Source organism: Rosa chinensis, chromosome 7 (genome assembly GCF_002994745.2).
Source record: "Rosa chinensis cultivar Old Blush chromosome 7, RchiOBHm-V2, whole genome shotgun sequence".
NCBI classification, from domain to species: domain Eukaryota; kingdom Viridiplantae; phylum Streptophyta; class Magnoliopsida; order Rosales; family Rosaceae; genus Rosa; species Rosa chinensis.
The window spans coordinates 12039063-12110006 of NC_037094.1; the positions used below are offsets into that span (position 1 = coordinate 12039063).

The window sequence follows — 70944 nt, forward strand, 5'->3', positions numbered from 1 at the left end:
AATCGAGGAGGATGGACCGATGGAGGATGAAGCAGACTGGAGATTCGTGAGAAATCGAGGAGGATGGACCGATGGAGGATGAAGCAGACTGGAGATTCGTGACAAATCGAGAAGGATGGACCGATGGAGGATGAAGCAGACTGGAGATTCGTGAGAAATCGAGGAACGGAGGCAGCGGCTGTGAGATTCGTGGCTTCGTGCGAATGAGAACGAGAGAGAATGTACAGGGAAATCGGGGATGGCGGAGAGAACGAGAGAGAAGAGTTCAGAGTTGTTTTGTGAGTCGAGTGAGAGTGTGAGAGACTGACCTAGTGGGTGTGGGGAGTGGGGACGTGGGTTTGTCAGTTGTGGGATGGTGTGACCGTGTGAGACAGCTGGTCTCCAATAGTCCAATCCAACGGTAAGAAACACTCATTCTAGCCTAGGATTCTCTTTATTTTGAAATAACGGTATGATCCGTTTCTTGATATTTGTATTATATATATATATATTATATATATATAATATATATTTATTTGCGGGCTTTTACGGGCCGGGCCTATGGGCCGGGCCGGGTTTCTAACCCCTAAACCAAGCTCGGCCCACTACCCACTGGGTCGGGCTTTTGGCCCTGCGGGCCGGCGGGCCTCCATCGGCCCACGGGCTAAATGATGACCCCTAGTATGAATCACCTCCTAGAATACCAATCGTAAACCGACCCTCCTAAAATGAGAGTTCTATAAGTTACCATTGAATCTAAGTCAAACCTCTAAGGATAGAAAGAACTCATCGAGACAAATCCGTAGCTTTTTGCGGATCCTGAATCAGAGGTACGGATCAAAAGTTATGATCCGTCAAAGTTTAGAGAGAGAAGCTAGAGAGAGAGAGAGAAACTGTCACGCCCCAATTTTTAAATACAAATAAAAATCGATATATAACCCCATAATTATATATGAGTGATGGTTCAGCCATCAATATAGAATATCTGGAAAACTTTTTCCTTTTAAACCAAGTACAAACTGATACCCTGAACCCATTATGTCAATACAGACTCACTCCGCAGAGTCAACTATTACACAAGTTTACGAATTAAATTGCTACAACAAAATCATAAGTAAATGCTCCTCAGAGCTACTACAACGGTAAAGTCAAAAAATTGACTTCCTACCGTATAGCTGTAAGCACGCGATCTCAGCTTCAGCCACGATTATCATGACCTGCCGGATTTACCCCTACACAATTGAATAGTGCACCGGGTTGCTACACAACAAACTCGGTAAGCTTATTGAAGCTTGTATGAGTAAACTTAAAACCACAAAGCAGAAATACATTCTTAAGTCACCTCAACCTAACAAGATAAGCACATAACTCACAACTACAACCATCTGTTTCATAACCGTCCATAACATGCTTATGTAGGTCAACTCGTGACTAAAATCACATGCTCAGATTCTCAACATAGCATTCAATAACACAAATTCCAGTCAAACAAATTCCACTCATTTCCTTCCCATTGGAAGTCTTTGTCATCAACATGACATCAAAGGTGAAAACAATGAATCACCTTCCTATCCTCACCACAGAGCACAATCGTCACCACTATGGCCCTTAAGATCAATCAAACCATCAATCAATAAAATCAATAAGAAAAAAGGCAATCACAATTCAAAACAAGCAAAACAATTCAGAGTAACCCATGCATATAGTTTAGTTCAGGAGGTTATATTAAGACAAACAATTCAAGTCATAGTAATCATCACAACCCCACACTCTGACATCTGTAGGAGGCTCCGACCCTTACAATAGTCTTCTCGATCGTTGTTAACTTAATAACAACTCAACTCCGCTACCGAGCTGTCATCACACAAATAACCATCATCCTACCGATCATCACACATATAGTAGTCATCCAACTGATCATCACACAGATTTCTCCGGTCATCACACAGATAGCAGTCATCAAACTGATCATCACACAAATTTCGCTAGTCATCACACAGATAGCAGTCATTCAACTCATCATCACACACATTTCAATGATTCATTACACAGATATTCCTACACAAGCTTTACATAATAATTATCACAAAGATTTATCACACTGATGTCATCGATTCATTACACAGATATTCCTACACAAGCTTTACATGATAATCATCACAAACATTCATCACACTGATGTCATCGATTCATTACACAGATATTCCTACACAAGTTGTCATATATCTTAAATCACCAATCAAGATGATCATACTAAACCCATGGTATCTCAACAAATGAAATTCTACAATCTCAACTCAATACACAATTTCGCCATCATCGATCAATAATGAACTCATTTCAAATATTGTTCACATCACAACAAAGCCACCAATACATATGTATTTCACGGAAATATATATACTTAGTCATCCACTCAAAAATGCCACCAATACCAACTATAGTCATAGTTAACCTAATAAGTACTCCAAGACAATATCGTAATTATGCTCAAAAAGAATATCGTGAGATTTACTCACCTCTGAATCCTACTGCGTCTTCACACGCTAACCAAGACAAGTACAAATAGCCGCAATCCGCTCAACACAAGCCTGTCAAGTACCTAAACACATACGGTCTCGATTTAATGCACGAATCACAAAGTGATTAAGGTCTGAAACCCCCGTTTTGAACTAAAACCACAAAAGTGACGCCAACTGAGGCGAAACCACATTCGAGACCACCCAAAGTCTCTGAAATACTTCTACGATCGATATGTCACAACCACAAGTCGATCGAACACTCGAATCCTTACGGTTCGAAATAGTAAATTCAAATCATAACATATTCATACGATCTCCAAAAATTGCATATTATATATCGAAACGCTCGTATCAATGAGTAAATGATATATAAAACCAGAAATTGACCCTCACATGGCCGGAAAGCCGGCACAGGCTGTGGCACAACCACCACCGGCCAAAACTCAAAACCATTGTAATCCAACCGTCCAAAATGTCAAGAATACCAAATAGAACAACTTTAATACCTGGGGTTCAAGCCAACTCGGCCTAGATCGGTCAAAATCAAGCTCACAAGCCGAAGATCACTATTCATCTTGTGTTGAACTAGTTCCCACGTAAATCGCTCCAAACAACCACCAAGGATAGACAGAGAAGGCTGCTATGAACTCAGGAAGCCGAGTTTAAGCTGCTGCCGTCGTCGGAACAGAGAATTGCTACTGGGTTCGAATCCCTCTATCTTCGCCACCTTGCAGCGCCGCCGCAGAGGAGAATCGTCGTTAGAGGCCACCACAGGGAGGAGCGGAACAAGGAGGCGAGTCGGTATGTCCAGATTTCAAGGTCGGAGGTCGCCGGAGTTGGAAACAATGGCCGGGTCGGATACACGGATCCTGGTCGGGTCGGCTGCGTTTTAGGAGAGAGAACAGAGCGTTTATGGGTTTCGGGAAATGGAAAATTTCTAAAAATGTAAATTCTGAAAATACCAAAATAGAAATTCCTATTTATAGTAATTTCCAAAATTAGTAGAAACTTTCGTTGACCATAACTTTCACATACGAACTCCAATTTTTGCGTGCCACATGTCCATAAACTCGTATCGACGTGCTCTATGATTTTCGTGGAGGAAGTTTTCAGAGAAACCCAATGTATAAAAAGTCAACTTTTGCCCCCCCCCCCAAACCATACTTTTTGAATAAAAATTCGTCTGAACCACTTCTGCCTCATCCACGAACCACGAAATCGTTCAACAACCACTAATTAAGTTCCGGAGAATTCTCGGAAAATAATAATGAATTTTCGGGGTACTATAGAAACAAAGTAGAGAGAGAGAGAGAGAGAGAGAGAGAGTTTCTCTAGGCAAAATGGGTATGCATTGGACATCGGGGCTGGTCCCTATTAATAGGAAAAGTGAATCAATGGAAATGTGCTAAGTGTCTAACTCTTAATAAACCACCAAGAAGTTTGTGACACTTGTCAAGCTTTCATCACTTTTCTTCCTTCCACTTAACAAATGTCCAAATGACTCATGGAATTGCAACTGACATGTTTTTCTGTTACTCTTGGTCACTAAGCAAACCCCTTGATCAATGAGAAGGCACCATGTCACTAAAGAATTCACTTTAATCCAAATTTTAAAAATTCCTTAAAAATAGCTTGAGAATTCGAAAAATGCTGCGAAATCTTATTAATCTCTACTTTCCATTTCCAAGCTCAAAACTAAAATTTGACCAACTTCAAAATTCGGGATCTCACAAACTAACAAAAAAGCTACTAATAGTTGAAACTGCTACTAGCATACTTTTGAAAAACTACTATCACTGCCAAACAAACCTACTGTGCATTTTTGTTGGTTACTTTATGTGTTCATGTCAAAACTAGAAACTAATAATCTAGTTGATAGAGTTTTAGATTCATGTGTTTTCATTCACACCTGTCTATTGATCTTAGTTATATCTTTGTTCTTCCAATAATTCTTTCTTTTAATTGTCTACTGCTCACTATAACTGTTGTAGTGGTTTTTTAACACTGTGATAGTATCTTTCTATGCTTAAATTAGTATCTTTTCAAGCTGATATTGGTAGTCATTTTGTTTTCATTTTGATTGATTTTAAGTCAGTAGCTCTCTATAACTATTATAGTGATTTTTCAACACAATGATAGTAGCTATATATCATGCCTATGTAGTATTTTTTTTTAAGCTGAATTCAGTAACTTTTTTTTTTTTTTCATTTTGATTGATTTAAAGTTGTTTTCTGTCAATAGCTAATCAAATTGGAAAATCAGGATTCTATAGGAACTTCAGTTTTTTTTTTGTTTTTTTTTTTTGTGATTCTGTATCTCTAGCATTTGTTGTTTGAAATTTGTGCTATACTATCAATATGGATAATCAACTGGTATGTTGCAATCAATGTCTATGTCAGTAGCTATTTATTATTGGTATAGCTTTTTGTATGTATGTCAGTAGATTTTTAGATTACTTGTTTTTGATTATATGGTTGATAAAGAGTGCCACTTTTGGGGTGCACGGCATGTTGCTGTTTTCAATTTGCATTTCAAATACTAATATTTTGTTGTATCTTCTTGGAAAATTCTTTCCCTTTGCATTTGTAGCAGTAGATTCTGAAAATCATGTGAATTTGAGTAGTGAAGCCTCCATTGACCAAGAGATCATCCGGCCAACCAAGAAATATTGAAATGAAGTCTGGTGCTGATCGAAGGTGGCAAAATAATGCCTATGGTTAGTGTAGTGTGGTAGAGCTTGATAACAGGAAACATCAACGGTGGCCATCTGAAAAATTACAGTAGCATTACAACATTGACTGTAGTTTTATACAAATATTGTAATAGATTTTCACAACTAGAGTAGTGACTTTTTATAACTATGAAGGTAGTTTTTTCCATAGTTATATCATTGTTGAACTCTGCATACTTTTTGTATCATTGAATATGTTCTCTTTTTGCAATAGCATTTTTATATTGGTTGTATCATTTACATTTCCATAGCTTTTTTAGTATTTGAGAATAGTTTTCTCAGTCTCTGGGAGTACCTTTTGTTCTGCTTGGTAGTAGTTTTTGTTTTGCTTGGTAATAGCTTTTGGCATTGATAATTAAGAGTAACTTTTGGTGATGGTAATAGTAGTCTTTTGTTACTGGTCAGAGTAGCTTTCAAGTGTTGGTGACAGTAGCATTTGTTGATTGTGAGAGTAGTTTTTAGTGTTCGTGATAATAATTTTTGTTTATGGGGATAGTAGCTTTTGGTTTTGGGGAGCGTAGCTTTTGTTGGTGACAGTAGCTTTTGTTGCTAATGATAATAGCTTTTGGTGATGGTAATAGTAACTTTTGTTACTAGTGAGAGTAGCTTTCAGGTCTTGTGACAGTAGTATTTGTTGCTTGTGAGAGCAGCTTTTGGTGTTGGTTACAGTAGCCACTACTAGCAAAAAGAGCAACCCACACAGATTTTAAACACACTGACTCTCACACTAATAAAAAATCAGTAGGTTTTAACTTGTAGATACAGATATCCGTGTGAATTGAATGAGTGGGTCCTACATAGGAACATGCTCACACTATTACTTACTGAAATCAGTGTGGCTAGACTTTCACACAGATGTCTGTATGTACCAAATATTTAACCTATACTGATATCTGTGTGAACTATTTATACACAGATATATGTTGGTAATAACAAAATTATAATTTCCAAAATAATTATATTTCCCACAAACATCTGTAGCAATGAAATTTCACACTATCATCCGTGTGAATGTTGAAATGACACTGATATCTGTATGTTGTTTGACACAGTTATCTGTAGCAATTGCTACTTCCCCACTGACATCTGTGTCAACATTTGTTAGAAGTGACATGTTTGTATCTCACACGGATATCCGTTTGTATTATTGTTGTTAATACACACAGATATCAATGTGGATTAATGGTAACAAATCATAGTGATCTTCTCCCTCATCTTTGCAAGTTTATTTAGATTAGGGACTGAAAAAAAAATTATCCAAAAATTTACGAGTCTTTTTAATCATGTGGAAATGATAATTCCAATTGATTTGATTTCTATGGTAAAAAATTAAAAGTCCATAAATAAGTGATTAATGTAATTAATCTTATTTGATTTGTATGGTAAAGTATAATTACCTGTTCTGTAGAAAAGATAATTACGGTTAATTTGATTTATATGGTGAAAATTGTAAAAATTTAAAAGTCCATAAATAAGTGATTAATGTAATGAATTTTTTATTTTTTCCGTTATGACAAAAACCTAATATTCTTTTATCGTCATTAAAGTTTCATATAGGTACTCATAGTTTAGCAAAGAAAAGACATTTTTCCAATAATAAGGGTAAAAGAGATAATAATAACAAGTAAAAAATAAAGCAGAACTTCACAAAAAAAAAAAGAAAAAAAAAGAGCCGCAGCCACACTGACTTCAGTTGCCATTTAATAAGAATAATAATAATAATTAATTTTCTTAAAGCTGGTCAATTATGTTTACTTCACGTTCACTACATTTATTCACTCTTCCCGTCTCTCTCTCTCTCTCTCTGAATGCTAGAGAGAGAAAGTAGATCTCGCCCAGCACCGCTTCCTCCAAACAAACCCACACCGCCGTTTCTTCCAAACAACCAAATCGATGTTTCCGGCTTCTTGCAACGAAATAGGGTAATTCTCTCAACCTCTGTTCTCAATCTTCAAAACCTTTCATGTAATTGAAATTCCTTATCTCTTCATTGAATCCTATATTTCAATGGGTTACAGGACATCATCTTTTGGGAGACCCTAGTTTGTTCATGAGTTGGTTATCAGCGAAATTGATTCCGGTGTTGGAGGTGAACTTTCTCTACAATATCGTTGTTTTAGTTTAGTATATTGTTGTTTATCTCTTGTTTCTTTAAACTCGGGTTTTTGGTTTGTGATCATATAAATTCATTTCATTTGTTGAAGCCCACTTCTAAGTCCTTTGTTCTAAATAAAGGGTGGTTTTGCTATTTCTAGATCTTCAATGATTCTGCCAGGCCATCTTCAGATCTTCAACCGCGTTTTAAGAGTTCGCAATAACAACAGGTAATCATCATTAATCTATCATTGATAAATTGGTATAACATTCTTGATCTGGGTCTTCATTTGTTTCTCTTCAAGATCTAATCTTTTTTTTTGTTGCTTGCAAGGTTCTCCTGATTTAATCTATCGTGCAATTATGCTGTTTGGATGATAATGAAGATCGCCAGTTATTTAGGAGTGACATTTCCTACTGGTTTGGGATTTGATTATAATGAAGCAAAAGATGCTCGCTGATGAACAGATCGTGAGATTATGTGATTAATTTAAATGTGATTATACTCATTAATTTAAATCAGAGGGGATTTGACTCATTAATTTAAATGTGATTATATTAATTAATCTTAATACTTCATTATGTAAATTAAGAAAAACAAAAATGCTAAAATTGATTATCTCCTTAAAGCACAAATGCTGTAATTGATTATTATAATAATTTACTTTGTAAAATTTTCATTAACTCACACAGATTTAAAGTAGCAAATATCTCAACTCACACAGATTTGAAGTAGCAAGTATCTTAATAGCACGTTGGTTGCAGAAATGGGTCCCACTAAAAAACTCACACTGATTTTTCTATCAGTGGGGAAAGATCAAAGACCACCCCATCAAATGAAACAGACATAACATCTGTGAGTGTAGGGTAGCCATTGGGCTTCCCATACTGATTTCAGTAGCTATTAAGATTTATACCCACTGATTTCAATCAGTGTGTAAAGCTGATTTTGCTAGTAGTGAGCTTTTGTTGATGGGAATAGTAGCTTTTGATTTTGGGGAGCATAGCGTTTGTGACCTCGTCGGAGGTCGCTGGAAATCTCAACAGAGTAATTTTTGTTGCTAGTGACAATAGCTTTTGGTGTTAGTGACAGTGACCTTTGTAGTTGCCGGAGTTTGCCGGAAGTTGCCGAAGATTCTTGCCAGAGACCTTGCCGGAGAGGAGAGAGGGAATGATTGTTGACTTTTTACTCTAGTGGCTTTCATGTAAATATGTTAGTTTTTATATCCAAAATTCAACACAATTTTTAATCTAGTAGCCTTATGAGATAAAAAAAATAGTTAGTGGCCCTATGGCTAAAAGAACATTAAAAAATGACTTTATATGCAACTGGCCCTTAATTTTATAGTTTGGACGTGTGTTATATATATGGTAATTTGTCTAATCTTAGCAACCATATCCCAAAGTCTAAACGCCAGAAAGTTGACGCTCGGGCTCAGGCTTTTTAACATTTTCATCATCCCATTGCGCTGTTTTGTAGTAGTGGGCGTAAAGAATGAGCTGCACCAACCCTAAAGCTGATCCCAAACCATATGTCATCAGCTGCATCCAATTGTTCAAAGAATAAGTTATTTTCTGTTAAATAAAAGAAATCGAATCCTTGTAATCAAGAAACAAATTCAAGGAGGTATATATTGTGTTGGATAATTACCAGGATGGAGAAATAAGCTCGAGTAATAAATGTATGGATCAGCCAAACAACTCCACTGCAAAAGTAAGCAACTGAGAGATAATGTGGCATGTATTTGACACTCTTCGTCTCGATGACCATTTTCTGTCCAAAGAAGAAAAAAACTTAGTGCTCTTGCAATATTCGAATGGATAAACACAAACACAATCCTGAAGTGCACTTAGGTCTAACATACATGCACCGATGCACGCCCACACACACACATATAGAATTTTTATAAAAACATACCATGACTGTTAAGGGTGACCCATACATAATGACATTGGAGAGAACACATAAGTAGTCGAGAATCCTGCAGCGGACTGAAGGACGATATGAGGGAATGGTAATTGCGAGAGCAACAAGAAGAAGGCAGAAAACTTCAATCACAAGAGCAATGATGACATTTATCTGAAGAGAAAAAAAAGTAATAAGAAAGACAAACGTAAAAGTAATTTGTTATATATAAATATATAATGCACTAACTGAATACAGTTTAGTTTTAGGGTTTAGTATTAGTACTAACGCGTTTCGTTGCCGAAGAATATGCAAAGAAGATGGCAATGTAGACGAGTTCAAGAAAGATTCCGGTACCGATGATTGCAGGATCGATCGGAATCGGTCCATGAAAATAACAGTAGTAAAGGCTATTGAAGTTCGGACAGACGCGCGGTAGACCATAAAAGAACCACAATGCGCAATTAAGCAAAGTTGCTAAATAAGGATCTGGCTTGAATTCTCCTACTGTTTTTTTATTGATTATTTTCACAAATGTTGGGCTGCAACAATATTAATCTTTATCAACAATCAAGGATTAATGTAATCAAACAAGACGTTAAATCCCATAGTCACAAAATGCAGAGAGGAGAGAGAGAGAGAGAGAGAGAGCTTACATTGGGGAGACAAACAACCATAAAATGATGAGATTGCCTGTGAAGGAAGAAACAAGTTAAGATTAGGTAAAGTGTTTAATGCATGTAAAGAGCGACTGAACGTGGTTAATTCCCGATCGATTCTTAACTCATGAATATGATAAATACAGCGCTGCTATGTATATGTACTATGTACATAAATATACTCACCTAGGAGCCCTACAAGAGGTTTGAGGGTGGCTATGGCCATGGCCTCAACGATATTCGAACTATGACCTTACTTGAACAGGAGTTTCGAGGCCATGAACCCAAACGAGGATCGTACCTCTGTGTCCTTCACTTTTAAGGAGACAGAAACCTAAACGAGGATTCAACTTCTTGAGGCTTGATCTCTGTACGTAAATTTACAGCTTAAATTAGAAACGGGTACTTAGTTAATATGTCTATTACAGTTATTTTTTTGTTTTGTTTATGTTGACCTGAAAATGATCATACATAGTGCCATGACTCATGACGAGTAATATTTTGTTTTTTTGATGACATACGAGTAATATTTTGTTGAGTCGTTGGAGTTCCTTCTTCTAGAAAAGTAAAACCGGTGCCTGAGGTTTACTTCATCAACAAATGACGTAATAAACATATATATTCATTTGATTTTTTGGGTCTAGATGAACCTAAACCAGAAAGGAACCAAATTATAACTTCCATATTCTGACTTTACTACCAAGAAAACGACATTGTTTGCCTTTTATCGAAGCCATATGGTCTACTCTTTGAACGTGGGCGCTGGAAAATTAGAAATATAGGATAAGTGGGATATGCATCTCCGACGTACAATATGGAAAAAATTGAAACCGTAGTGAACTCGATCGGATATAAGGAAACGCGAGAAGATAACAAAGTAAGGACCAAACCGGGACAGAATTAGAAAATTAAATTGAGGGGTTTAAATTTACGATAGGTTGCCAAATTCTTCCTTGCTTTTTTTTTTTTTTTTGCTAGCTATTCTAAATTTCTAATACATGTTTTCTTTTCAAAAAGCTGAAGTGGGCTGCAGCTAGCACAACCCAATAGTTTGGGGTCATGACTACGTTTGTCCTTATGGTTTAAAAATATCTAATTTTGATCTTTGATTTTAATAAATCAACTAATCTTACTCCAATTATAACTTTTCGTCTAATAACGTTAGTGAAGCACTCATGTGCATGTCACATGAGGGGATAATTTCGCATTTAAAGCTGTCTTAACTCATCTGCATCCATTTCGCGAGAGCACCAACTAGAATTGAATATGGCTCCTCATGAATTGGAATATGCATCAACTACTTTATTCGTCAATCATGGTGCAGGTAAAAATATATCTCTCCCTTCATTTGTAACAATTAGGTTCATGCCTACGAAGGGATCAAATCATGTTAGATGGTATCTGTGAGTATCAATAAGAGAATCCCATAAATGAAATTTGTGTTTCTTGTCTATATTGATGATATACCCTGAAAGTAGATAAATCGGATTGTTAATAGGATTTTCATTGAACTGCATGAAAGCTGCTTGTGTTATGTATTTGCGACTTTGGTCTTGCAGAAGTTACGAGTCTGAGTTATCAATAGACAGACATCCAGAACTTAATACTTGGCTGCTAATTAAGCTAGCCAAAAAGGATGTGAATTAGGACGTAAAGATTCAATTAATTGAGTTTTGTTTATGGAATAAACTCCGAATACTAAACTAGTATAAGTTGTTTTGGTCTCTTCTTAGAATATTCTTCTGCCATAGAGGAATTGCATTGAGTTAATTAAGCTAGCCAAAAAGGATGTGAATTAGGACGTAAAGATTCAATTAATTGAGTTTTGTTTATGGAATAAACTCCGAATACTAAACTAGTATAAGTTGTTTTGGTCTCTTCTTAGAATATTCTTCTGCCATAGAGGAATTGCATTGAGTTGTAAGCAAAGGTTTGAACGAATTTAGGATTCATGATCATAATAGCACAAAGAAAGATTAGGATTTAGGATATTCTAACCTGGGTCAGAGGCCCTTTGTCGAGTTTATATCCTCTATGAATCATATGACCATGGAAGATACACAATCGAAGTTGATTCTTTTGGTATTCCTAAAAGCTATTTAAGAAGATAGAGAAATGAAATGTGGAATTGTAAACTAGGAAATGGGTATCTGTGGTTTAAATACAAAAGATAAAATTACCCCAGCATGTGACGAGCACGTGAGGGTCTCAATAATGGTGTTAGACAAAATGTTATAGTATGACTAAGATTAGTTGATTTATCAAACCCGAGGGACCAAAATTAGATATTTTAAAACCACCAGAGCAAATGTAGCCATGACCCCAAATCACAGGCACCATTTATAACATTTGCCCATATTCCATAATAATATGAGGCCGAGTTCTCAACTTAATTGAGTTATATACTCCAATGAGGATGAATCTCATTGGCTATCCGAAGTACTTATATCCGATGTAAATGTCTCAATTTTTTAGTAAATGGAATTTCTCTTTTCTAAAAAAAAAAGCAAAAAAAGTGTAACTTGAAGTTTAGTCTTGCACAACGAGTAGTAAGCTCCATCTGTTTTGAAAGTGAACGTTTTTGTTAAGAATAAAATAAAATGGGATTTTACGGGTAATTTGTTATACATGGCTAAAATATATTCTCAACATGTACCTACCAGAATTGAAGTCCAAGAATTTTTGTTTACAAAAGAGAGACAATAAATTAAACTAAATTATCATAGGTAATGTTCAATTCCTTCTATCTCAACGTAATCTTACATGTAAGATTTGGAAGGAGTTTTGAGTTTACGGTTGCTCATGCAACATTTTTGTTTCATGGGGATGATATACTAACTGTATGCGTGACCCAACGCCTCATTATAGTTTAGTTAAATGAAGTGGGTAGGAGACCTAGTTCTCGGAGGGTGTACGTCAATTTCAAGTAGGGGTGGCTTAGTCCAACTGTCCAAGTCTCTGGCAGCAAATTCTTGGTCGGTGGAAATATGCATGCATACATGCATCAGTATCACCGAAAACAAAGAACCAAGAACAATATATGTTGAAAAGAATTCAAAGATCTTATATGGTCCCCTCGGAGATCATCATCCACTATATATTTACTATTTTCCCCTTCCACTTCTGAATATTGAGCCACACAAATGCTAAATTAGTAGCTTACCTTCATCAACTTTTCTGAGTGAACAGAAGATGTTTACAAATGCTAAATTGTATCCGTAAGAGACAATAGACAAATGGTGTCGAGGGATGACGAACGTATATAGATCGAGACTAAATCAAGTTGTTTTAATGAATTATTGAATTACCTCAGGTTAAGAAAATGACAAACAAAACAAATTTTTGTATAGACGTCTTCCTCAATCGCCCTACACAAAAGAAATCACAAAAACAAAGTAACCCAATAATGATTTTGTATTTTATAAAACATAATCTAATCTAATTGTAGTACTACATATCCATGTAGGGGTCATCATGGGCCGGGCTAGGGCAAAGTTAAAGTCAACAAACTTTAGGGTCGGGTAGGGTAGGATCGGGGCTTAAATATGTTAATCCTTCCCCCCCCCCCCAAAAAAAAAAGCCCCATCCGTTAGGGCCGACCTTCCAAATAGGGCCAACTAGGGCCGAAATGGGCCTCATTTTGTTTAACAAAAAAAAAATTATTTTTTTATTCTCAAAATATGGCTCAATGATATATATAGGTAATAAAAGACTCATTATTTTTATTGATCATATTTAATATATATATTGTTTTAGGGAAACCGTAATTGAGAGGAATTTGCTGTATATTCTCATTGATAATAGGGGTCTCTTTATATAGAGGATTACAATGCATAGAATACAAATCATACAAGGAAAGTAATCATACATTGAATAAGAATCTAGATCCTTCTAATGTAACCATATTACCACTAGGTCAAGTAACCTAGAGTTTGAGCTAAACACAAATAGAGATATCCTTAAACACTCCCCCTTGTGTTGTCCAAACGCGGTGCTTCTCTCGTTGCCTCGTTAAAAACCTAGCCGAGTAACAAAAACCCAGTGAGACAAAAATAACTTCGGTCGAAGGGGAAAAAGAGCACAACACACCCTTCACAATTCGAGACAAACATGTAGACATCTCCCCTTGATGTCTGCGCCTCCCCCTGATGACTACGATCATGGGAGTTCAGATAATTTCCACAAGCCAATTCTTGCCGCATGTTTCTCGAATGTGGATTTGGGCAATGACTTAGTAAACAAGTCTGCCGCATTTTCCTCAGATCGAACCTGGTTCACTTTGATCTTGAGGAGCTTCTGTTGTTGCTGATTGTAGAAGAATTTGGGCGATATGTGCTTGGTGCTGTCGCCTTTGATGTAGCCTTGCTTCATTTGTTCAATGCAAGCAGCATTATCCTCATAAATGCTCGTTGGCTCATCTGTGGTAGACTTCAAACCACAATTGCTTCGAACATGCGTAACTATGGATCGAAGCCATATACATTCACGAACTGCTTCGTGAAGAGCAATAATCTCTGCATGATTCGAAGAGGTAGCGACTAAGGTCTGCTTTGTAGACCTCCAAGATATCGCGGTCTTTCCCATGGTGAAAACATAGCCAGTTTGGGAGCGACCTTTGTGTGGGTCAGAGTGGTACCCAGCGTCAGCAAAACCTTCCAAAACACTTATATCGTTTTGGGGTGGGGAGAGGGAACGCAGTCCACCATGTGTAGCGTCCCTGGTACTTGATGCGTCCGAATCCATCTTCTCTCTGTAGGGATAGAACAAGCCCATATCAATCGTACCACTTAGGTATCGAAAGATATCTTTAACACCAGTCCAATGACGTAGTATTGACGCAGAGCTATATCTATCTAGCAAGTTCACAACGAATGAGATATCCGGTCTTGTGCATTATGCTAAGTACAATAATGCGCCTATTGCACTTAGATAGGGCACTTCTGCCTCTAGCACTTCTTCGTAGTCATCTTTTGGACGAAATGGATCCTTCTTTGGATCAAGACTATGGACGACCATTGGGGTGCTTGAAGACTTAATCTTGTCAATGTTGAAGCGCCTAAGCATCTTTTGGGTATGAGCTGATTGATGAATCAAGATACCATCTTTACGGTGCTCAAGTTCTAAACCGAGGCAAAACCGTGTTTTCCCAAGATCTTTCATCTCAAACTCGGATTTCAAGTGTTCAGCGGTTTCCCTTAACTCTTTAAGGGTTCCAATTATGTTCATGTCATCGACATAAACCGCTACTATTGCAAATCCGAAACTTGTCCTTTTTATGAACACACACGGGTATAGTTCATTGTTGACATATCTCTTCCCAATCAAGTAGTCACTTAGACGGTTATACCATATCCGTCCGGATTGTTTCAATCCATATAGTGAGCATTTCAATCTAATCGCAAACGCGCTCCGTGGTTTAGAGCCACTTGATTTGGGTAATTGAATTCCATCTGGAATCTTCATGTATATCTCTGTATATAGTCCCCCATATAGATACACGGTAACCACATCCATAAGCTGCATGTTCAGTTTTTCGGAAACTACCAAACTGACAAGGTAGCGGAATGTAATGACGTCCATTACTGGAGAATAAGTCTCCTCGTAGTCAATTCCAGGGCGTTGTGAGAAGCCTTGCCCCACAAGGCGAGCTTTGTATCTTACAATCTCGTTTCTCTCATTACACTTTCTAACGAATACCCATTTGTGACCAACTGGTTTGGTGTTAGGCGGTATTGGTACAACTTTGCCAAATACCTTTCTTTTCGCTAGAGAATCAAGTTCTGCCTGGATCGTATCTTTCCATTTTGGCCAATCAGCTCTACGTTGACATTCATCAACGAAGCGTGGTTCGATGTCATCGGTCTCAATAATCTCACGCGCCACTGAATATGCGAATACATCATCAATGATGATGAAGTTTCTTTCCCACGTCCCATGTACACTAGTGTAATTTATAGAGATCTCTATGTTCTCAGGGATAGGTTCTGACATTGAGGCGTCCCCCAATGATGTCTCTTGGACATAACCATAATCCGGAACATTCTCATGGGACGGATTTTGAGTATCAATGATCAAAGGATTTGTTTGTGCCTTATTCGCTCTCTTTCTAGGGCGAGTATCCTTCAAACCAATTGGTCTACCGTGCTTCCTTGCGGGATCTGCGGCCATAGATGCCACATCATTGTCGTGCTGGGCAATGGCGCTATCGCCTGATGTCACAGGAGTGGCGTGATGTCCAGTATTTGGGACATCGATCCTTGCAGGCAAGCTTGCAGCAGGTATGTGTGATCTCGTCACTTTGGCAACATCAAAAAACGCAAACGCATCAGGCAGAGTGTCTGCTACTTTTTGGAGCTCGATTATTCTTCGCACTTCAAGTTCAGACTGTGCAGTACGGGGTCCGAGATGAGACATACTGGGGACAGACCATGACAATTCCTGTCGTTTCTATTGAACATTTGTGTTCTTATTTTCCCCTAACGATGGGAAGACTGTCTCATAAAAGTGACAATCCGCAAATCTAGCGGTAAAGAGATTGCCTGTCAAGGGTTCAAGATAGCGGACAATAGTTGGAGATTCATAGCCAACATAGATGCCCATTCGTCGTTGTGGACCCATCTTAGCACGCTGTGGCGGCGTAATAGGCACATAGATGGAACACCCAAAAATGCGTAAATGCGAGATATCAAGCTCGTACCCAGTCACTAGCTGTAATGCAGAGTAAGATTGGGTTGCAGTGGGTCGTAGACGAATTAGCGTTGCTGCATGCTATATTGCATATCCCCAAGCAGAAACAGGGAGATTGGTGTGCATAACCAATGTCCGTGCTATCACCTGTAGTCGTTTGATAGCTGCTTCTGCGAGACCATTTTGGGTATGAACATGGGAAACTGGATGTTCTACATCAATCCCCAGTGACATGCAATAGTCATCAAACGTTTTCGATGTAAACTCCCCAGCATTATCAAGTCGAATTGACTTAATTGGATGGTCAGGGTAGTGGGCCCGTAGACGGATAATCCGGGCAAGGAGTTTAGCATAAGCAGCATTTCGAGTGGACAACAGCACGACATGTGACCAGCGTATCGACGCATCAACCAATATCATAAAGTATTTAAAAGGTCTGCATGACGGTTGAATTGGTCCACAGATATCCCCTTGGATTCTCTGTAAGAACGGATTGAGTATTTTAGGATCCTTTGCATAGGACGGTCTCGGTCCTAATTTCCCGAAGGAACAGGATTTGCAAAATGAGCGAGGAGCCTTAGAAGCAACCAATGAGGGTTTTGGTTGGGTCTGAGCGTCTGTAGCGCTATTAGAAGCAAAGTGTGTGAGTACATCTCCCATTATGGCGTTAGAGCCATGGAAATTGGTTTGCGTGGCGTTATGGCCACTAGGAGGAGCAACCATGGCTTCATGCTCATGGTTGGCGCCATTTATGGCGTCATCACTAGGGACATGGGCAGCCTTTCGGCGGCCCAAGACAGAAGTAGCGCCAGAAGCTGCAATTTTTGTGGTCTTGCTAAGTCCTGGAATCAATTTTTGATTCTTGCTTCTTCTCACTCTGAAGAAAGGATGCCCGTGTGAAGTCTTAAGTATACGGAGCATCATATCACGACCAAGATGTCCTAGTCGGTCATGCAAAGCCAATATGTGTCTGAATCCATGAGATCTTCTCTTATTACATTATTGGATTCAATTGGTCGAATTGTAGTGACATCGAGTCCACTAGATTGACACATAAGCTTCTCTAAGATGCGCTTTCGTCCGCATTTATTAGAGGTAATGTAAAGGAATTCTTTTCCGTTCTCATTATGCTTTTCCGCATGGAATCTGTTGGCTCTTATATCTTTAAAGCTTAATAAGGTTCGATTTCCTTTAGGAGCGTAGAGAGCTTCAGTGACTTTAATCAAGGTGCCATTGGGCAAAAGGAATTGGGCCATTTCATGTCCTTGAACTAAACTTGATGGCCCAGCCATCGTAGTCACAGATGAATATGTAGGCAACATCTCCAAGAATAATTGCCTATGTCGTAGAACGGTATGCGTAGTAGCACTATCCGCAAGACATTGAAGTTCATCCATTCATAAAAGAAAAGCTCATAATTAAAAAAGGAGTCATAAACAAAAAAACTCAACTTTGATTAATAAGCCAAACGGAATTACATCATCGTTTCTTTGACCAAAGAAAATCTAATCCAATAAACTAGTTAATGCAAAACAATGGTAGTCGTCTAACTGTTTTCGGTAATTCCAATGTAAAGTGATCAGGTGAGTAGAGAGATATCGGTGGAGCAAACCTCGCTTAAGTACCACTTATCTCAAAACCTTTCTAAACATCACATTTACATTGAGTACGCCTACTTTGAAGAAAGACTAATATCATTGGCATATACTACAAAAGTAATACGACAATTGCCTACATCTCTTGGAAAATAAAAAGACTTAATCAAAATCGCTAGTTTCTGGGTCTTGATCCATGTAGTCTTCCACCCTTAGATCGAGATCGCCATCTTGATCTTCTTGTTCCATGTAATTTGCCTCCCTTGCTTCGCGATACATCTTGTATGCGTTTGCAACATTCTGGGATGCAGTACACTTCTTTGCCCAATGTCCACTTGATCCACATCGAAGACAAACATCTATATGGTCAGGCTCCCTTGATCGAGATGCTTTTGGTGCATGATTTGGATGACTATTACTCTTGGTGGCATCACCACCATAGCCGGAGGCTCTGCCTCTCTCTCTCTTTACACGTTGACCTCCACGGTTTCGTGCACGCATCTCTTGGCGATTTCCTTCCTCTTTAGGGCGAGAATATGGACCAGAACATCCAGAATTATCCCTACTCTTAGGGTTTCGCTCCTTGTGTCCTCCCTTGGGGTCGCGGCTATAGTTAGACTCCGGAATAGACTTAGTTCCCACGGGTCTAGAATTATAGTTCTTCACAAGTATGTTGTCGTGCTTTTCAGCTACGTTCATGGCGCCAATAAGCTCATGAAACCTTGTGATACGTCCTGCTTTCACATCAATCCGATAATTCTTTGAAATCATCAGGGCATAGGCGGGGAAGGTAGAGAGATTCTTCCCGATCAACATCGTATCAGTTATGGCTTGGCCACAAAACTCCATCAGAGACTTGATACGAAGAGCTTCCGAGTTATAATCAAGCATATACTTGAAATCACAGAAGCGGAGGCTATGCCATCGCACGTTTAAATCAGGAAGTAGGGAGTCACAAACGTTGCCAAATCGCTGCTCAAGTTCAACCCATAGCTTTCTTGGGTCCTCCTCATTGAGGTATTCACTTTGGAGCGCGTCATTCACGTGCCTTGTCATGAGAATGATGGCTTTAGCTTGTTTTGCTTCAACAGCAGTAGCTTGCTCAATGGATAGCACGTTCTGACTAGGCTCTTGGATGGCTTCCAGAAGTCCATCAGCCTTAAGATGTTGGCGCACATCTCGGACCCACCTATGGTATCCAGCGCCAGTTGTCTCCAGTGGAACAAAGTTCAACTTGTTCAGGTTACTCATCCTGAAAAACAACACAAGATTAGGGTTAGTTTCGGAGCTAAAAAGGCTACCAAGAAAAATTATTAAATTTCTGAGCGTAGTCGCTTCCAAAAAAATCCGATTCCAATAGGGGTTTTGGATTAGATCGAAACAACGATGTATGTGATTGTCGTTTTCTTCTCAACAAACTCTAAGTTTGGAGGACTCTACAAGCTCTAAGCTTGGAGTGAGCACGAACCCCCACAGTTCGGCTTTTGGTCTCCCCTATGAAGAAGAAAGGGGGGTAGAAGAAGGGATGTTGGAAGTCCCCGAGAAAAGAAGAAAAGAATGAAAACTTGAAAAACGGGAACTTTTAGAAAAGTTTACCTCTTAGGATTGTAGAGCGAGCTTTAGTCCTAGGTGAACAGACTAGAGGGATGGTTGCGTGGTAGCGCGGTCGCGGGGTTGCTGTGTCGCGGGCTTGTCTCGGGGTTGCGGTGTTGCGAGAATGCAAAGCCGCGAGAATGCGGGGTCGTGAGGATGCGGAGTCTCTAGGGCAGGCGGCGTTTGCGGGAGGGTATTATTCTGATATCTCGCGGAAGTGTCGCGGTGTTGCGGGAATGCCGAGAGACCACTGCGAAGATGTCGCGGGGTCACTGCCGAGATGTCGCGGGGATGCCGTGAGGACAAGCGAGCCCGCGCGAAGGTAGAAGGCAAGCAGGGCTTGAGGGAGCTACAGGGGCAGCGAGGCTAACTTGGTAGAGTTAGAGTTGAGTTGTGACGCAAGGGCAGTAGTAGCGCAGGCAAGGCTAATCCAGTGGAGCTTGATAAATTTCTGGGGTTTTGGTTTCTAAAGCTAGGATTAGGGCTCGTGCTGATAACGTGTTTTAGGGAAATCGTAATTGAGAGGAATTTGCTGTATATTCTCATTGATAATAGGGGCCTCTTTATATAGAGGATTACAATGCATAAAATCCAAATCATACAAGGAAAGTAATCATACATTGAATAGGAATCTAGATCCTTCTAATGTAACCCTATTACCACTAGGTCAAGTAACTTAGAGTTTGGACTAAACACAAATAGAGATATCCTTAAACATATATATATATATATATATATATATATATATATATATATATATATAGGGTGGTGCTATTCACACACTTTTTTCTCTATTCACACACCCATTTTAATGTTCTATTACTTTAATTCAATTTATTTTATAAATTATCTTAACTACCCTCCCTTGTAAATATGTTTCTTTTTCTTTTTTCTTTTTTCTATTTGGCAAGTCAATCATCCTCAAATCCTAAACCTTTAATTTCCCGCAGACACAGAGGATTTCAAAACTCTTTTCGATTCCCTCTTTTCTTTTTCATCAAAAACTTCTCTAGTATAGTTATTCTATCTCTCTAATATGATGCTTTGAAGTTTAATCATGGTAGAACAAGAAACTTTAGACCCATCTTTTGAGAAAATTTTACATTTGATTTGTAATGGAGACATGGAAAAAAAAAAAGTTCAGTGATCATTCGAGCCCCTTTGAATCCATTATTCCTGGTAAGATCCTAACTGAAATTATTTGGTGTATTTGAATCCAATGAGCAACTATGGAACTTTACAACAGCCTAATAATGATAGCCTTATGATTATAAACATGATTTGTTCTACTATATTATGTTAGTAGGACATAATTTTGTCCCCACACGAAGATTCAACTCATTGCATTCAATATTATGTAGAGCATCTCCAATTTTTGTGTACGTTATCAACTGCAGTGTGGAAGCTTGTGGCTGAAGTGGATAAAACGTTGATTCCATATATATATATATATATATATATATATATATATATTATTTGAGGATGATGCGCCTGGATTAAGAGTCATAAACAAACAAGCATTGAGTTTCGTACTTTGCAAAGTATGAGGACAAACTTTACAATTTGGATTCAGTTGGGTGAAGACCTGGGAAGCGTATTCTTTGTCTAATAATACAGATCATTCTACTTAATAAACGTATTATTTTTTCTTCATTTATAGGTAAAAAAATTGATTTATTTTATAATGATGTTCGATTCATGATTGAATTGTCAAATAAAAAAAAAGAAAAAAGAAAAAGAAAAAGAAACATATTTACAAGGGAGGGTAATTAGGGTAATTTATAAAATAAATTGAATTAAAGTAAAAGAAAATTAGAAAAGGTGTGTGAATAGCACCACCCTATATATATATATATATATATATATATATATATATATATATATATATACAGAATTATAGATCCTATCCAGAGCGATGCCTCGCTTCGAAATTTCAGAGCGAGGTTAGAGTTTAGGATCACTTTTCGGTCGCATATTCACATCTTGACCGTTCAGTTTTTAGGTACTAATGTATAGATCACCTCTGCAAAATTTCAGCCAAATTGATGGTCGTTAAGGTATTGATAACTATCATAAAGCTAGTACGCTTCAAACTGGACATATTCAGTTCGTTCATTGGTTTAAGTGAGTTAGATACCTTAAAGATCATCAATTTAGCTGAAATTTTACATAGATGATCTATACATTAGTACCTAAAAATTGAACGGTCGAGATATGGATATGTGACCGAAAAGTGACCATAAACCCTAACCTTGCTCTAGATAGGATCTGTATATATATATATATATATATATATAGGAATTAACTTATAACATTTATTAATATTAGTTAAGGGGGTTATATTCAATTAACTATCTATATAAATCTCCCAATATTAATTGTTGTGTAACAAAGAAAATTGAAATTAAAGAAAACAGAACTTATGAAATCAATTACAAAGAAAGAGATAAATTGCATATTATAGCAAAAAGAGAAACGTAATTAAAAAATAGAAAAAATAAAAAACTATTAGGGCTTATTCGGGCAGGCTTAAAGGGTCGGGTCTGGCCAGGCTTGGCCCTAATTGGCTCAAACGGGCCGGGATGGGCTTCATTTTCATGGCCCATACCTTACCCTATTATGGAAAGGGTCAGGCCGGGTCGGGCTTTGGCCCTATGAGCCTGTCGGGTTTAGGGCCAAAGGGCCAAATGATGACCCCTATATCCATGCTACTTAGCCTAACACAACGTTGAACATGATATATATTAACTTCGAGAAAGTCTTGTGTGGGGCAGCCGCACCACATGGCGGTGCGGCTATCTAATCAGTGCCCAACAGAGGAGTATTGCATTTTTAAAAAGCAGGGGTAATTTCAAAATAAGGTAAAAAAAAATTAAAGTGTGATTGGTCAGGCATACCAAGTGTCTGGTACGCCTAACGCACGCAAGTATTTTTCTATTAAATTCATGTTAATTAGTATTGATTTGATTTAGTGGTCCAATATTGGTCGTTCGTTGGGTTCAAAAGCTAGCAAACACACTTCAACTTGTATACGTTTTTGTTTTTTTGCCTTGTGAGCATTTCTGACTTCTAAGTGGAGAAGTTTGTGTCAAACAAGAAGTAAATGGCGCAGATATAATTGGACAATTCAATCTCAACACTTAATAAAATTAATGGGTTTTGTTGACTAATCTAATCCATCATTTAGAGATTAGATTAGAGTACGTTTTGTTTTTATTTGTCTAATTCTTTTGGGTGTGTAATGTGTTTGTATTGATGTATCGACAGTAATCAACCTCAAACGTCGAACATTGGCCCTTTTAGCTAGAGAACTCTTTAGAGTAAACTAATCACATCGCACAAGCTACATTGGTTATTTCTAGCCCCCAACTAATCCCTAATCTACTTAGCTAGCATAAAGTTTTTTTTTTTTTTTTTTAAAACGAGCATAAAGTCTATTTAGCTAGTAGGAAATTAAGAAGACAAAATCTAGAGGGTTAATGGTGTGGCAAGTTTGAAGGCAACATCAAAACTGACTCTCTTTTTCATGGGATACATAGTGACCCATTAATTGCGAAATAGAGACTGAAAGTATTTTGAGTAGATTATAAATGTTTATAAGAAATCAAATATTTTTATGTAATTTGCTTCATGCTCTGACCCCAAAAAATAATAATTTGCTTATTGTTTAAAAAGTATTATGTTCGAAATTAAAACCATTAGAAAGTAATTTTGACACTTTACTTTATTAATTACATTTCATTTTAATTAAACAAATGGTAAAGTGGATTACCAAAATCATTATCATTTATTGATATTTTTTTTTTCGGGGTTTGAGGTCTCATGATGAATCATCTTGTGTTAATCGTGTAAAGTCAAATGCAAAAAAAAAAAGAAAAAGAGTTGATCAGCCAATTTCTACAAGTAAGCAAACCTATGCTAAAGTGTGGTTTCTCTCGACACAATCAAAGATTTACACAATCTAGCTAAAGTAAATGGTAGCATGATCCATAAATCAAATCCGTAATACGGATCTCTATTTATGATTAAAGTAAAACTTTATTGTTGCTTTTATAAGTTTAGAATTATAATCGAATCGTCTAATTTGCTAATTGACTGATAACATCTATTTGAATTTAATTACGAATCTCACAGCAGATTCAGGATCATGAATTTAATTCTCTTTGAATTGGGACCAATGTTGATTTAGTTAATTATCTTACCATAAAAGAAAAATAATGACCATCGATTAATCTCTAATCAAATAAAGATTATGTCTAAAAAGGGGTGTCTGAGAAGGAACAGTAATATGTTGTATATAGCATGGAATATTTCTTTTTAAGCCAAGAAAATAAGGGAAAGGTGCAGATAAAAAGAGAGGAAAGAAGGACGAGAGAGAGAGAGAGAGAGAGAGAGAGCGGGAGGGGGGTAGAGACTTGGGGAGAGTAGAGGAGACCAAAGTGGGTCATAAGAACACGTTGTGCGAAGGCAACACCATGTGCTCACATGTCACATGGAACATGAATAGATAGCTAGAGCAGCAGTAAGAGGAAGAAGAAGAAGAAGAAGAAGAAGCCAGCTCCCCCATAAGCCCCAAACACCAAAACACAAACACAAAGCGACGTCAGATTGAACAAGGCCGAACACCAACAACCACCAGTCTCAGGCTCTCTGCTGTCTCCGATCAGACCCTTCTGAATCGGAATTCGAGTTCGGAAAAATGAAGGAGGGCAGTGATGGGTTTGTTAGGGCCGATCAGATTGATCTCAAGAGCTTGGATGAGCAGCTGGAGAGACATCTCAACAGGGTGTTGACTTTGGAGAAGACCAAGATGAGAGGAGACCAAGACACCAATTCCACCACCACCACCACCACCAACAACAACAACAACCTCAACAGTCTCAACCTCAGCACCACCTCCGCCGCCGCCACCTCCACTTCCGGCATGACTCTCTCCATCCCCAAGCGCCACAGGCAGGAGTGGGAGATCGACCCTTCCAAGCTTATCATCAAGACCGTCATTGCACGTGGCACGTTCGGCACCGTCCACCGTGGCATCTACGACGGCCAAGATGTCGCCGGTATGTGTCACCCTTCACCCTCCTTTGATTTTTACCTGCTTTCTTCAGTTGGGTCATTCCAAGTTGTCAAATTTCTCAAATTTGTGGCTTTTACTCCCCACCTTTCTTCTCCAAGTTCCCATCTTTTCTCGATTTAATTACTTCAATTTCATGCCTTGAGCAATACCCATTTCATTTGGACTTTGATTTTACTTCATTTCACGGATAATTAGAGATCTTAGTTCATTTCCACTTGGTTTTGGCATTGTAAAATGTAGTTGATGTGTAAAAGTAAGGTTCAATGGTGGATTAGGTGAACGATAATGTCAATTCATCTTTATTGTTTTAAGGCGCTTCTACGGTTGATCTAGCAGGTCAATTACTTTATGCATACTTATATGTGTGGCAAAATTCCAAACTCATATCCAATGGACTCTAATGAAGGATTCTTGTTTGTCCACTGTAATTGTACTCTTATGGAATCCGTGACTCTTTCACGGGTATAAGTTGAGTGTTCTGGTGAGAGCAACAACTTGGATAATGTTGTTGCATTACTCAACTTTCATGTGATCCCACCTGTTAGTTGAAATCTATTGAACAACTAAATAAGAAAAGTATTGTATTTGCTTAACTAAGATCGTTGTTTATTGATATATCATTGTGATTACTATCACCACCACCGTCGTCCTCTGAAATTTAAATGTCTTGCTTCGCGGGAAGTCCCTTAAAAGGATCCGTTAAGCGTACCTTCCTGATAGGGCTACGTCAGTCTGTCCTATTTCTGCATTTGTGCAGCGTGACAAAATAATATAATTTTATGGATATGGAAGTATACTAGCGGCCTACCTAATTTAGTTCGGCAAAGCATTTTGTTGCTTACTAAGCCGTTTCTCTTTGAACCGTCCTCTTAGGGTCTGTGTTTTTGTCTTCCTTTTCTTTATTGAACTTTTGATAATACAAAGTGGTTGCAATTGTTACAATTCACTTATGTCATTTCTTCCCTCTCTTTCTTTGGCCATTTTCTTGACTTCAGTGAAATTACTCGACTGGGGTGAAGAGGGTCACAGGACGGACGCTGAAATTGCTTCTCTAAGGGCAGCTTTTACCCAAGAAGTTGCTGTCTGGCATAAACTAGACCATCCTAATGTTACTAAGGTAACTTTCTAGTTTCTACCTCTGCAAATTATTCTCATTGCCTTAGATATGTGTAAGGGCCAATTGGATTTAGTTGGTGTTTTCTAACTACTGTGGTGAAGCCAAAAGTTAATTGTCTGATTAAATGATACTGTGCATCATTAAAATTGATATCCTAACTCAACTAGGGGGTTTATCTCCCGGGTCCATCCTCATCCATATTAGGTCTATATATATATATATATTTTTTTTTTTGAGGTACATTTGATCTGAGCTCGTATCAATATCCCCCACGTAGTATCAAAACTTAATGTTGTACTTATACCGAAGACCAAGGGATTTCCCCCCCCCCTAATTTTTGATATTCAGCTGTATCCTTCACTACTGTATTAAGGTAGAGGCAAGAGATTTTGTATTTTTTATTTTCAGAACTGGCCAAGTAATTTTAGGTATGTTGATATAAAGTCAAACCCAAACTTCTAATACAATTATTTGTTACCTTTTCTTTTCTCTGGACAGCACACATAGAATCATTCTCTTTGCTCATTTGAAAGGCCATACAAAACATTAAATGCTTACGTGAACATCTTTTGTATGTATGTATGCATGTATGCATGTATTTTTTTTTGGGAGTCATAATGAATATATAGACTTGCAGAAAAAATGATCCATAATGAATGTATGTATGCCTTCACTTTTGGGTAGTTTTGCTTCTATCATTCTCACTGAAAACTTCTGGTCCATCAGTTTATAGGGGCGACAATGGGTTCTTCAGAACTACAAATTCAGACTGAAAATGGTCAAATTGGCATGCCAAGTAATATCTGTTGTGTCGTCGTGGAATATCTTCCTGGGGGTGCTCTAAAATCATACCTTATAAAGAATAGGAGAAGGAAGTTGGCTTTTAAGGTCGTGGTCCAGTTGGCACTAGATCTTGCTAGAGGGTATCAGTTTCCGCAACTTGTAGTTTCCTTTTTCTTTCTTCAGAGCATTCTAGATTGTTAGATAAAGAATGAAGGACTTGTGTTTGTCCCGCTAAGAATTAGATGGTATTTGTTCGTATTGCAGGTTAAGTTACCTGCACTCACAAAAGATTGTTCACCGAGATGTAAAGACAGAGAACATGCTGCTTGACAAGACACGTACTGTCAAGATTGCTGATTTTGGTGTTGCTCGTGTTGAAGCTTCAAATCCTAATGACATGACTGGGGAGACTGGCACACTTGGTTACATGGCTCCTGAGGTACTTTGCCTACCTAATGTATTTGCTTAGAGATTCTGTCTAGGACTTCACAAGCATGCATGCGAGAAACTGTTTTAGTATCTTTGGGAGTTTGCTTTGAAACTTGTGTTGTCATGGGCATTTACCACTCGTTTGGCACCAGACTCATATAATATGAAAATCGCATTTATTGCCCTTTTAAACCCTGGTTTTTGATGTGAAGAGGGTGATTTTGCTAATGTTTCTGCTGAGTACCTTACCAGGACGAATTTCTCAAAATTAATAAATACATAAGCAGCTCACCGGGAAGGAAAAACTAATGCTTATTGGATATTTCATAACTTGTAGACTGGTTGATTACAGGTTCTCAATGGAAACCCATATAATCGGAAATGTGATGTGTACAGTTTTGGCATCTGTCTATGGGAGATATACTGCTGTGACATGCCATATCCTGACCTCAGCTTCTCGGAAGTGACTTCAGCTGTGGTTCGCCAGGTAAGCCACTCTCCAATTTCAAGTTTTTCAACCATTGGCACATCTTTTCTGGTGCTTTTTAAAAATTTGTTTTTTACTTGGAGATAAGAATTCCTTTGTTGGGCGATAATATGCCTCTTTTCATTGACAGAATTTGAGACCAGACATACCAAGATGTTGTCCAAGTGCTCTAGCAAATGTAATGAAGCGATGTTGGGATGCTAACCCAGACAAACGGCCAGAGATGGATGAGGTAGTCTCAATGATCGAGGCCATTGACACAACTAAAGGTGGAGGTATGATCCCTCATGATCAGTCTCAGGGTTGTCTCTGCTTCCGCAAGTATAGAGGACCGTAAAATATTTATATTAGAAGAACAAATGGGACATGATTATTTTTAAGATCAAAGACTCCCCATTTGTATTTATGATAGGAAAGGAGAAAAAAAAAAGAAAAACGAATTTGGGTTATCAGAAGAAGTTGAACAGATTGGTGGTGGGTATACATTGATGATGAGCAATGCTTAGCTATTTCTCATTTTGTTGGAGGATGTAAAGCTTTTATTAATTATTGTTTATTTTTCTTAAAACCCAATTTGTATTTATTTGACTTGCTGGTCCGTGTTTGACTGGCACTAGCAGCCCCTTGTAAGATCCATTATATACTAGTTATATTGTTATGATTGAGTTGAATATATGATTTCTCTATTCATTTGTTGTTTGCCCTTTGCTAAGTTTGGACATTTTATCAAGACCACTGTTTGCAACTACAATCAAGGTAAAGATGCATTGGCTCATAAATGCGTTGGCCATAAATGAAGCCATGAAGGGCCAAAAACTGTGATCAAGCAACTCTTCATCGTGTTGCTTTATGCGTGGGAGAGTTGAGCTTCTGGTTTAGGTTTTGCTTCTTCCTCATCCCAGTTGGTGGTTTTTGTATGGAATGAGTTGTACCAAGCCAGAAATTGCTCCCAAACCATTCGAAACCTACTAAAATTATTCAAACCAGTCAAAACATATACCAGAAATTTAAGGGGAAAATTTGGACGGTGTATGACTCCTCATGCCCGCAGTTGTTGCACATATTTTGGGGAAGTGTGTGGCAGTGTGCGTTAGCTAGCTGTATAGTGATCCCCGAAAACACATGGTTTTCCTTTGCCTTTTGGCGAAGATACCCGCAGAAGTCAAACCGACCCTCAGAGACTTGTTGCATGCCTAAGCATTCTGAGATTCTCACCAGCTAATCAATACATTTAGGGCAAGGAAATGAGGCATCTCAATCGATATGTTGGCGTCTTCTTTTAGAATAGTGACACAGATCCATGAAGAGCTTTAGCAGCTAACTTACATTGATCGGAGCTTTCTTTACTGAGGTGCTCCTGATCAATCAGAATTGAGAGGTAATTGAGAAGATGGTTTACTGTGATTCACGCAGTTTCTTCATTTTGATTCTCCTTCAAGAATTATACCATGCATGTACGTATTATAGACTGAAATAACTTGTTCATGATCAAACAAAAGAAACGTGAATTCCAATATGTGCCATGAGTTGGTGCAAAGTTGAGGGTTCAAAATAGATCCATTCATTCTTTCATTAGGCAAAATAATCGACAACAACAACTGACATTATTAACCAAGAAATGAATTCTTTCTTATGATTAACATAAAACCGTCAATCTGCTCTCCTATAGTTGGCTCAACACAAGAACACGAAAGCTGATTGGCCAAAAGAACAGAATTTTAATCAAGCATTATTGGTCCACTTAAGAAATTAAGTAATTAACTAGCTCGATCAATCTTTGTCATGTCAATCCATCGATTGATATCTCTAAACATTCGAGAGCTGGACTTCTGATCGTGACTTCTGATCGTCGTCGTCATCTTCCCATCGGGTGGTCTTGTAGAATGTAGCGTATAGAATGAGTTGCACCAAGCCAGATAGAGCTCCCAACCCATTGGGAAGCTAAGAAAATCAGGTAAATATAGGGTCAATGTATATAAATTGACATACTTTATAGAATGTTCGGAGTGTCAAAGCTCCTCATATAAACTTCAACTTTTTTTTGCAAAATAGATTACTCACCAGAATATTGATATCAAATTTGAGAAGCGCGTAAATAAGCCAAACAATTCCATTACAGAAGTTGGCTAATGAAAGATAAAATGGCATGTATTTGACACTCTTTGTCTTGATCACCATTTTCTGCCACCCAAGAAATAAATGTATCATTGTTCTCATTGAAACATGCATACTACTTTAACATATTCAAATTAATTTAGCACAATAGGAAAGTTTGTACATACCATGACCGTCAATGGTGAAGCATACATAAGGATATTGAAGACGATACAGATGATTCCAACTACCAGAGTTCGGGTTTTTGTGGTATGAAAAGCGAGCATGTTGACTAAAACCACAACAGCAAAGAAGGCAGCTTCAACCGCAAGAACGATGAAGATCCTTCTCTGACAAAAAAAAAAAAACCAAGGTTAAGTATCTAGCCATTTCATAACTCGTACAAATCATAGACTTCATAATGGATTTACTCCAGAAGTGAAATATTCTCGCTTACACGTTTTGATCCAGGGGAGTATAATATGAAGATGACAGTATAGGCGGATTCGATAATGAAACCAGCACCATTGATTGTCCAGACAAGGGTGCTATCAGGATGAACAAATGGCATTCCATAAAAAACCCAGACGGCACAATTAAGCAGAGTTGCTAGATAAGGATCTGGCTTGAAATCTGCAACTGATTTTTGCTTGACAATCTTCACAAAAGTTGGACTGCATGCATGCAATATTTTCATAATATTAAGCAATTTGAATAATTATAACAGATTTAGTACATCGGATTAACCATTGTTAATGCACCATATATACCGACAGAACAAGAGGGGGGTGGCTGGCTTACATTGGAGAAAGAAACAAACCCAACGAGATGATATTACCTGCGAGGAGAAGAACAATTATGAAAACAAAGGTACAATATTTGCAGCAATTGTTGTTATTATTATTATTATTATTATTATTTTAAGGAGAAACGGTAGACTGAATTTATCCAGAATGATCGAGAAAATGGATTATAGATATTGAAGAACTCATACTTCTTTCACGTTTATCATTTATAAGTATCCCATGCATGCATACATTGCAATTCTGATTCTACTGCAAAATGTGTGAGATTAATTGCGTTTGTGAAATTGATAAATTTCTCTCCATTCATTTCTTCTACGGTTTTAACTTCGAAAAGAAGGAGAAGTAGAAATCAAACTGCAGGTAAAAAGAAAATTGAAGCATACTGACCGATAATGCCAACAACGGTTCTGATCATAGCGGTGTTCGTCATTTTTGCGTTTTGGAGAATAAAATGAAGAACAATATGTACGTAAGATGATGAGAAATTTGAAAGTTGTTGTGAAGTACTTAACAAGACCACCTTTCGAAATGTATATATATACACAAATCACCGAGAAACATGAAAACTTTTTGTCCACATAATTCAAGGATTCCACATATAATTCTTCTTTTCCTATTGACTCGTGCTTAATTTCCTACTAAGAATTCACGGTTGTGGACAAACATGAAGCAGCTGGTGGACTGATTACCTACCGCTGGATTGGTTGTGAGAATTCTAGCGAACGGTTGATTATCGTACACGTGGGTGCATTTTCTTTTCTTTACTCGTGTTCTCACCTCCTTTTCATTTGCTTTCCATGTTAAAAGACCAATGTTCGAAAACCACAATAAATTTCTCCAGGTGATGGTCAAACAATATCGTGTTTATCAATTTGAGATATTTGGCTGTTGAAACCGCAAGCATATTTTTCTCTTAAATTTCAAAACAATAAAAATTGGTTTTTTTTTTTTTCTTTTCAAAGAATAGAACAAAATTACATTACACAATTGAGATAGTTACAATAGATATAAGTAGATAGAAAAAATCATTGTGGTTCTTTCTCTATATTAACTTGAAATGTAGGATACAAAAGCGTGATCCTAACTAAAATATGCGCCACCTAAATACATTTTCGAGAAGTAATATGTATGTATAATTGTGAAAAAAGAAGCAAAAATAAGGTCCTGGCTTCCTCTATCAATTCACTTTCCATTGCACAAAACAGGATTAAGACCATATAATAGTATAACTCACCCTGAACATTCATCTCTGATAATTTCTTCATCCATTGAACTCCAACGAACAAAAAAAACTAAAATTAGTTTAATGATCTTTTCCTATGCCTTAGTTGACGGCAAGAGTTATCCCTCATTTTTTTTCTTTGGCTTTATTCCATTTTCATTTCATTACTTCGGGTGATCAAACGAGGTTCCTTGAATTATAACATTGCAATCGTTTTGACCCGACCCGATACACATATCGAACAAACACCATCTTTCACGTGGTGTTAGGGAATAGAAACAGCTGACAATTGGGGGTCTAATGTAATTTTGTTCTATTCCCCAATAATCTAAAAAATAGTACATAACAAGCACATAAAGAGTACATAAAAAACATAAAAACATTAGGCCCAAAACAGAACCCAATCAATATACTCCGACGACCACGGAGAAGACCCTGACTTCCGTCGATAATTCGTCGCCGTCTAGTAATGATAGGTAGCTCCGTCGCGGACTACATTCGACAGCTCGCTTGTAATTTAGTAAATAGCTTCAAATATGAGTTTCGTGTCGGGATTAACTTTTGTGAAAGATCATAGTGTAGCGACCAATGTTATAATCTCAAGTCATATATCCTATTCCTGAAGTGTAATCATGTAAGGGGGTGTATTGTATTTGGATTTGTGCAGACTTTTTTTAAATGACAGACTATTTGAAAAATCCACAGACTCTTTAAAAAGTCGATAGACTGTTATGGATTTCTTAAAACCATTGATTTTAGCAACAGACTTTTATTGATTCATGAAAATCTATATACTTTATTATGAATGACTTCTACAGATTTCCTAGGATGTACAAAATATAAAAATAAAAAAAACAAATGCAGCCCAAACACAAAACAAAATAATAACTTATTGTCTCTTTAATGCTCCAGTATCATCTAATAGAAATTGACTCGAATAAATGATTGTTAGTTTGTCTAGCGAGTTTGTTCTCATTCCTAATCTCCCAACAACATAAATATACAATATAGATCACTTGATGTTTATGGTTAATTATTCTCATCAATTTTGTTTTCGCCGATTAACATATATTGTAGCAATATTGATCAATGTCTTGATCTATAATCAATCAATTGAAATTCAATTGTTCAACCTTTTTTTGAACCATAATATAAATTCAAATTAATGAGAATGATTAATTGATAAGATAAAATTTAGTATGGTTCAAGGTCTTAGGGTTAGACCACAATATTTGAGTTTTAGGGTTTCATAAATCATTTTTATTGCTATTAGGGTTCGAAGTATCACAATTGAAAAAAAAACAAAAATAAAAAAATAAAAATCACATTCAACAACTACAATGAACATGTTGGGTATCAAAAAAAGTTGATATCATAAAAAATTAGAGAAAAGACAAAAAATTAAGAAAGAGAGATGATGAAGGACAAACTTCTTCGTGCGTAGAGAGAATAACTTTGATAAACCTTTTTTTTTTTTTAAGAGGAAACTTTGATAGACTTTTTGAAATCTTTGGTCTGGAGGCTGGAAAATTATTGGAGTTTGTTATGTATAGTTAACACTACAAAGTCCATGATTATCCATGATTTTCTAATTCCATAAGTATGAATGATATTTTGAATACCTCTGTACTTTTATTCATTTTTAAAAGTCCTAATTGAATACCCCTAGATTTTGGTGGAATTCATGAAGTCTTTAAAAATCCTAATTGAATACCTCAAGACTTTCATGGATTGTTAAAAGTCTATATTGAATACACCCAGACTTTTAAATTCCATAGATTTCTTTAAAACTTCCACTAATTCCATATACAATACACCCCCCTAAATTTGGCAAGCTATTGATTCATCAATCCATGTGCTTTTGACTTGTCATGGATAATTATCAAAATTTTGACAATATATGAGATTAATTTATGAGTCTCTAACTGCCACCATTGTATACTATTATTTTTGTGAAGGAGGTTGGGCTATGAGTGGTATGACTCAACCTGTCATATCGAGATGAACAACTATACATACATATATCTACACTCACACACCATGACAAATAATTTGATGTGCTGGATCATGGAAATTAATGCTGAGAATAGATTCTGGTGTTGACAGCCTAATTATGATGCAGACCAATTAAAGAAAAAGACCTAAATAATTATGATTAGACTCATTACAGTGAGATATTAGTCTAGTTCAATTATGCATGATGATATCATAACAGAAATTGTGAATAATTATTGGAAAATACTTCAGCTGCCTCAGGAAAAAAAAAAGTCAAAACCCTAGGAGAGCTCTCTCTCTCGCTCTAGCAAACCTCAGGCCGGTGACGGCTAGTACTTTCCTCTTCCTCATCGACAAACCCTAGCGCCGTCCCCATGGTCAGGCTTCCATGGAGGCATTCGCCGCTTTCACATCCTCTTTTGTTCCAGGCTGTTGATCGGCCATTTCCTTGTTTCAGGGAAGGGTGGATTGCATGCTGTTTGGATTGGCTCAGCTTCCGGCAGGGATGGTTTCTTGGTCAGAGGAGGAGACCCGAGATCCGATTCGAGCGGCGGCTTCCTTCTTATAGGGATTGGAAGATTTTCGATGAAGGTACAGGAATAGCAGCAAAGTCTTGGCAGAAGGGAGTCGGAGCCCTGCTTTGGTGGAAGATCATGATGCTGTGGTTGTTGTGGGTGCCGATCGACGGCGGCGACGGGATTGGTCAAGCACTGAGTCTAGATGTCGTGTTCTTGGAGGTCCAGATCAATGGGATGGGGTACTCACGAGATCTATGGAAGATCTGGGTTTGGGACCCAGGAATTAACGATCTGCCTGTTGGTTTTGCCGATTTTGGTGGTGTTCCTCCACCGGGAGATTAGTCTCCGACCATATTCAAGGGCAAGGAGGTGGGGATCGAGCTTGGGTCGTTTGGGCCTTAGTTCGAATGTGGTGTCATCAAACCATATCTTGTGACCTGCTGGATCTTACATTTGTGGGAGGCTTTTTGCAATCTACTAATATTTTCGTACACCAATTGAGGTCTCTAGGCTAACTTACTTGCTGTTCAGTTGCTTTGAGTCATGTATTTTTCACTAGGTTGTGGTTTTCTCTTGTTTGTTGCTTGTCTAATTGTGCGCATTTGTTTACAATAAGGGTCACCTGTCATTTGTTTGGCGACTTATGCCATCTACAATTGTTGGTATGAGATAACATGTGATGTACATGCTTTCTGGCCATGAATAAGTAATGAAGTTATCTATTTCTAAAAGAAAAAAAAAATGGAAAATACTTCATTGATCACTAGATATACCATATTCCAAGCCAATCTTAACTCAAGAAACCTTGTAGTTCACTCAACTGTTTAGTAAGTGTTCTAAATCAACCGAAAGTTTATGACTTTGAGACTAATCGAACTTTCTACTTTCTTTCTAACCTATAACTTATCAGTTATAGACTAGTCTTAAACTTTGAAATGAAACATTTTTTTCTCTTTCTGGTAGAACTTTGAATGAAATGTTTCTGGTTGAATGTTCTGTAAGGTGCAATATGTCGTTTTCTTTTCATTTATAAACAAATTGATCATTATTGGTAAGGTCAGGATGCTCCTGTGTAATTTATTAACACAAAGAAGACAGAAGCAGCAGTCCACTAGTGACAAATTTGCCATCTTCAACCAAACAAACTCAAACCCAAGGGAGGAACACATGTAAGAACAACCCTACTTTTTTCCCCGACTATCTGTTCCATCAGTTTCTTCAGGTTTCACCAAAGCATTCTGAAGATTCTCTACGAGGATAAGATGATGCATGAAGGCCATCTTCACAAGCTTTTAGCTTGCCCCTTTTTGTTTATTAGTACATGATTAAGTTTCGAAGGCTGCTAACAATCTTCTGGAGTCGAAACGAGAATTCTGTGTGATGGTCATGGAGATTGTTATCTCTGTGATTCTACTGTTTGTTGGGATTGCTGTTTTGGTGGTCATTCATATTTGTATAGTTGGGAGAACATTCAATGGAGGCAGTAACATTCAAGGTGTTGGTATGGTGGTTCAAAGAAGAAGCTTTGGGATGAAAAGGATGTCCATTGAGGAGTTGAATATGCTTCCTTGCTTTGACTACATGGCAGGAGAGAAAGGGAGTACTGATAGCCCTGTGGAATGTGCAGTTTGTTTGGAAAATATCAAGGCAGGCGAAAAGTGCAGGTTGTTGCCAAATTGCGGGCACAGCTTCCATGCTCAATGCATAGACTCGTGGTTGTTGAAGACGCCGGTTTGTCCAGTATGCCGGAGTTGTGTCAATCGTCCAAAGATTGATGTGAGTGTCGGTGAGGAAGCTAGTGTTGCAGGTGAGTTTAGTGTCGAAATGACGTAGAAGTTAGAACCAAGTTCACCTTTATTGTGCTTTGGGCTTTGTTTGTTGATATTGATCTTCTTGTTAACAGTGATCTTGATATTAGCTTTTCACCACCTGAATTCAGATAACATTCGAGGCAAAGGCTTTCTCGCTTTGCCTCTTTTCTATGTTTTGCCGAAAATAACTCGATGCTGGTTCTTTGCCAAAAGTCATGTTGTTGTTGGACGCAACTCGCACGCGTTCTTGCTTTTGTGCTTTTGGAAAATTTGTATGCTCTGTACTTTTGTTATTGGGTTTCAAAGTCCTCACTATTTTGCTTCTCACCCTGCAAGACGCTAAATTTGAAGCAATTTACCTCATTTGAAAAATTGAAAGAACTATTTCAAACCATCCATCGAATACGACAAAGGAATTTTTTTGACAGTTTTGAGTACTGCTAACATAGAACGGCCTCACCTATGTAGAAACTAGCAGGCAGGCTTCGGGAATTTCGCGCACCAAGGGTTACAGTGCTGCTAAGCCAAGTACGACCTCTATATATACAAAAGATCCGAGGCAAACAAGCATATTCATGATAATATTATTCTAGAAAGGAATTATCTCACTTCCCCCAATCAAGACCAAGCCATAGAATGCAAGCATAAAAGCAAACTGCTCTATACGAAATTAACTAAATGATCAACTACTAGTTAACAACGTTTAGGGGAAGTCGAAAAGATTTAAGAACTCAAACTACAGAATGTTTAATACAGAACTTCATTAGAAATGTCAACAACATCGTATGTCTCTAACAGGCATCTGATGGTTTGAAAAGAAAATCAAGCAAACCCATCTCAACTTCAACCAACTCATATAGTGCAGAGAACAGAAAGGGATGAGCAAATGACTAAGCCTGCAGACTAATCTTTCTTCTCAGTGTTGTTTTCCAATTCCCTCCTCAGCTGCAGAGAGAAGTCATCATTAACGTCATCATCATCCCAGTCATCCTCCCACTGTTGTGTCACTTCCTTGCCTTCCTCTTTGTCCTCCCATTCTAATATCATTCAAAACAAATAACAGAGAAGTAAGAATGCAGCAGAATTCCTACTCCAACAACATAGCAAACTTTTATTTGCTATTCAGTATTAATAAGAAGAAAAAGAAAAAGAAAAATGTAAGCACTCTAACAAGCAATGAAGAGCAGCATTGCGCTTACACAAAACAAGTTAGTAGTAGGAATGCAGCAGAATTCCTACTCAATCAACATAACAGACTATCATTTGCTATGAAGTATAAAGAAAAAAAAAATGCAAGCTCGTTTGCAGAGCAGCATCGCGCTTGCACAAAGCAAATAAGTAGTAGGAATGCAGCAGAATTGTTACTCCATCAACATAACATTCTGACTATCATGTGCTATTAAGTATGAACAAGAAAAACCAACACGAGCACTCTCTACAAGCAATGCAGAGCAGCATCGTGCTTACACAAATCAAATAAGTTAGAACTGGCACAACTCCTATTTGATCAAGATAACAAGCAGAGACAATAGTCTAACACCTATAAATCGCTAAAAACCAGAAAACAATCGAAGGAATCTAACCCAGTTATGCAAAGCAGCATCGAGATTAAACAAAGTAAATATGCATGTACAACAACCACAAGCCACAGCTTGGATAACAAAAGTTGAGAATCCGAAAACTAAAGGTCAGCTGGGGAGTTGCCGATTTGAATTCGTCATCTAATTAACGAATTTCAACAGTCTGAGCATACTAGAGGCTATAACTGAGACACCCAGAAACTTATATCACAATGCTGATGCAGACAAGCCAAAATCACCAAGAGATCGATAACATTCAATTCCAAGTATTCAACATTCCCAATTTGACAATTTATTCAACTCGAAACCCTAACAAGCACAATCGAGACTGAAATTAAAATTCCAGCTCATTGAAAGGTGCAATTACACACCTTCATTGATTTCAAACTCTTCGAACTCGTCATCGTCTTCGAACAGGTCCATCTTGGCGACCTCAGTCACTGCCTTGGGCTCCGTCGCCGCCATCTCAAACTGTCGCAACAAAAACCGTTTCAGATTTCAAAATCAAGAAAGAAAAAAAAATAAAAAATAATAATAATCGAAAGTCACCACCGATTCCTGTTGTTCTTAGCTTAATTTTTCATACCACAATTCATATTAAGAAAGAGTGAAAATTTAACTTGGAGCAGTTCAGCCCAAATGGAAAAAAAAAAACCCTAGCTTTGCTTGTCCGAGAATAGAGAAGCAGAAAACTGGGATTACCGGATTTCAGGGGGCGATGAAATCCTCTAGCCTTGCGGTTCAGACGGAAAGACGCTCCAGGAGTTGAAAGCTGTGATCAAAGCGGTGTGTCGTACTTATAGGATCGTTGATTTCAGCCTTTCAGGCCTTCCGATCAATCTAAACGACACCGTTCCTGCCGTTTAGTCAATTAGTTGGGAATGACCTTTGCTTTTTGGTCAGGGATAGAGAACACGTATCACCGTGTTTTTTTTTAAAACTTTTTCTTTTTGGACCCGAAAAATTAAAAATTAAGGGGTACTAATCCCTAACGATTAGTAGGGATCAAGATCATTAAGCTTGGTCTCAAACTTGATTGTTCAAAAAAGATTCGGTTATAGGTCAAACTTAAGCTTTATTACAAACTCGTTTCGACCATAATGATGCGTTTAAAGTTCGAATTTAATTTATTTCGCTTGTTTATATAAAGGACTAGAACTTAATCGAAGCTGGTGTAAAACAGTAGAGAAATCATTGATTGGTAGCAAATGAAATTGACTTCTCTAGGTAAGCGAGGTAGGGTGGCATTGAAGGTGAGGCATCGATGCGACCATTTTATTCTACAACAAAAGGACATTGGTGTAGTTTGTCACGACTAGGGATCGAGTTGCGGTGACGCACATTCTGTTCTCCAAATCGATGATTGTTTGGTGTTGTTTGGCACTTCATCTAGTGGTTGTGAATTGTTGAAGGGACAACGACAGTAGTGACAGAGACACCACTTGGCTGCCATGCTGTCACTATTTTTGTTTTGAGTTATTATTACAAATGGTACCTGAACTTATCTTCTATTTTATCGATGGTACCTGAACTTCAATTTTGATCACAACCAGTACCTGAACTTTTCGATTTCATTTTAAATGATACCTAAGGCCACATTCGGTTACTATTCCGGCCAAAAAACCCAAATCGAAAAAAAAAAAAAAAAAAAAAAAGTTCAAGGCAATTCTATTACCAAAAAATCATCACTATATATGATTGCAACCCTTGAAATCATCACTATAATTGCCTCCCATGCAGTTTTTAGTCGGAATAGTGACCGGAGGTGGTTCTATGTACCATTTAAAATGAAATCGAAAAGTTTGGGTACTGGTTGTGATCAAAATTGAAGTTCAGGTACCATCGATAAGATTGATGTATAGTTCAGGTACCATTTGTGATAATAACCCTTTTGTTTTTGTTTGATGTCAAGGTTCTACAAAAGATTTCAAGCTTAGGTTGTACGGTACTGGTTGTATATTCTCCCTAGATCTGTTTTCTTGCAAAAAAACTCTTATATGGCTCTATGTTCTTTATAGATATGTTATTGTTGTGTACCATAAATGTGTGCTTAGGTGGGTTAGGTCAATTCTTTTTTTTTCAAGAGTAAAGTGTTCTTATTAGTCTATAAGCTCGTTCTTTGTTTGTAACGAATGGTAATAGTAAATTCTTTTAAGAAAGGTAAAAATCATCGACTAATGGCAATGGGAAGTAAAGCTAAATTTCTATCAAGTGGATATCACCTAAAGTAAAACTATAGTACCCATTGGAAATTCTATTTTGAAGTGACAAATTGAAGCTTCATTATTGTTCTAGAATCGTATGAACTCTTCCAACCTAAATGACAAGGAGGGAGTTTGGCTTGTTAGCAGAATCCAACCCTTATATTTGTCCTTAATGAGTAATCGTTGTTTCTATTAGAGATCACAGGGAGCTATTGAACAACCATTAAAAAAGGAAATCAGACACAAATCTCACAATCAACATAATGCTACAAAACCATGAGTAATACACTCATTACTACCATGGGTCTCTCTTCTACTGGTTTAACATGGTGGGACATACCCCCAGATCTTATTTTTTCCCATTGTCGGAAAGACTGTTTGGGGTTGCCTAATTTTTGTGTTCGTTAGTTACGCTTTCTTCTTGTATTTATCATTTGTTTTCTCTTCCGATTGTTTTCTTTGGAGGAGTTTTGTGTTTTATGTCCCCTCCTCCTTTTTGTACTTTTCTTTTCTTTTCTTCGAAATAAAATTCAATAGGGGGGTGAGCCGTCTAGGCTTTTCCTCTGTTTATTAAAAAAAAAAAACACTCATTCATATATTTCACACCGTCTTATTTTCCACTACATGAAAAAAATTTCAGATACAACCCTATAATGTTATCTAACATATCTAACTCACATAGCAAATAGCTCCTGCAAAAACTGAGCTATAATCCAATGTATATAATCCTATTTACATGGAATTTCAAGGAAGATTTTGAGACAATGCGTCACCGATCATGAATGGCAAGGTCACATGGAACTGCAGAGCTTATGATCCATCTGGAGGAGCTGGTTTCATGGAAGCTATGCAGAACTTTGATGAGGGCACGCGATTTCTTGCCCGCATTGGAGGTTCCCTCTGTCAAAAGCGAAAATAGTGAAGCCATTAACGATTGGTCCTTGGCTAAAAGAGCAACAACTTCCACACCACCATTAATGCACAAAGCCAGCAATGTTGAAACACAGTACTCTTTCACAGATTGGGATGTTGACGATTGAAGAATGCCGGTGATCAGATGCAAGGATTTCGAGTTTAGAATTGCAAATGCTCCTTCAACGTTCTCAGCTAAGAATGAGACAACTGCTAGTGTGTCACTTAGAAGCTCGACTTTTTCTGATGAGGCTAGTATATCAATTAGCAATGGAACAGCGCCTGCTTCAAGCACTCTATGGTGGTTTTTGGGCAAGAGAAGAAGCCCGAAAATCGCTACCACAGCATTTTTCTTCCCACAAGGTGTTCCTTCCTTCATCAAATCTACAAGACCCCGGATAGCCTCAGGTGTTTCTCCGATCAATTTCCGATACTCCTTCACCGAAGTGAGATAGAAAATTGTTGCAGCTGCACTTTGCCTCGCTTCCCATGTCAGTCCATGTTTAAGCACAGCAAGAATTGAAGTTAGTCCCCTGCATTCAACTATCAATCTCTTGCCACTTCCATATTTCGAGAGCTTCAACAAGGCCGCCATTGCATTCTCTTGTGTACATGAACCTGTGGAACACAATAGGTTCAATAGAGGAGGTACTGCTCCTGCATTGATCAAACAAGACCTGTTGAAAATGTTCGATTTTGCAAGCAAACGAATCTCATATGCAGCCTTGTTTCTCTGTTCACTAGTACCAAATGCAAGCCTAGTGGTGAGAAACATTGAGAGAAACTTCATGGATTCCGAAGCAACCGGGCTCTTGGGCACAGTTGTTTGTGTTATGTCACTGCTTTGTTTTCCCAACCTTCCAAGGGAAACACCGTTGTAGGCACAGAAGTTTCTGATCAGCTTTCGGAGAATCAAATTGGGCACCAAGTCAGTGTTTATGAGCTTCTCCCCTGTATTGGGACAGAGCAAGTTTCCCCCTTTGAGCCATTTTTGAATTGAAGAACGATCATAAGTCTGCCCTGTAGATACAATCACTGGATCAAGCATTGGTTCAAGCGAAATTGGGCACCTAAAATCCTCGGTGTTTAAGCAAGTGAAGACCTCCATGTTGGACCTAAAATCGGCTTGACTTTCATCGAGGTTTCGATTATCCATCGTTTCGAAAATCACTCCCCTGCAGTAGCTCAAAAACCCAACCAAGCTGCTCAGAAATGGAACCTCTCTTCCTTGGCAAGCCGAACACTCGAAAGCAATTTCTTCCTCCAAGAACTTTATCTCCATGTTACACTCCCTCCAGCTTCTGATTCCAAGGTAATCAAGAACCCGCTTCACATCACTCGAATCGGGCTCAATTGTCTTCTCGAACTGATCCAATATCGAAAGCACCAACTTCTTGGCACTTACATCATCTGGATGAAGCTCAAATTTGCCCTTCCTCGATTGCCTCCTTACCAATTCAACCATCTCCTTCACTTCATCTTGAACATCGATCAAGCTCAAAGGAAGAACATCAAGCGCGGTGGAGACTGCTCGTATTAGAATCCGAAACTGAGTTGCGAGAAACTCACATTTTGTGAGCATCCACAGCCTTGCACCTTCCCTAGTGCAATCCTCCAACAAAAACCTGATTTTTTGCAAGGTGAGGTGGAGCTCAGAGAAGCTGAGAGCCACCGAGTCGGAAAGAACCAGCTCGCCGGCACAAATCTCCTCAAAGAAAATGTGAAGAATACTAATCTGGCGGATTGTTTCTCTGCAGTTTCGCTTTTGGGTTGCGAAGCATGTGGATTGGAAATTGAGTATGTTGCGGGAGAGAATTGTCAAAGAGACAAGAAGGGTCGCCGGAGAGACGCCTTGGCAAGGGTTAACCGCCGGGAATTTCAGAATCCGACGGTCACTCCGATCGAATTGTTTGATCATTTGAGGGTATAGAGTTTGAAGGAGAGCAGAGCTGCTCTGTTCTTTTGGGGTTGTACTTCAGAATCCAGGTATGAGAAGGAAGAGTTATTTATAGCAAGTTGTTAGGGAAATCGTGTGAACACGTGGCGAGGTTTTGTGATACCACGACTTGGGAGTGACGCTTTAACTGGATAGATTCACTGCAGTACAGTGCAGGTTGGTGGACACGTGGAGAGATATGGTTGGACACGTGCAAGTTCTCGGATCCTGGTCAAATGATTGTTCCGATTTCAGTACAGTACAGTTTAGACAGTTTCGTGTCGTTGATATTTGTGGGCCCCACGAGCCGACTGGGGACACGTGGATGAATCGATCACCGACGTGTTGTGGTGGATAAGAGTCATAAAACCGTGTTTATTTGTGAAGAGGACTTTTAATTGTTTTTTGGTACATAAATGGACTTAACTAGAAAAAACTAACTTTTCGTTATCTTAAATAATACTAGGTTTCAAACACTGGAAATTATTTTATGCACCGACGGTGTAAGTGATTCAATCCTTATAAAATAATCTCTCTTCAAACACATCCTATGGGTTTTGATAATTACATGAGAAGTTATTTCACATAATGTAAACAAAACTGTTGTACATATTTTGTTTTTTATTTTTATTTTTATTTTGTTAAATTTATTTTGTTTTTCTTTTAGGGTCATTGACCCAAAGCACCAAAATAACAAAAAATTATCCCACTTACTCCAGCAACAGATTTTTGTTCTCACACACACAATTTAACACAAAATGACTATTTTACTCTCAACTCAATTAAATAACTACAACCACTGCCACTCAATACCAATCTCTCTCTCTCTCTCTCTCTCTCTCTCTCTCTCTCTCTCTCTCTCTCTCTCTCTCTCTCTCTCTCTCTCTCTCTCTCTCTCTCTCTCTCTCTCCCCCTCATTCCCCACTTCCTACTGACTTCCGGCTCCGGCACTCTATCCACGCAGCCTACCTCTCTCTTCCAGACTCCGGTGTCGAGGACCAACCCGTCGGTGCTGCGCATCTCCGGCGTCGATCCACTCCCCGATCTTCACCTTGGCGCGACGTTGAGTTCTTTCCCAGATTCCTGCGTTCGATCCACTCCGCCGTCTCCTTGCCCTCACCGAGCGTTCGATCCACTCCGCTGCGCGTCACCGACATTCAATCCACTCTGCCGTTGCTCCGATATCGTATCCTCCAATGCTAAATGCAGGCCGGTGGCAGAGGAGAAAGGAGAAAGATGATTTGGCCAATTTCGCAGCTCCGGTGCCCAAATCAGGACTTGTAATGGAGGAGGAAGGCCTCTGGGATGCTGACCCGTCGTGGCAGAAGTTGCCGCACCGGAGGATTAGAGGTCACCGGTTCCTGGGTGCCCAGATTAGTTTATGGTTTATTTGTTTTTTTTTTTTTGGTAAAATAGAAAGAAAGAACAAAGAAAAAAAGGTTTTATTAGGGGCTAATAGACGTCTATTGGGGGCCAGTAGACGTCTATTGGGGGGCAATAGATGTTTTGAATTGATGTAATCTCCTCGTTTTTTTTCTTTAATCAAAGTTTTATTTGTGTAGTTTCAGGAAGATTAATTACCATTTCGGTAATCTAAACGTCTATTAGGGGGCAATAGACGTCTACTGAGGGCCAATACATGGTTGATAGTCGTCTATTGCCCCCAATAGACGTCTATTGGGGGCAATAGACGTCTATTGGGGGGGCAAAAAAACTTTCCGGTAAGATTTTCAGCAAGTTCCGGTGGGCGGCAGCCGGTGACCGGATTCTAGCAAAAGTTGGCCGGAATCCGGCGGCCGGTGACGAGCTCCGGCGAAGTCTCCTATGGTTTCTCTCTCTTCCATTTTCTCTATCTCTCTCTCTAAGTAACAAAGGGGTGAAGGGTAAAATGGTATTAAAAAAAATTAAAAACAAAAAAAAAAATCTTAATGGGGTATTAGGGAAGACTCCCTTAGAGTGTATTGGGTAAGAGAGAATTAAAAAAACTTAATGGGGTAAGTGTGAAAAAAATCCATAGAAATGGGGTAAATGGACAAAATCCCTTTCTTTTATTTGTGAATTGACCATTTTATCTTTTTCAAATATTTCAGTTCAAATGTTTTTTAATATTTGAAGGATATGTTGGTAAAATTTTTCTGTTTTGGCTTACAAACTCTCTTTTCTTAATAATAGTATAGATATAGATATAAAATCGATATGCACACTCGATCTTTAATATGGAAAAGGAGGCGTGTTGAGTTGGATTACTTCTCGGTATTTTGATCTCTGCTCTTAATAGCCTAGAAAAAAATTTCTCGAAAGTAAGTTGAGCATTAGATTATTGTAAAGATTATTTAAATGTTTTTCAATCAGTTAGAATTTGACATTTTTATTATTTTTATTTTTAATAGGATTTGATATTATTAGTCATCAAAGCCATAAAAACAGGTCAGAGTCTAACATGCACTTACTACTGAATCCGGTGATACCGGATAAACCTATCTAAGTCAATACTAAAATCATTAAAGTCTAAAGGGACGCTCGCCGGAAGTAAGCCTAAACAAGCAAGAACAACCTCGCTATTCTAAGGAAAAATCATTCATCTAGCCTAATCTGCCAGCACGCTATTGTGGTACAAATAACAACTAGAAACATCTTAGAACAACTCATAGAGGTTACTCCAACTCCATAAGGCTTGTAGCCAGATATCTAAAAACGGAGAGACTTAAGAAAATGCTTGCTCCTCCCCTTTAGGGTTGGAGCCAGCACCATCCTCAGTCTCTTTAGGAGCCAACAACCTCGGCAACAGGTTGGTCTTGCTCTTCTTGTCCAAAGCCATTGTAGCAGACTCAACCAGCCCAAGCTTGATCTCAAGACTAGGCCTGATAGCCCAAGCACCCCTCAGACCAAGTTTGAGCCCAGGCCCAACGACCCGATCGAAAGGGAAATAGGACCTAAACCTCTACTTCCGGCCAGCCTCAGTTGCCTCCAGGCCATCCGGCGGCCGGCCGTTCCACCCTTTCATCAAGAGCTAGAGTACCCTGAGTCGTCCGGCAGAAGACCCACGATCTGTCCTCGATTCCTTCAGCCTTCCCGGCAAGAAAACCCGATCGAAGAACGATATGCTCTCAACTATGATATGCGCTCACCTTAGTGCATCGATTCCTTCCGCTGGCTCCGATTTGGTATGCCGGATCTACTATTCCTCGACCTCGACCTGCAACAAAGCCGACTACCCTCGAGTGACCGTCTATACTACTCTAAACGTCGGCCTCCGTCTGCGTCAATCGAACCATCGATCGCGATTTCCTTCACACACAGTTCCTCCTTGTAAAAGGATGGTAACCAAACTCACCCTCACAAGGATCCCCATCGACCTCGAGCATCGACACTGAGCACGGCATGAAAATCAACCATTGAAGCTAGGCTGACCAAGGCCGCCGCTTGAAAAACCATGTGATATATGAACCCTTTATGCCTCCGAATTTGACATTTTTATTGTCAAGGAAATTGTGCAGCAGATAGATTTGCTCACCTTGTTAGTTTGTTTATCGTTGATGATATATGGTTAGATGAGAGTCTTACTATTATTCAGAATATTCTTTACAAGGATTATTGTCATTGCTTTTTTGTAGTTTGGGGTTTAGGTTTTATGTCTTTCTAATGCAAAACTCTAATGTTAGTGTAATAAATGAAATCAGGCGCAGGCTGAGCCTCATAGCTAGACTAGGTTCCAAACCCATGAAAATTAAAAGAAAAAATAAAATTGAATTTCAAACTTAAAACTCCCCTCAACATAATGGAGTTGTTAGTGGTAGTCTCATTCAGTGCGTCCAAAGAAGTAGTCCTCTTATTAAGGCTAGAGTTTAGTTAGGCCTTATCAACGGGCCGGGCCCATTCATAGCGGGCTTGGGCTGGGCCGGGCCAGGTCTTACTATATTTTTAAATAGTAGCAGGCCGGGCCGGGTTTTATTGTAAATCGAATGATCCAAGTCTGTCCATATAAAGCGGGTCTTGAGGGCTTTTTCGGACTTTTGCGGGTCGGGCCTTGCGGGTTTTTTAGGCCAGGCATTGCGGGCTTTATTTACAAATAAATCTTTAAAGATACTAATTTTTTTATAAACTTATATTTATATATCATACACTCCAAAGAGCAATGTCTATCAATTCAAAGAAAATAAAAAAACTAACCGTTGGATGTGATCATTACAATAAATTATGTGTGTGGTAAAAAATTTAGCCAATTTCACCATATTTTCGAATCCGATCGAATTGGTCAACCGTCGTCACTTCTATGTCTTCTTGGTTGACCAATGGCGTAACAACCGCGAAACATACTTATTTTTCTACATCACGTCTATAAATATTCCATCAATACATATACGTGGACATAATATAAAAATTTCAATTTTTATTATAAAGACGTTGACGTATACCAATTTGTCTCCTAAAGTTGTATGACTTATATATTGCATTTAAATTGTTGAGGTTCACTCTAAAGCAACCATGAAGTGGAAAATGAATTTAGAGAAACCAACCGCTTGATAGAGAGATTGTAATGTTTTATGGTGGTTGTAAAAAATCCAGCCTATTTGGTTCTCGTTTCGAATTCAATCAACTAGGTCAAACTTAGTTACTTTTATAAACCTATATTTATATATTATGCACTCCAAAGAGCAACCCCTACCAATTCAAAGAAAATGGAAAACCGACCGTTGGATGGGTTTATTACAATAAATTATGAGTGTGGTAAAAAATTTAGCCAATTTCACCATATTTTAGAATCCGATGGAATTGGTCAGCCGTTGTCACTTGTATGTTTTCTTAGTTGACCGATGGCTTGACGCTCTTATTTTTTCACATCACGTCTATAAGTATCCTATCGATGGATGTGCGTGTACATAAGATAAAAATTTCAATTTTAATTACAAAGATGTTGGCCTATATCAATTTGCCTCCTAAAGTTGTATGACTTGTACATTACATTTAAATTGTTGAGGTTCATTCTAAAGTAACCATGCAGTAGAAAATGAATTTAGAGAAACCAACCGCTCAATGGAGAGATTGTAATATTTTATGGTGGTTGTAAAAAATTCAGCCAATTTGGTTCTCGTTTCGAATTCAATCAACGAGGTCAAACTTAGTTATTCTTATAAACCTATATTTATATATCTTATACTCCAAATAGCAACCCCTATCAATTCAATAAAAATGAAAAAACTGACCGTTGGATGAGATTATTACAATAAATTATGAGTGTGGTAAAAAATTTAGCCAATTTTACTATATTTTCTAATCCGATTGAATTAGTCAACCGTCGTCACGATATGTAGAATATATATGCACATATTTTATGTAGAAGTATGAGAACTTCCACACATATATAAACACACACACACACACACACACACACACACACACACACATATATGTGTGTGTGTGTGTGTGTTTATATATGTGTGGAAGTTCTCATACTTATATATAGAATATGTGTTTATACGGGAAGGATCTGAAGCGGACGTCCGCAACCCATAAAAAGTACGGACGTCGACGCAGCAGGAGCTTTCAGGAGGCAACGGCGGCGCGGGGGCTGGCCATATGGAGGCCGAAGGCTTCCCAGACCTCTTATGGGCAGCGATCGAGGTCGGAGAAGGTCGGGGTTGCAGGTTTCTGGGCATCCATGGTTTCCAGCGAGCTCGCTGCACACTGCCGAGTTTCCGATCACCTTTGCCTTTGCCGCTTGATCGAGGCTGTCTGGGATGTCCAGAGGGTGCGTCCCGCACCCGCAGCGCAGCGATCGCCACCTTCCCGAAGCCAGAGGAGGGACGTCCGCACTTTTTCTGGGTTGCGGACGTCCTCTTCAGAACCTTTCCGTGTGTTTATATATATATATATATATATGTGTGTGTGTGTGTGTGTGTATGTGTGTGTTTATAAATATATATACTTATATAGATATATGTGTGTTCATAAATATATATATATATATATATATATATATATATATAACACATACATAAATAATAGTTTAGGGGCTTTTACGGGCCGGGCCGGGTTTTAGCCGGGTTTTTGACGGGCCGGCCCTCTATCCATCAAGGCAGGCTTTTTAACAGGCCGGGCCTGGCTTTTGGCCCTGCGGGCCGGCGGGCCTCCATCGGCCTACTTGATTCGCGGGCTTTTTGATGAGGCCTAAGTTTAGTGACAATTGAACTTGGATTCTCTATCCGTACTAGGATCTTACTGCTCATTCGACCCCTTCAGTGTTCCAACTACATTGTTATCTTCGCTTGGTGGTCCTTTAAAAGTTAGTGGGTTGCCATTTGAGCAGTAGTGTGGCATCACGAGCCAAAGCCTCAAGAAGAGAGACGATGACCCCAAAGGTTTAAAAATACTTGGTTTGTCCACCCTCCAGGCCTTTGGGATCCACCTGTCAACCGTGCTCAATATTATGATCTAAAGTAATCTAGAAACGATTGTTGCTTCGTAATTAGGGTAAGACCCGGTCTAAGGGCATCTCCAGTGAAAATTATTGGAGATGTCAAATAAAGTCTGTCAAATATTTGAAGGCTTATTTGGCCAATAGCCTTTGACAAATTTGGACCTTCATTCCAAGGGAATTGTCAAATTTAGTAGTGAAATATATTGTTGATTTTTTTTTATCCCTTTGTTTCTCCTTGTGTTGCGATTTAATTGGAGGAGCAATGAGAATCCGTTAGAAAGATTGAATAGCAGATTGGACAAAACTGTCAAATATAACAAATAAAGTTCATATTGTTTTCTCCATATCATCTTTAACACATGCACTAGAGTTGCATCGCATGTCAAAACTAACCGTTGGGCTCTCTAAGGCCTCGTTTAGTTCACGGAAATGAAATTAATTCTTTTGTGTTTCTCATAGGAAGGGAAATAAAATTTCCGAACAGCTTTCCATTCTGATGTTTGGTAACGTAAGGAAAGTTATCAGGAAAGTTGTTAAAAAGTTTGTAAATAATGTAATAAAATAATATATTGTGAGTAATAAGAGTAGTGCTACATACACCAAAAAATTATACAAAAAACTAATACCAAAGGATGTGGCATCCTACATGGCATATGTCCAGTCATCACATTCAATTAAATAATTTGCAGCATATTGTCTATCTAATAATATTCATTTTCAATTAACCTTAAAAAGTAATAAAAAAAAAACTTCCTTATCTGAAAGGAAGACGTGATGATCAAACAAAGCAATCTATAACTCTGCAAATTTAACAGTTCATAGATGTATAGAAAGAAGTGGATGATTATAAATACCCAGCCCTGAAAAATTAAACAAATTTTTTTTTGAGAAGAGAAAAAAAAAATTAAACATAACTGAAACAAGTCATGTAATCTAACTAAGATGACATTTATCTTTAGAAATTAGAAGCATCGACCTTTGATTCTTCAACTATTGATTAAGGCACTTGAGAAGGGGTGCGGAAGATGCCGATGCAGCAAGAATTCTTGGCTTCGGATTGGAGGCCGGAGGAATAGTAAAGTGTCTTTGCATGATTTGCCCTTCTTTGACAGTTTTATCGGATTCTTGTCTACAATTTTGCTCTGTCTTTGCTTGTATTCATGATTTCATGGCTATGACTATGGTGGGTCATCTTCACTGTGGAGGACTTTAGAGGTGTTCTATCAAAATAAAAATTTTACTTGTTGATTTTTATTTTAAATGAAAAAGAATAAAATAGGAAGACATGTGAGAAATTATTAAGATTAAGATGATGATGTGGCACATGCCACCTTATTTGGTATAAATTTTTTGTATAACATTTTGTGATTTTAAGCATTTTCCGAGTAATAAATGCAAGGAAAGAATGAGGAAAATAATTCCATTGAGATTTGGAAGGAACCACTTTCCCCCTTATTTTCCCTTCCTTCAGGAAACGATTTCCTTTCAATTTGCATCCCAAACGCAGGAAAGGAACAAGTTTCATTTCTTGATGCTTTTTTTCTGCGAACCAAACGTGGCATAAGTGAATTTTCCTTTCCATTGGGAAAGTGGATCCTGGGTGGGTTGGGGGGAATCATTTTTCACCTCTTTTTCCTTTCTATTGGGAAGCATTTTCCATTCCATTGTCACTCCCAAACACAGGAAAGGAATGACATTCCTTCCCTATGCCCAAAATCTGTGAAACAAACACAGCCGTAGGAGACGATGCAGTAGGAGACGACTGGGGACTACTTCCTACCAAAATGAGTGAATATCATTGCAAAATTCTTGAATGTTTGATTAATTAAAGCAATTTTGCCTTAAATATATCGAAGCTATAATTGGTAAATAAGAGTGATTTAATCATTTTGTCAGACTAAAAATGAGTGAATTTATAATTTTTTTGGGCGATGATTTCAACACTCCACGTTATACTACTTGGTGTATTGTATTTGGATTTGTGCAAACTTTTTCTAAATGACATACTTTTTGAAAAGTCTACAGACTTTTTAAAAAGTTGATAGACTGTTATGAATTTCTTAAAACCATTGATTTTAGCAACAGACTTTTATTGATTCATGAAAATCTATATACTTTATTATGAATGACTTCTACAGATTTCCTAAGATGTACAAAATAAAAAAATAAAAAAAACAAATAAAACAAATGCAACCCAAATACAAAACAAAATAATAACTTGTACGTTGTCTCTTCAATGCTCCAGTATCTTCTAATAGAAATTGACTCAAATAAATGATTGTTAGTCTGTCTAGCAGTTTGTTCTCATTTCTAATCTCCCAACAACATAAATATACAATATAGATCTCTTGATGTTTATGGTTAATTATTCTCATCAATTTTGTTTTCGCCGATTAACATATATTGTAGCAATATTGGTCAATGTCTTGATCTACCATCAATCAATTGAAATTCAATTGTTCAACATTTTTTTGAACCATAATATAAATTCAAATTAATGAGAATAATTAATTAATAAGATAAAATTTAGTATGGTTCAAGGTCTTAGGGTTAGACCACAATATTTGAGTTCTAGGGTTTCATAAATCATTTTATTTCTATTAGGGTTCGAAATATCACAATTGAAAAAAAAAAAAAATCACATTCAACAACTACAATGAACATGTTGAGTATCAAAAAAGGTTGATATCATAAAAGATTAGAGAAAAGACAAAAAATTACGAAGAGAGATGATGAAGGACAAACTTCTTCGTGCGTAGAGAGAAGAACTTTGATAAACTTTTTTTTTTTGAAGAGGAAACTTTGATAGACTTTTTGAAATCTTTGGTCTGAAGGCTGGAAAATTATTAGAGTTTGGTATGTATAGTTAACACTACAAAGTCCATGATTATCCATGATTTTCTAATTCCATAAGTATGAATGATATTTTGAATACCTCTGTACTTTTATTCATTTTTAAAAGTCCTAATTGAATACCCCTAGATTTTGGTGGAATTCATGAAGTCTTTAAAAATCTTAATTGAATACCTCAAGACTTTCATGGACTGTTAAAAGTCTATATTGAATACACCCAGATTTTTAAATTCCATAGATTTCTGTAAAAGTTCCACTAATTCCATATACAATACACCCCCCTTGGTTTACAATAGTGAAGTGCAAGTAGTAATTACTTAAGTATATAGACTTAAAAAATAATAAAGTGAAGTGTAATTGGTAAATTAGAGTGACAAAATCATTCTCATTTTTTATTTTATTATTTGTTCAACTGTGGCGAGTCCATATATAGATAATATTATCTAATATCAAAAAACCCAAAATGGATATATTCTAATACAGTTCCTCGAGTGTGATGACGTACATGACGTACATGAGTATACGAGTCATTTTCTGATGCATGCATATATATATATATATATATATATTTTTTTTTTTTTCGGATGCATGCATATATATATATATATATATATATATATATATATATATATATATATATATATATGCATCTGATAGACGGATCATACTCGTCTGAGTCATGTCGTACAAGAAAGTCTCACTAATCATTCTGGTCTGTGTTTGTGGCCACTAATGCCTTCTACTTAATTGCTTCTGTTTCTCTTCTTTACTTTACAAAATCAATGAGGGAAGGCAACGGATTTGACGGGTGAACCAACCAGTTTATGACAAATCCAACGCGCCTGTTTTCTCTACATCGATCCACATTTCCACAATAATCTTGGAGATGAACAAAACGCGTTCATATTGTGATGGGGATTGAATGGGATTATACTCGCTAACTCAAGAATCTTGATTATTTTCATATTATGAAAGATTATGTTTATGTTAATGGACTGATGCCAGCTTGCCACTCACTGCTTTGTAAAGAATTGTGATGGAGTATGACATACTTGGTAGTTTGCATATGCAGAAATGAAACTTAATTGACATCTCATAACAGTTTACTCGGAAAGTTAATCTTTGGAATCTTGTTAAAATAAGAACGGTTAAGGCGTTTTCAAAATTTCTAGGATGAAATGCACGTTCCTTAATGCCAGAAGAAAAATGAACGAATATAAATTTCGGTATGGTTTTCTGCATATATTGTGAGTATGCACTTCAAAAAAAAAATCTCATTTTATTTAAGGACACCTAGTTTGTATGTCTGACTCAACTCTAGTTATTTGTTCAAGTTGTAATACGGTCAGCCTTACAGATATTCAGTTTCCTTGTAAGACACAGATTCTTTGTTTGTAATTCTCTATATAAAGAGGCCCCTATTATCAATGAAAGTATATACATTCTCCCTCATATTCGTATTCCCTAAAACACAGTTTAAATTTTCTCAGAGTTTTTGTACAACTGCTCATACACAAAAACAAAAACAAAAACAAAAGGAAAATGCTTGAGATCCCAAAAAATTATACCAAAACTCATTACCAAATGATGTGGCACCTGCTATGTCATCAATTTTGGTTCTAAGATGGTGATGATATGGAAATAATACAATTTTATGCTTCTCCTTAAAAAAAAAAAACTATAAAAAAAACAAGATAAGGTTAAACCTAGACCATTAATTATCTTCTTCCTTATACATTTGAGTATCCACTCATGCTTCCCTGTTCTTGCATCCACTCTTGCTTCACCCTTCCTAACCGGAGCATGAAAAAGTGCTTTGTCAGATGAATTTATGAATTAATTAAAAGCCATCCAAACTTACCAAAGTTCATTTCTCCTTCTTTTACTCCCTCTCTTTTCATGATTTCCTCGAGACATTTGAACTTTAAAAATTTGAATTAAAGAATCAATTAGAGATTGGGCTATATTCAGTGCCAACAATTGGGGATCGTGTTATGTCTGCAGTAATTGTGACTTATTGGCTATTGGCCAGACCATATTTGTTGATGGAAGATCCTTGTTGCTTTGTCATCTAGAGTCTGGGGGTACCCAAGGAGTGTTGATTAATAGGCCCCAATAGTCTTATTGGAAGAAAAAGGTCCTCCAAAAATATCATGCAAGACAGGTGAATAAGGTGAGTGAAATGAGTGAAACATTCAAAATGGAGAAAAAAGCCTCACCCAACCAACTAGATCTATGTCTGATGGTAGATGATCTCCTCTCGATGAGGATGACGGCCATATATGGGACTTTGCAATGGTTTTAGGTTTTCTTGATTTTTAATTTTTTGATAAAGAAAAAATTAGTAGAGAAAGTCTATGTTAGCAATTTCTTTGATGAGTTGGCACCTGCAACATCATTCGATATATGAATTTGGTATAAATATTTGGTGTCTCTAGCACTACTCAAAACAAAAACAAAAAGTTGTACATTTTCGAAACTCGCATATTTTTTGGCACCAAAATTGTTATCCTTTTTGGCAAATTTCTGAATTTCGGTATGGTTTTCTGTATATATTGTGAATATGCACATAAAAGAAATAAAATAAAAATCTCATTTTGTTTAAGGACACCTAGTTTGTGTGTTTGACCTAACCTCAAATTACTTGTTCAAGTTGTCTCATAGATATCTTCGTAAATATCGTAATCATTGTATGATTCAGTTTCTTTGTAAAACACAGATCTTTGCTCGTAATCCCCTATATTTTTTTGAACCAAGCAAGCGATAGTTTATTAAGCATGTAGGAAAGTAAATCATGTTGGAGTACATCAGTAATGCACTCTGGAACCTGACTACTCCAGGTTTCACGATGACTCGACTCAAAGCCAATATTAGCTAGTCTATGAGCAACAATGTTACAAGTCCTTGGTGCATAAGCTATTATTACTCCCGGCATGTCTCGTAGGGCCACTATAATGTCATCCAGGATGCTTCCATATGTAGAGAATGCAGCAGCCTCTTGTGTGATATCATGCACCGCACTAAGGCAATCTGTTTCAAGTACCGCTTGAGATACCAGGTTCTGCTGCAAAAAATCAAGTCCTGCTCGTAAGGCAAGGGGTTCAACTTGTTTAGCAGAGGAAACCTGGAAGATTGGTTGAGCAAAGGCAGTCACGAACTGCCCCTGAGCATCCCTAACAACTCTACCAATGCCACCATGAGAACAAGATGGCAGAAATGCTCCATCCACATTTAGTTTCAGTATGTGATTGGGAGCAAGTGTCTAATGCTGCCTGACCTGAGATGGTTTAATAATGTGTGTAGAAGCTCTAGCTTGCTAGAAGTCCACTAACCAAGCCATTGAACTGAAGAAGAGATCAGAGGACAGTTTTGTGGTATTTTCCCACAACTTCAAGTTTCTATTCTTCCGTAGCGATCATATGATCATTAGGAGTTTGTTAAAGACCTCAGGCCTGAGACTGCACGCTTGCTCAAGCATCCACTCCTTGAAAGGAAGATTGAGCTGCATGGAGTTATGTAATGAGAATGGTGGCCTGGATAGTAGTTCCCTCGTAGTAGGACATTAGCAAAACAAGTGCTTGGTGTCTTCTAATCGATGTTGACAGAGCAAACAACTAGGGTCCCCATCATAACTCTTGAGTCTCAACCTGCCCTTGTAGGTAGAAGGTCATGACAAGCACGCCATACGCAGATTTGAACCTTCCCTGGTACCTTGAAAATCCACAGCTTCTTCCAAATCGGTTTAAAGGGATCTCTAGTTGACGTAGTAGTCAAGGCATCACTCAGTACACTTTCCTGAGGAATCCAATATGCTGTCTTAACAGTGAACTTTCCCCTAGCCTCATGTTGCCAATACAGCTTATCTCGTAATGTGCATCGACTTAGAGGGATAGCAAGGACTTGCATTGTTAGGAGGTAAAAGAAGATGAACCAAAGCTGGGATCCATGACCTATTATGTGAGTCAATTAAGTCCGCCACTTGCACTATATCACAGTCTTGAGGACGTTGTAACACATGATGAGAGCAATGACGAATCCAGTTATCATGCTAGTTATTGATTTGCGTACCATCCCCAACTCGCCATTTCACTCCAATCTTTAAAAATGGTCGACCTTCAAGAATGTTTCTCTAGGAGAAAGAAAGATTATCACCCAATTCAGATTCCCAAAAGGAGTAGTTTGGGAAGTATTCAGCCTTGTAAAGCTTTGCAATTAAGGACTGAGGGTGAGAACAATTCTCCAACATTGTTTGGCTAACATAGCAAGATTGTAAGCATACAAATTCTTGAAACTCATGCCTCCATCTGGTTTAGTGAAGCACAAACGATCCTAACATCTCCAATGAATTTTCTTTTTGGTGTCAGTATCTCCCCAAAAAAGAAATGCACACAGTTGATGCATATCATCACAAAGTCCCTTAGGTAGCAGATAATAGTTCATAGCCTAAAGAGGCATGGTTTGTGCCACTACCTTGATGAGAGTTTCTTTTCCTGCACTGCTTAGGATTCTTGACTTCCAACCCTCAAGTTTCTATGTCATCTTCTCTTTAATGTATTGGAACTTCGCAGTTTTGGATTTTCCTACTCTCAATGGAAGTCCCAAATAGCGGTCATGTTCATGCACCCTCTGAACCTCAAGTATGGCTGCTAGAGCATCTTGCACATCCAGAGATACATTCTTGCTAAAAACAACACTACTCTTTTGGAAATTAATCTTGTGTCCAGATGCTATTTCATACACATTGAGAATATTTCGAACAATGTGGCATTCCTCCACAGTAGTTGAGCCAAAGAAGAAACTATTATCAACAAAGAACAAGTGATGAAGAGTAGGAGCTCTCGGACACATTCTCAACCCTTGATGGCTCTAGTAGTCACTGCTTGAGATAGAAGAGTTGAGATACCCTTTGCACAAAGAATAAACAAGTATGGAGATAATGGATCTCCTTGTCGGATTCCTCTGGAGGGAGAAATCACTTCAATTACTTCCCCATGTACCAGGATGGCATATGTAACAGATTTTACACAATTCATAATGATATCAATCCATCTCAGGTCAAATCCCAATTTAGTTAAAATCATTTGCAGGAAAGGCCATTCAAGTCTGTCATATGCTTTGGAGATATCTAACTTGAGAGAAAAGAAACCTTCTGATTGAGTTCTCAACTTGGGCATAAAGTGAGCCACCTTATTGGCTACTAAAATGTTGTCTGAAATAAGTCATTCTGGGACATAGGCACTTTGTAAAGGGGAGATTATCTCAGGCAGCCACTTCTTTAGCCTATTGGCCACCACCTTAGAGCTGATTCTGTAGAGGACATTGCAGAGTGCGATAGGTCTAAAATGAGAAGTTTTTGTAGGATCCTTAATCTTAGGAATGAGACAGGTGAGTAAAGTTGGAGGCTTCCAAAATATTTCATGTTGTAAGAAAATTTTGGATGGCAATACATACATCTACTCCAACAATATGCCAATACTTTTGGTAGAAAAAGAGGGATATACCATCAGGCCCAGGGCTTTCGGGGGGGGGGGGGGGGGGGGGTGGGTGCCTTTGAAAAAGTGCGTTCTTGAACTCTATGTCAGAATAGGGCAGCAACAAATCATCATTCATGTAGGGCAAAACTTTCATAGGAGTGGCACGAAATACCTTAGATAGAGTAATGTCATCTGTGCCCTCATATGTAAAGATGGACTTGTAATAGGTTACCAACATATTCTTAATGGTATTTGGTTCAGTTTGCAACGTTCCTGTTCCATCTAGGAGACCCTTAATGTCATTTCTACTTCTTCTGTTCGACACTTTTCTATGAAAGAAAGCTGAGTTCCTATCGCCATCCTTCAACCACACCGCCCTAGAGCGTTGTCTCCAATACAGCTCTTGCTAGGAGAGGATTTGACTATGTTGAACATGGAGTGATCTTTGTTCCTCATATTGTTCTGGATAGAAAGGCCTACGCATAATATCTTCCAATTTCTGACAAAGCACCCTCAACTCCACCTTCTCTTTTTGAAACTTAGTTACGTGCCACTTAAGTAAATGGTTACCTGTTGCCGAGATCTTTCGAGCTACCTGCTGAAGCATGTTCCATGTTGTGGGAGAGGACTAATGCCTCTAAATGATATTATTGCACTCCTCGTTTCCATGCCACATTTCTCAGTTCAACGAGTATATGACAGTGATCAGATTCGCTAGGTGGGAGTGTGATAGCCCGACTATAGGGAAAGAGGCTGCGCCATTGCACTGACCGGAGACTTCTATCGAGGCATGATGTCGCCAAAATAGGCACTCAATTTAAAACCTTGTTGTCATTCGTTAGTATATAAGCAAGTAGGGATCATTCTAACGGGAGATTGAGGGTACTCTAGTAAAGATGAATTAATTTAAATTAGTAATTATTAAAACAAGTATTAACGAGTATTTATCTACAAATTTACACAAGAAACATGCTATAAAATGGGGGATTCAACTTTTAGTTCTAAGTTCTTATGAGATAAAACAAAGAGATAATTATATACATATGATCGACTTCTTCACACTCAAATCAGAATTTTCAAACCATATCAACATGCAACGAGTTGTTTCAATCTATACAAGCTCAAATCGTGCCATCACTAAATATCATAAATGAATTCGAAGTACAAGTCTAAAGAGATCGAGTACTACTTTAATTCTTCTTTTTAATCTCCTAAGTTAGGAAAAGTCCATAACTTAAAATATTTCATATAAAATATTACGTTAATATTGAAGAGCATCCGTCAACGCTAAATATGAATCATTAATTGCAATTAGAATTGTGAATTCAAACATGTATGCATCCATAAAAAATTACAAACGCACGAAACATGTAGCATATAATCTCGACCATTGTTCATAGTCTTTACCACTTTAATTTCTGTCCTAAAACGATTAGGTGAATTAGAACACAAATTTGGCTTTATTAACCTGCATTAATATAATTGTTCAACCAACATCATATGCTTAAAGACATAAAAGGATGGCTCAAAATCAGATTGTAAAGATATCATAAACAACTCAAGAACATAAAGAAACGAATCTGAAAATTACTAACATAAACTCATTCTTAACAAAAATCCAACTCCAATAACAAAGTTCATAATCGAAATTTGAAATTCAATACTAAAGAGTACGAAAACAGATATAAGGGCCATAGGTTACACTTTTTGATCTTCAAGGAAGCTTGGAGAACGTCAAGAGAACACACAGCTAGGCCATCAAGAATGAGAACAACCTTGGAGAAGTCCTAAAGCTCTTCATGGCACGAGGCTTTTTCTGAATTTTTGGAGAGGGTATTAGAGAGGAGAGCTTGGCTAATGAACTGACTTTTGCGTTAAGAAGTGATGTCTTGGCATAAAGAATGGTTGCTATTTATAGAGAAATTCTCCTCTCTTGTGATGCGATCTTGCCATTCATCTAGAGGTGAATTTTCCTCCAAGTTTCCTTGATTTTCTCATGACAAAGTCTTGAATTTTCTGATCTCTTTTCCCCTTAATGACTCACGGTATATTCCTTAGATATCTCTAGAGTCACGGTATATTCTTTGGATATCTCTAGAGTTAATCATGCAATGATCCTTATTTTTCCCTTGAATAGTGACCAGATACATCTCTTATTCCTCTCTAGTATTTTCTGATTTTATTCCATAAGGAGTACACGATATATCCTCTTAAATTCCCTAGAATTTTTCACGGCAGACTCCAACTTTCCCTCCTTTTTGAATTGCATTAATTTCTTCTTCCAAGAGTTGTGCATACAATGAACTCCTTTTATCTCCACGAAATAAGGAGAATTTATGTGAATAAAACTCCTTGATTTCATGTTTATTTTTGTGCTTCATCTTCTCCTTCAAGTTTCCTTGATTTCATCACTCAAGAGTCCTCAATGGGATGGACTCCTAAATTCTCTCCTTAAAACTGAAAAATTAGAAATAGGAAAGTTCAAAGGAAAATAGTTCCCTAAAACAAAATAGGAAATATTTCCTAAAATGAAAGAGGAAAGTTTCTAAAATGACTTATCCTTCATTTACTCTCATTTCTGCTCTTTTTCGCATTTTTTCTTCATTTCTGTCTTTAAAGTACCTAAAAACAGAAACTATGTTAAGAGTTAGTAATTAAAACTTAGCCAAATGAGGGAAAATACATATTTTAAAAGTCACACTTTGTGCTCCTATCAAGACATTCCTTTGTGAACTTATTGGACCAAGTGTATTTGCTTCCAATAAATCCCATATCATGCAAACCACAATCATTCATCGTTTGCCTGAAGGCAGGCATCGGTGCAGGAGCTCTGGGTACTCCTGATTTATCTGCTTGACTAAAGATCTCATTGAAATCCCCCGCCATGAGCCACGGTAGGGCACAAGATTCTACAGCAAGGGTACGAATCAGCTGCCATGTATGATTTCGATCACCCCTTGCAGCAAAACCATAAATACCTGTGAAACGGTAAGTAGCAGGGTTGAAACATCTCCACGTCAATGCGATGAGCGGATTTTGATCGCAAGTCGGCATGGATCTCCCTATTCCATAATAAAGCGACTCCCTGCGAGCCTTCCTCATGAGCAAAACAAATATGTCCTACAAAACCAAGCTTATTGGTGAGAGCGGCTATGTGCTTCGGTTGTGCTAGGGTTTCAGATAAGAAAATTAGGTTTGGCTTTTTGAGTTGCACCAACTCCACAAAAGCTCTGTGTTCGTGGCAGACAATTCCTCTGCAATTCCATACTAGAATGCTACCGGAAAGCATTGCTTCACAATGAGCGTTGGACACTGACTAGCGGTGGAGGCGGCACAAACCCTAGCGGCAATTTTAATTTTTCATTGTTTCTTTTTCAAAGCAATAAAAGAAGGGTGCAACTATTGCCCCTTCTAATCCTCTGTATACAGAGATCATCAATGAAAGTATTCCTTAAAACACATTTTAAATTTTCTCAGAGTATTTGTACAACTGCAAAGACAAAAAAAAAGGTTGCAAATTTCCTAAACTCGCATATTTTTTGGCACCAAAGGTCCAAAGTTGTTATCTTTATTAGGATTAACCGTGTCTGAAGTCTTCTGTTTAACCTTCACATCGATAAGACTAAGAGTGGTTCAATCACTTCTACATGCTCAAAGATGCCAGATTATTACAAGACAGTGCATCAGTATTAGAAAAAGTTTAAAATGACAAAAACCTTTGAAGCAATTCCTTTTACCATAAACTCATCAACTTCTATCATCGCTTTTTACAGACCGGCCCGAGTACTTTATTTATCCAAAGCAGATAGATCACAGATGGGAGGTGAGCATGGTGCAGTGGAGAGGTTTACAACCATGCCGGATTCTTCAAAGGAGTAACAACAGCCTTGACCTGCAAATAGTTATGAAGACTGTATATTCCCTTTTCTCTACCTATCCCACTCATCTTGTAGCCACCAAAAGGAATCGCAGCATCAAACACATCGAAGCAATTCACCCACACTGTCCCAGCCCTCAACGCCCGTGTCAATGTATTGGCAGTGTCGATGTTCCTGGTGAAAACCCCAGCAGCAAGACCATAGCGCGTTGCATTAGCTCTTCGTACTACTTCATCAAGCTCCCTGGTACAGAATGCGGAAGTCATGTCAGGAACAAAACATAAGACGACACTCAAACTAATGGAAGACTTTTAACTCACTTGAATTTCAGAATTGATTGCACTGGGCCAAAGATCTCATCTTGTGCTATCAACATGTCATCCTGATCAAAATCAATAATAATCGTGTCACGAAATGATACTTCCTCATACATCTCATCTGAAGCCGTACATTTTATATGAACAAATAAGTACCTGGACATTTGAGAATACAGTAGGCTGGATGAAGTAGCCCTTGGAGCCAAATCTTTCACCTCCACATTCAAGGGTAGCAGTGCTTTCAATGCCAGATTTTATGTATCTAAGAACCTTCTGAAACTGCTCTGAGTCAATCTGCATTTGCCACAAGGATAAGAGGAAGCATCACTTAAAAACCAGCCTTTTTTGGTCACACAAGATATCATCAGTGAGAGACAGTACCTGGGGACCTTGTTCGACACCCTTCTTGAAGGGATCACCAACGATGCGTTTCAAAGCACGAGCCTTTGCTTTTTCCAAAAACTCATCATATACACGCTCATGTACAAAAGTACGAGACCCAGCACAGCAGCATTGCCCCTGTGTGTAACACACATTTATTTATTAGAATGTGTTCGTATCTTACAAATCCGGCTATGAGGAAAGTAACTGAAAGGAACCTGATTAAAGAAGAGAGCAAAGTGTGCAAGCTCTACGGCCCGATCAATGTCAGCATCCTCGCATATTATGAAAGGTGATTTCCCTCCGAGCTCTAATGTTGCTGGCTTAAGATTGCTTTTTGCAGCCAGTTCAAGAATAATCTTACCAGTGTCAGTTGATCCGGTGAAAGCTACCTGTAAAGAAAATTGCAATGGTTTTAAGAGATTGGCATCTTGAAATTGATATTTTTGGTTGAATTCACATATGTACTTCAAGAATACCTTGTCCACATCCATATGACTGGCAAGAGCAGCACCAGCAGTCGGCCCATAACCTGAAACTATATTTAGAACACCAGGAGGAAGACCAGCCTGCAATAGAGAATATTGAATAGATTACAAGAGGAAGGGAGACGAAAAAAATGAAGCACATATAAACTTCATGTTAAAAAACCGAAAAAACAGACTCATGGGAGGTCAACGAGTAGTGCTTTAAAATACTTGACATCATATATGAAAATGCACTCGAAGTCTGAACAGTCTAACACAATCATATTATATTTGGTCCTCTTCCCAGTGTTAACATTCGATGTTTCTATATGCTGGTGAAATCCTGCTCTCGAGCAGAAGTACATATAGACTATAGAGACTCTCAAATAACCTCTTTGACACTATACCATTACATTTAAGAGTACTCGATCCATTTTGGAATGCATCAATCAACATAATAAGAAAGGCATTGATCTGAAATTTTTGTCCAACTATATACATTAAATCAAATTTACGGCCAACTAGGCACGCACACGCGCACACAATACATCTATAACCTGTCAATGGTATGAACTGAATACAGTTTCTCCTTCAAAGCACATGTAGTTGAAGTATAATACATTAAGATAACAAAGTTTACCAGGGATGGTAACTTGGAATGACTCGATAAGTCTCAAACTGAATAAAGTGACTTGCGCTTACACACCAAATTAACGAGTAGCTAGGCCTACCTCTTGGAATAGCTTTGCCACATAGAGGGCAGTGAGAGGCGTCTGCTCTGCAGTTTTTAGGACAATAGTATTACCACAAGCCAGTGCAGGCCCAACTTTCCACGTAAACATGAGCAGAGGAAAGTTCCATGGAATAATCTGTCCTGCAACACCGATTGGTTCATGCAGCGTTTGCACATGATAAGGTCCATCCGCTGGAACAGTTAGCCCATGGATTTTGTCTGCCCATCCTGGACGAATTAAGGAAGAAAATCATTAGTAAAACCAACAATGCAATTAAAGAATGAAAAAAGAAAACAAATCAAAATGTTTTAGAGCTCTCACCAGCATAGTAGCGAAACAAACGAACCAACATTGGCAATTCGGAATGGGCAGCCTGCTCAAAAGGCTTGCCATTGTTCCAAGTCTCAAGAGCTGCAAGCTCGTCACTGTGTTTCTCAACCAAATCAGCAAATCGTAATAATATCCGCGACCTTTCCTGATCCAGTGCAAGAGTAAATCAACATCCATTTGTAAACAAAAACAAAGCAGCACAATGTACTACTAAATTTATGCCAATCTAGTGGAATAGATCTTACATAAGCGGACATTTTTGGCCATGGTCCCTCATCAAAAGCCTTTCGAGCAGCAGCCACTGCACGATCGATATCTTCTGCATCACCCTCCGCCACATGAGCAATCACTTCTGCGGTGCGAGGATCGTAGGTTGGAAATGTTTTTCCTGATCAACAAAATCTCCAACATTACATCTTTTTCAAAATGGATTGAATGTTAATTCTTTCTGCTTTCGAGGATCATTACCTGATGCAGAATCAACAAATTGGCCATTGATTAGATGCTTAGTATATTCAATATGAACAGGTGGGGTGATCAACTCTTCACTTGCTGCAGCAGTGCTAAACCTGCTGACACTTCTCCCTGAAGATCACCTCAGAAACAATTTCATTACATAAATTGAAGAAACAAATATTACAGACTTAATGCATCAGAAGTATTTCACATCACTATTTTTCATTTCTGGGGTCTTACAAAATCAAGAAAAGATTAAATCTTGGAATCTGATGATCACTTCCCATGTGATTAAAACCAAAAAGAGAAAATATGGTATGAGAAGAAATATAAAAATCTAGCATATATGAAAATCAGACACATATGCTAAAAGAATGCATGACACCATCAGCATAACAGAGAATAGAGAAAACCCACAAGAGCTAAACAGAGGACTGCTAAAAGTAAGGAAACAAAGTCAAAGGTGGTGTCACCTTGAGAGAGAAGCTTAGAAGCAGACCCAGAAGAGAGAGAGCGAGAGAGTAAGGAGGAGAGTCTCCGAGCTGCCATGTCCACAGACGATAATAACTTTTCAGAGAGCCTTATCCAATTCCTCCTCTGTTATATTACAGAGTCCTCTGTCTCTGCGCAAAAGTTATCCCCAGGAATACACAAACACTTTTCTCCCTGGTCTCTCGCTGTCTCTCTCTAAACCAGTGAGTGACACTAGTCTTGCATGACGTTACAATACTACCAAAATTTATATGCTTTTCCACAACTGATAAACAATGAGTGTAAAAGAAGAGATAAGGGGTATCATAATTATTAGACGGGTGGGTTTTCATTCTAATTGAATAAAAGTGCCCCCTCCCAAGAAAATGGCCAGCCAACTAACCTTGGAAAATGACATTTTTGAAAATTCTACAAACAAATCTGTGCTCTACTGTTAACCCAAATTTCTTATCATAATAATATCCAATAAGTTATTATTTTTTCCACATAGAATTTCTGTACAAGATTTAGTTATTATATACAAATCAATAATTCAATAATATGATTGATATCATGTTCTCGGTTTCTTCGTCATCTTGGACGCACCAACTTTTGTTTGTTTTTGTTTATTACCAGCTCTGAGATCAGGCCAATTGTGTGTTCTAACTTCTAAACAAATGGAACCTACTTCCTCACGGGAAATCAGCTGTCCCCAAACTCTCTATTCCAATCATGTCTACCGAATAAAAATTTGACACTTAATCACACCACTAACAGAAACTTAACAATGTTAACTTGTAATATTTTTAATTTAAAAATATCAAATAATTAAACTTGGTCTCTCCTGGTTAATATCCTTCATCCTCACCTTCTGATCATATTCTCTCCTCCAAAAACCCATCTTTCAAATTCCAATCCCATCAGAACTGGCCCTATTTCTTTCTATCTATAATCTCTGTGCAGGACTCCCTATCGTTTCTCTGAAATTCAGTGCCTTTTACTCTCCAAAACTTCCTCATGATAATCATGGCTTCCATCAATCAAGCAAAAATGTTCCAAAACCAAAAAGCTCTCCACTAACCCAAAGTCTCTTCCTTTTTCTTTCTCACAATGGCCCAGATTATCAGAGACAGAGTATTCAACTCCTTTGGTTCCAGAAGAAGTACCAAAGTCTAATTCCAAAACCTAAACTCGTCATCATGCCCGTTTACCCGGTCGAAGACCTGCCCAACCCGTATTGAGGCTTCAATCATTATAGAAGATTGAAAAATTGGGGAAACGTCCCATTTGAATGGGGGCTCGGTAGATCTCCAAACCTGGCGATGGAGATGTATAAACTCCTTAGTTCAATTGAACCCAAATCAGGACATGAGGATACAAAAGTAGTAGAAGAGGAAATTGGAAGGGAGATAAGCCCATTTCATCTCCGACTTGATCTCGCATATCATTATAGAGTGGGAAATTGGATTTAGATCTGAAACTTTTTCTTCTGGGCTCTATCGATCTGAATTTTTTTTTTTGAGAGAAGGAAATGCATTGCATCAAACTGCTAAATACAATCGAGATATAAGTACAGGTATAAGTACCGGAAAGTCAAAATAACAATCCACAATCTATTATGAAAGTCACGAAATAAAAGAGTCATCGCTACTAATTAGCTGCGCTGTCTGTACTTTCACAAGAAAATACTTATAACCATAAAATGGAAGAAGTGGAAAAATGTCTTCACTTCTTCTCTTCAACCTAATCTAGAACTTCTTCGGTTGGAGAAGAGAAACAATGGTGACCTCGTTAAAACCTTGTTTAGATAAAACCCAGTAGGAAAAACTCCAAACCGAGGAAAGAGTACTACCTATACAAAACAAAACACACCACAAAAAACTACACTGTCTGGGAAGACCCAGACCTGTCACCCAAAATGGGAGAGAACGGGGGAGGGGGAAAACAAGTTGGTTGTGTCCAAAGGACACCCGTTACTGCTCTTGCATGTTTGATTGTTTGAAAGCTCCTTTACGACGCTTGGACTTGGGAATAACGTCTTTAGAGACCTCTGAAACCTCTTCTGGGCTCTATCGATCTGAATGAAGGAAGAGAAAAAGTTTATTATGTGTGTGTGTGTGTGTGTTTTTTTTTTTTTTTTAAATAAATGAAAGTTAATAGAGTTAGTGGGCTGATATATTAGTGATTAGGGGTCAAATTTTTATTCGTGGGACATAATTGGGACAGACAATTTAGGGACATGTGATATCATCCAGCTTCCTCACATTGTTCGTGAATCAATTTTTATTTGGTGGGTCGGAAGTGTTTTTTTCTGACTGGATGAGAGTAGGCTTGGCATTTGAACCCGTTTATCCACAAACCCTCACGCTAAAAGTCCGCACGAACCCACCCAATTATTTATCCGTGCTGAGAAAAGCCGGCCCGCCAAAAACCGGCAAATTAATGGGCCGGGCCGTGCTAAACCCGTTAGGACTCGTTAACTCAAATCCTTTTATGGCACGTTTACTTACTTGGAATGAAAAATAATCATGAATCGGAGAAAACTTTTATGGGAGAAGAAAGGAATCGGTATTAATTCCGGATGAGTTGATTCCTAAACTCATCTCCCCCTTTCGTAATCAAATTCCTGAGTATTCAAGAATTGATTCCTTATAAGGAGGTGGGACATATACCCATTTCGGCAAGAGTACAGAGTTAAGTCCAAGCCTCAGGTTCAGCAGCGTTCTTCTGATATTGCGGGACAGACTATTATTGATGATCATTCTAATAAGGAAGCCAAAATTGCAAAGTTTTCTGACAATGTTATTCAAGAGGCTGTGCACCAGGAACTTAACCGTATTGCTGATGTGGTTGTCAATGAAACCATAGTCAATCGTGTGGATATACCTGCAGAGCCTGTGTTACATCAACTTTCATCTGGGAGAATGGAGCAGGAGTCTCATCCATCATCATCCTCTTTAGATGATGAACGTACTATATCTGACACATTGGGTTCTCATGTCAGCAATACCATTATCAACCAATCAACCCCTTCGGAGCGCAGACCTTGGCACCAACTGTTTGGGGAGGAACAAGAGGGTGCTTTGAGTGATTCAAGTGCTACTCAGATACATGGGCTTCTTATTCGTTCGTCGAATCAGGTTAATGTTGCTTTAGAGCAAGGGAGTGTTAGTGAAGCTTCTTTTAATCTGGCTTTAGAAGCCCAAAGGGTAGTAAATTCTAAAGTGTTAACGAAATCTCAACGGAAACGTCTAAGGAAGAAAGTTCAGGAAACTTTGAAGGACTCATCAACCCCTCAGAGCGCTGACTTTTTACTATCATCTCAATGAAAGCAATTTTTTTGAATATTCGGGGTCTTGCAAATAGCCCCACAAGATGAACGCTCCGTAGTTTGGTTAAGAAGCATTCTCCGGATTTTCTTTGTCTAGCAGAACCAATGGCTACTGACGCGCTTAAAAGCAAGCGCGCAATTTAACCCTGAAATATCGTTAGTAGTATAAGCAAATAGGGATCGTTCTATCCGGGGATTGAGGGTACACTTGTAATTGTGAAACAAATAAAGAAAAGTATTATTTACAAAAATAAAATAAAGAATATAAATATATACAATTGTATAAACAAATAAAGAATTAAAATAATAAAGTATTATTTACAAAAATAAAATAAAGAATAAATATATACAAGTGAACAAAAATAAGGGGGGATTTTGTTTTTGGATTTTCGAAAATAAAACTAAGTTAACAAAATAATTAAAATGCAAAAACATAAAAATAAAATAGAGTGAGAGAACAAAGATCAAAAACCGAAACATATGATTAAAATTGATTCAAACCCTAATATTGTTCATCTAAGTCATGAGAGAGGAGTTGATCATGTGAAACATTCGAAAGCAAATGATTTCCCATATTTTACTTTTCAATGCTAATTAACCTAAGCGAAAGCACCTAGATTAATCCTATCAAACATGCAATCAAGCCCTAGAAAGCTAGTCAATCATGACATGTTTAATGCATTAGACATAGAGAAAGGCTATCAACTCAAGTGTACAACTTAGTTATGGAAAAGTCCACCTAATTGCAATCCTCTTCAATTAAATTCGATTCTTGTCCAGAACCTTTACTACTTTTGATTCAAGTTACACAAAACGAAAAGTCGATTTCATGTTCTTAAACCTAGCACCAATTACATGCAAATCCTATAAGTGTCGACCCAAATAAGATAAACATATAAAAGTTTTCTGTAAAGCAAATTTAATCGAACAAACTCACATAAGCAACTTAGAATCACAATTATATGAATCTAAAAATTCTCAATTAATCATAAAATTCCAGAAATTAATATTCATTCAAACACATATGTCAACTAGAACAAAACCAACGAAATCAAAGCAAAGGTTACAAAGGAGAATCGGATTACACCGTGAGATGGAGATGAGATGAACGAATTGAGGATGTGGTCTCTTGAATCTCGAAAGCAAGCTTCAAGGATGGTGATGGAGGATGATGCTCACGGCAATTCTTCTTCTCCCTTGGCCTTGCTTGAAATGTTGAATGCACTAGAGGATGGAGAGAAAATGGAAAGGAATTGGAGAGACAAAGAAGATGGAATGGATGAAGGAATTGGTTTTGAGAGTGAGAGGAGAAGTGTATTTATAGCCCAAAAAATGATGAATGGAGGGTGGAGATGAACATAAATGAAGGGCTAGATATGTTAGACAAATTTGTAAAAAATATCTTCCCACATGTTTATCACTTGTTCAACTTGAATTGATTTTCCTCCTCAAGTTTTTCCACTTGGTTGCAACTTTGATTTTCCTCCTCAAGATTTTCCACTTCCTTGCAACTTTGATTTTCCTCCTCAAGATTTTCCACTTGGTTGCAACTTTGATTTTCCTCCTCAAGATTTTCCACTTCCTTGCAACTTTGATTTTCCTCCTCAAGATTTTCCACTTGGTTGCAACTTTGATTTTCCTCCTCAAGATTTTCCACTTGGTTGCAACTTTGATTTTCCTCCTCAAGATTTTCCACTTGCTTGGAGGTCCTAAAAAAATAGAAACTAATAAGAAAAATAGAAACTTTCCTAAAATGAAAAATGGCAACTTACTAAAAATGATAAATAGAAACTACAAAAATATAAACTTTCTACAAATAGGAACTTTCCCAATCAAAGAATGGAAACTTTCCTAAACAGGATTTTAATAAGGAAATAACGTAAGAAATGTAGGGAAATGCAGTTAAAACGTCGCATTAAAATGCTCCTATCAAATTCCCCCACACTTAGCTTTTGCTAGTCCCTTAGTAAAATCACACTAAGACACACACTAACACTCAACGAAAATTAAAGACTCTACAAAAACAATGACTCTATTGCCCTTCAACTTTTTGTCTCAGAAATCTCCTACTTTCACTACATCAAGATTAGCACTCAACCAAGAATCAATATGTAGATATTCAAGAGTTAATTAAAACATATAATCCACACATACACAAGTAGGACTTGGTTGTAATAATGGTGATGGTTTCTGTTAAGCATGCTTCGAACAAGTATGATTCATATCCTCACAAGGTATATCCACTCTTTCTTCTCTCAGAATTCAAGACAATGCTTAAAAGCTTATAATCACTCAATTATATGTGAGAGAAAATATTTTGAGGCAATCAAATAGCTCACATATATAAGAAACGAAAAGCACTTTGTGAATATAATTTTTTTTTTAAAAGATCTCATGAAGGATATCAACTACTTGCACGGATGGACCCAAGCCATAGGTTCAACTCTTGTAACTCATCTCCACAAATCAAAGGCTGTCCCATCTTAAGGATCAAGAAGGTCTTATTTAGGGTTGTAATGGGGCCAAGGCTCAAGGTTTTAAGAAACGAAAGGTAAGGAATTTCACAAAGTGTCCTAAAAACCTCGCAGAGCACATGTAGATGTAGAGACCTCAAGAAATCCACCAAGATATATCAAAACGTCACATCCCATAGAGGTTTTATGAAAGGGCCAAATGTCTTCATGTTAGGCCCAATCTTCACTCTAAACTTCCCTCGAACTAGTGAATTGGACAAAGACCAAATTTTCCAATAGTGGGTCTTCAATTCAAAACAAACTCCAAAATCACTAAGTATGGGGGACTAAAATCCATAAACATTTTTCTTTCTTTTCTTTTCTAGCCGTACACAATTTTTTTCTTTTCTTTTCATTTTTCACGGCTTTCACAATTTTTTTTTTTCATGGACAAGTCTACCCCCACACTTGAACTTTCACCTCTTCTCAATCTTCGTTCTCAATGCCAAATCCTCAAGTAAAGTCCCAAAATATAGCTCCACTAAGTTTTTAGAACAAAGGGTAGGAGTGTAGCTATACTAAGGTTCAGGGTTAAGGATTTAAGGGTGATGAAAGAAAAGGCTTAATGTAAGCTCAAAGGGGTT

At 37.9% G+C, this 70944-nt stretch overlaps 7 protein-coding genes and 1 long non-coding RNA gene across 8 annotated transcripts; 3 read left to right on the plus strand and 5 right to left on the minus strand.

Moving 5' to 3' along the window:
* The first annotated feature begins 6995 nt into the window (after positions 1-6995).
* LOC112179860 lies at positions 6996-7864 on the plus strand. Its single transcript, XR_002927936.2, has 4 exons — positions 6996-7154; positions 7251-7321; positions 7488-7556; positions 7661-7864. It is a non-coding gene; the product is annotated as an uncharacterized LOC112179860 (long non-coding RNA).
* An 869-nt stretch (positions 7865-8733) lies between these two features.
* LOC112177410 (bidirectional sugar transporter SWEET5) lies at positions 8734-10117 on the minus strand. Its single transcript, XM_024315703.1, has 6 exons — positions 10078-10117; positions 9889-9925; positions 9522-9774; positions 9245-9406; positions 8978-9100; positions 8734-8868 (listed from the first exon to the last, which is right to left on the minus strand). Exons 1-6 carry the CDS (start codon positions 10115-10117, stop codon positions 8734-8736), a joined length of 750 nt encoding a protein of 249 aa, XP_024171471.1.
* Positions 10118-24124: 14007 nt separating this feature from the next.
* Positions 24125-28349, plus strand: LOC112177219 (serine/threonine-protein kinase STY13). The gene is made up of 6 exons (XM_024315485.2): positions 24125-24826; positions 25839-25960; positions 26687-26883; positions 27008-27182; positions 27525-27659; positions 27790-28349. Exons 1-6 carry the CDS (start codon positions 24466-24468, stop codon positions 27994-27996), a joined length of 1197 nt encoding a protein of 398 aa, XP_024171253.1. The 5' UTR covers positions 24125-24465; the 3' UTR covers positions 27997-28349.
* Positions 28350-29197: 848 nt separating this feature from the next.
* LOC112177411 (bidirectional sugar transporter SWEET5) lies at positions 29198-31079 on the minus strand. Its single transcript, XM_024315704.2, has 6 exons — positions 30947-31079; positions 30555-30591; positions 30211-30427; positions 29942-30103; positions 29721-29840; positions 29198-29600 (listed from the first exon to the last, which is right to left on the minus strand). The coding sequence occupies exons 1-6, from the start codon at positions 30987-30989 to the stop codon at positions 29466-29468; spliced, it is 714 nt and encodes a 237-aa protein (XP_024171472.1). The 5' UTR covers positions 30990-31079; the 3' UTR covers positions 29198-29465.
* A 4167-nt stretch (positions 31080-35246) lies between these two features.
* Positions 35247-36448, plus strand: LOC112180620 (E3 ubiquitin-protein ligase ATL23). The gene is made up of 2 exons (XM_024319177.2): positions 35247-36101; positions 36198-36448. Exons 1-2 carry the CDS (start codon positions 35675-35677, stop codon positions 36446-36448), a joined length of 678 nt encoding a protein of 225 aa, XP_024174945.1. The 5' UTR covers positions 35247-35674.
* A 296-nt stretch (positions 36449-36744) lies between these two features.
* On the minus strand, positions 36745-38549 carry LOC112180621 (protein DELETION OF SUV3 SUPPRESSOR 1(I)). Its single transcript, XM_024319178.2, has 3 exons — positions 38388-38549; positions 38057-38156; positions 36745-37142 (listed from the first exon to the last, which is right to left on the minus strand). Exons 2-3 carry the CDS (start codon positions 38148-38150, stop codon positions 37009-37011), a joined length of 228 nt encoding a protein of 75 aa, XP_024174946.1. The 5' UTR covers positions 38151-38156; positions 38388-38549; the 3' UTR covers positions 36745-37008.
* Positions 38550-40483: 1934 nt separating this feature from the next.
* On the minus strand, positions 40484-42772 carry LOC112176968 (U-box domain-containing protein 19). Its single transcript, XM_024315113.2, has one exon. The coding sequence runs from the start codon at positions 42717-42719 to the stop codon at positions 40659-40661; it is 2061 nt and encodes a 686-aa protein (XP_024170881.1). The 5' UTR covers positions 42720-42772; the 3' UTR covers positions 40484-40658.
* An 18262-nt stretch (positions 42773-61034) lies between these two features.
* On the minus strand, positions 61035-64768 carry LOC112178817 (aldehyde dehydrogenase family 2 member B4, mitochondrial). Its single transcript, XM_024317046.2, has 11 exons — positions 64519-64768; positions 64058-64174; positions 63835-63977; positions 63581-63734; positions 63257-63486; positions 62538-62627; positions 62277-62450; positions 62059-62196; positions 61834-61971; positions 61681-61742; positions 61035-61603 (listed from the first exon to the last, which is right to left on the minus strand). The coding sequence occupies exons 1-11, from the start codon at positions 64592-64594 to the stop codon at positions 61330-61332; spliced, it is 1596 nt and encodes a 531-aa protein (XP_024172814.1). The 5' UTR covers positions 64595-64768; the 3' UTR covers positions 61035-61329.
* Between the last annotated feature and the right edge of the window lie 6176 nt (positions 64769-70944).

Bases quoted from the DNA above. Each gene is read 5' to 3' on its own strand.
- LOC112178817 (XM_024317046.2), bottom strand. From the start codon at position 64,594: ATGGCAGCTCGGAGACTCTCCTCCTTACTCTCTCGCTCTCTCTCTTCT. The intron at 62,451-62,537 runs GTATTCTTGAAG...TTTTCTTTACAG, and splicing joins GTCATATGGATGTGGACAAG to GTAGCTTTCACCGGATCAAC. The intron at 61,604-61,680 runs GTGAGTTAAAAG...ATTCTGTACCAG, and splicing joins CAATCAATTCTGAAATTCAA to GGAGCTTGATGAAGTAGTAC.
- LOC112177411 (XM_024315704.2), bottom strand. From the start codon at position 30,989: ATGACGAACACCGCTATGATCAGAACCGTTGTTGGCATTATCG. The intron at 30,592-30,946 runs GTCAGTATGCTT...TTCTCCTCGCAG, and splicing joins AACCGTTGTTGGCATTATCG to GTAATATCATCTCGTTGGGT. The intron at 29,841-29,941 runs GTATGTACAAAC...CTTGGGTGGCAG, and splicing joins CTTCACCATTGACGGTCATG to AAAATGGTGATCAAGACAAA.
- LOC112177219 (XM_024315485.2), top strand. From the start codon at position 24,466: ATGAAGGAGGGCAGTGATGGGTTTGTTAGGGCCGATCAGATTGATCTC. The intron at 25,961-26,686 runs GTAACTTTCTAG...CTGGTCCATCAG, and splicing joins ACCATCCTAATGTTACTAAG to TTTATAGGGGCGACAATGGG. The intron at 26,884-27,007 runs GTATCAGTTTCC...TTCGTATTGCAG, and splicing joins GCACTAGATCTTGCTAGAGG to GTTAAGTTACCTGCACTCAC.
- LOC112180621 (XM_024319178.2), bottom strand. From the start codon at position 38,150: ATGGCGGCGACGGAGCCCAAGGCAGTGACTGAGGTCGCCAAGATGGAC. The intron at 37,143-38,056 runs GTGTGTAATTGC...GAATGATATTAG, and splicing joins AGAGTTTGAAATCAATGAAG to AATGGGAGGACAAAGAGGAA.
- LOC112180620 (XM_024319177.2), top strand. From the start codon at position 35,675: ATGGTCATGGAGATTGTTATCTCTGTGATTCTACTGTTTGTTGGGATT. The intron at 36,102-36,197 runs GTGAGTTTAGTG...TCTTGTTAACAG, and splicing joins TGAGGAAGCTAGTGTTGCAG to TGATCTTGATATTAGCTTTT.
- LOC112177410 (XM_024315703.1), bottom strand. From the start codon at position 10,117: ATGGCCATAGCCACCCTCAAACCTCTTGTAGGGCTCCTAG. The intron at 9,775-9,888 runs GTAAGCTCTCTC...ATATTGTTGCAG, and splicing joins TGGTTGTTTGTCTCCCCAAT to CCCAACATTTGTGAAAATAA. The intron at 8,869-8,977 runs GTAATTATCCAA...AATTGGATGCAG, and splicing joins GAGCTTATTTCTCCATCCTG to CTGATGACATATGGTTTGGG.
- LOC112176968 (XM_024315113.2), bottom strand. From the start codon at position 42,719: ATGATCAAACAATTCGATCGGAGTGACCGTCGGATTCTGAAATTCCCG.